The sequence below is a fragment of the Chionomys nivalis genome, chromosome 18 (genome assembly GCF_950005125.1).
Source record: "Chionomys nivalis chromosome 18, mChiNiv1.1, whole genome shotgun sequence".
Classification (NCBI taxonomy): Eukaryota; Metazoa; Chordata; class Mammalia; order Rodentia; family Cricetidae; genus Chionomys; species Chionomys nivalis.
In genome coordinates, this window is record NC_080103.1 from 9,893,907 (window position 1) to 9,948,764 (window position 54,858).

The 54,858-nt window shown below is 50.8% G+C and overlaps 2 protein-coding genes, 1 long non-coding RNA gene and 1 other non-coding gene across 9 annotated transcripts; 2 read left to right on the forward strand and 2 right to left on the reverse strand.

The window, feature by feature from the left end:
- Window positions 1-4,555: 4,555 nt before the first annotated feature.
- Window positions 4,556-7,677, forward strand: Mcl1 (MCL1 apoptosis regulator, BCL2 family member). Of its 2 annotated transcripts, XM_057793993.1 has the most exons (3): window positions 4,556-5,262; window positions 5,541-5,788; window positions 6,428-7,677. In XM_057793993.1, the coding sequence occupies exons 1-3, from the start codon at window positions 4,644-4,646 to the stop codon at window positions 6,542-6,544; spliced, it is 984 nt and encodes a 327-aa protein (XP_057649976.1). In that variant the 5' UTR covers window positions 4,556-4,643; the 3' UTR covers window positions 6,545-7,677. The 2 variants fall into 2 exon arrangements, with proteins under 2 accessions (XP_057649976.1, XP_057649977.1); XM_057793994.1 differs by lacking the exon at window positions 5,541-5,788 and having other exon boundaries at window positions 6,428-6,552.
- An 11,234-nt stretch (window positions 7,678-18,911) lies between these two features.
- Adamtsl4 (ADAMTS like 4) lies at window positions 18,912-30,236 on the reverse strand. 5 transcript variants are annotated; one of them, XM_057793459.1, is made up of 20 exons: window positions 29,951-30,236; window positions 29,685-29,824; window positions 28,361-28,600; window positions 27,996-28,135; window positions 27,305-27,826; window positions 26,657-27,000; window positions 25,882-26,512; window positions 25,563-25,665; window positions 24,707-24,843; window positions 24,172-24,376; window positions 23,769-23,941; window positions 23,519-23,627; window positions 23,237-23,419; window positions 22,943-23,072; window positions 22,483-22,687; window positions 22,071-22,247; window positions 20,479-20,682; window positions 20,205-20,384; window positions 19,825-19,969; window positions 18,912-19,688 (listed from the first exon to the last, which is right to left on the reverse strand). In XM_057793459.1, the coding sequence occupies exons 5-20, from the start codon at window positions 27,440-27,442 to the stop codon at window positions 19,552-19,554; spliced, it is 3,201 nt and encodes a 1,066-aa protein (XP_057649442.1). In that variant the 5' UTR covers window positions 27,443-27,826; window positions 27,996-28,135; window positions 28,361-28,600; window positions 29,685-29,824; window positions 29,951-30,236; the 3' UTR covers window positions 18,912-19,551. The 5 variants fall into 5 exon arrangements, with proteins under 5 accessions (XP_057649442.1, XP_057649443.1, XP_057649444.1 ...); XM_057793460.1 differs by having other exon boundaries at window positions 27,305-27,362; window positions 27,729-27,826; window positions 27,996-28,600; XM_057793461.1 differs by lacking the exons at window positions 27,996-28,135; window positions 28,361-28,600 and having other exon boundaries at window positions 27,305-27,362; window positions 27,729-27,826.
- On the forward strand, window positions 28,614-30,842 carry LOC130889609 (uncharacterized). Its single transcript, XR_009058613.1, has 2 exons — window positions 28,614-29,569; window positions 29,647-30,842. It is a non-coding gene; the product is annotated as an uncharacterized LOC130889609 (long non-coding RNA).
- A 4,518-nt stretch (window positions 30,843-35,360) lies between these two features.
- LOC130890293 (U6 spliceosomal RNA) lies at window positions 35,361-35,464 on the reverse strand. The gene has a single exon (XR_009058730.1). It is a non-coding gene; the product is annotated as a U6 spliceosomal RNA (small nuclear RNA).
- Between the last annotated feature and the right edge of the window lie 19,394 nt (window positions 35,465-54,858).

Genomic DNA, 54,858 nt, shown 5'->3' on the forward strand with positions numbered 1-54,858 from the left:
CATAGGTAACAAATTAGAGTGTGGGAATGTACCTCAGCTGGTAGAGTGCTTGCCTAAGAGAATCAGGAAATAGATTCATCCTCGCTACAGAGGGAATGCAGGGCCAGCCGTATCACAAAACAGTGCCAAAAGTTAGAGGACTGAGGAGAGAGTCCCCGGCCACTGGGATGAAGCTCACAGAGCCAGCGAGCTTGCTTCCTGTGCTCTCATGGATGTCAGTAGGGTATCACTTAGGCATTCCTAGTCAGTCAGGGCCTCGAGGGACCTCTGCTCGCAGCCCCTCCGCAGTCTTTCTCCCGCTGGGGACACAGTCTTTCCTGTGGTGTCTATCTACTCTCTTCGTGTCCGACTCCCATGGAATCGAGATTATTCCTTTTACTTAGCAGGTTGTCAAGGCACTTTTTGGTGAATATGTCCCCCGAAATACAACAGCTCAAAAGTCAGGCGTTTTAGGGAGTTAGGACTTGTCAAATATGACTGAGGCCTAGGGAACTGAAAACAAGACTCCTGGGTTAGGTGGGGCCCTGAATAAACAGTGGCGTTATTTACACGAGGAAGCCCCTTCATCTGGAGGCTCAGCATGCCTGACGTGTTTGCAGGCTGCTCCGCGTGACCCTGTCAGAAAGGCTCTGGAATGTCCTAGCTCTTGAAGAATTCCTTTTGCTCAGTGTGCTTGAGGGGTTCTGTCGTCACCATCATTGCCGGAAAATCACCTAAACTGCCGGGTGGGGGTGGCGCACGCCTTTGATCCCAGCAGTCAGAGGCAGAGGCAGGTGGAGCTCTGTGAGTTCGAGGCCGGCCTGGACTACTGAGCAAGTTCCAGGACAACCAGAACTGTTACACAGGGAAACCCTGTCTTGAAAAACCAAAATAAAATAAAATAAGGCAGGCAGAGTGGCCCACGTCTGCAATCCACAGTGTTTCTTTTCTGTGGGAACTCTATGACATGGTCAGAGAACAACTCGAGGGACTCAGTTCTCTCGTTGTCCCGATGGTCCCTGGGATCAAACTCAGATCCTCAAGCCTGTTGATCCCCGCACCATCTTCCAGTGTCTTCTCTACTTCCACCCTTCACTGTAGGTCCCTGTCGTTTCTCTGTCTTTGGGATTTTTTTTTCTATATGATCAAGGTTGGCCTCAAAATCACAGAGATCCTCCTACCTCTGCTTCTGAGTGCTGGGATTAGCGGCCTGTGGCTCCAGGTCCAGCTTTCATGCTGGTGTTCAGTCCTCAATTTAGATCTCAGTTCTACCGCACAAAAGCAGGTCGGACTACCCACGGCGTCTGCTTGATCTCAAAGGACGTCAATAGTTCTATCTGTAGCATTCAGTGCAGTATTTTCAGCCTTGTGAGTAATGATAGGGGCAGAGGCATAGACCACACGCAGCCTAAGGAGTTCCCAGTAAAACCAAATTATTGACTTAAATGCAGAAAGGAATTTCAGAATAAGCCAATATTAAGCCAAGTTGGAGTTAGATATTTTAACATAGATTTTTTTTCTGTTTGTTTTTGGAGACAGAGTCTCACTATAGTCCTGGTTGGCCTGAAACTCAGAGTTCCTGTCTCCACCTCCAGAATGCTGGGATTGGATTTTGTTTTGTTTTGAACATGTTTGAGATAGGCTCTCAGGTAGCCAAGCCTTGGAGTCATTACATAACAAGATGACCTTTGACCCCCATCTTCCTGCCTCTGCCTGTCAAGTGCAGGAATGACAGGCGTGAGTCGCCACTCCGAGCACAGCGTTTTTGTTTTGTTGTTTTGTTTTTGTTTCTGAGAGACAGGCCTCTTTCTCTGTAGGCCTGTCTTAGGCTAGATTTAGTACCCTATCTGAGCATGCTGGCTCACGGTGCGCACAGTCATCTAGAGCAGTGTCATCTGCCCACTGTATCGCGGTACAAGTCCTCCTTCACCCTTTGCGTCCACTCCCTCCTGTCGATTCATCCGAACCCATTATAGCCATGAAACTGAATTAGCGCACACACTGACTATGGTAGTATCAGGTTTCCCGACTGCCTACGAATCGATACTAGGGCTGTGGCACACACGCCTTGGAGGCAGAAGCAGAATTAATTAGTTCAAGGCTATCTTCAGCTATACAGCAAGTTTGAGGCCAGACTAGGCTACATGTGACCCTATCTCAAAAAAAACGTTATTTTAAAAATATTTTTATGGTTTATTTAACTTTATTTTATGTGCATTGGTGTGAAGGTGTCAGATCCCCTGGAACTGGATTGTCAGACAGTTGTGAGCTGCCATGTGGGTGCTGGGAATTGAACCCAGGTCATTTTGGAAGAGCAGTCAGTGCTCTTAACCACTGAGCCATCTCTCCAACCCCCTCAAAAAAACTTTAAAAGGGGCCTGTTGAGATGGCTCAGGGGTTAAGCCCCCAGCACCTAAGTCTGGTGGCTCACAATCCCAGTAATGCCTCTGACTTCCAAATGCACCTGCACACATGTGCACAAACACACACACACACACACATATTTCGAGATCGGATTTCTCTGTAGCTTTGGACCCTGTCCTGGAACTCGAACCAGGCTGGCCTCCAACTAACGCTGAGCTGCCTGTCTCTGCCTCCCAAGTGCTGGGACCAAATATGTGAATATATGAAATTTTTAAATTCAGACAGTGTGTGGCAGCTCATACTCCCAGAATGTAGCCGATTGAAGCAGGAAGATGGCCTCCAACCTGGGCAAGACTCTCTTCCCTAAAGCCTTCCTCCGGGCCACCTAGCCCGCGGGGTTTCTCTAACTCCAGCACTCCAGTTGACGATGCCCCCTCACCCGCACTTCACATTGTGCTGGTTGTGCGGGAGGAGACATTTCTTACAGAAGCGGTCCTTAGTTACAACGATTACAGTGCTTCTCTCCACACTCCCGGCCACAGCCGACAAAACTGGGCTTCTAGATCCTGCTTTCAAGCAGTCGGATGGTTCCCTGGCTTCTTACTGAGCTGTGGTTTAACACTGACACGCTCAGTGAATGTAGGCAGAGGTCAGCGGACAGGTCTCAGGACTAGGCTCTTGCCTTTCACCACGTGGGATCCAGGGAGAGAACCGGGTCCTCAGGCTGACGCCAAGTATCTTTACTTACTGGCCCATCTCCCCAGTTCTAATTTCTGTGCCTCCCAAGTCCTGAAATGAAAGGTGTGCCAGCACTGCACAGGGTTTGGAACCCAGAGTTTTCTGTTAGGCAAGCGCTCTAGCAATTAAGCCATATTCCTAGCCTGCAATTTCTGTTTTGTTAGAGCCTGGGTCTCACTATGTAACTGTGACTGGCTTGGAACTTGCTATGTAGATCTGGTGTCTTCAAAAAAAAAAAAAAAAAAAAAAAAAAAGGACAGGGTTTTCTCTGTGTAACAGTGAACTAGCGAATTTACAGAGATCTGCCTGCCTCTGCCTCCTGGGTTGGGATTAAAGGTGTGCGCCACTACCGCCCGGTGATCCCCACCTTCTTATGAGATGCTGGGGACCAACTGAATTACACCCTTAGCGGTCATAAGTGACTGTTTAGAGCAAGCTCATTAGGTAGCCAAGTCTAATCTTCCGAGTGTCCTGCCTCTACCTCCTCAGGGCTAGACAAGCTCTCTACCAACTGAGCTACAGGCCCAGCCACCATAAATGATTCGCTTTTAGACTTTATTCTTGCCAGGTGGTGGTGGTGCACGCCTTTAATCCCAGCACTTGGGAGGCAGAGGCAGGTGGATCTCTGTGAGTTCGAGACCAGCCTGGTCTACAAGAGCTAGTTCCAGGACAGGCTCCAAAGCCACAGAGAAACCCTGTCTCGAAAAACCAAAAAAAAAAAAAGACTTTATTCTTTGTGTGTGGCGGTGAGGAGCTGGGCTCTTGTGGCAGCCATTGGAACTCTGTGAAGCTGGCTCACTGCTTCCGAATTGAGGTCTTCGGGTTTGGGTTTCAGTGGCACAAGTCTGAACCTTTTCAGAGGCTCCACATAAATAACTCTTTAATAGTGGCCCGTGAAGCGTCCTCATTTTTGAAACATAGTAGAAAAATGACGCAGGTCTCCCATCGCGTGCTCCTATTTACTCAAATCTTCTATCCTCCCGTTCCTTTTCCCTCTATTTCTAAGCGAATCAATGGTTTCCAGTTAGGTGTGGTGCAGGGAAGGGCTGGAGAGATGTCTGGACGGTTAAGAGCCCTGGCTGCTCTTCCAGAGGACTCGGGTTCGACTCCCAGCACCCACATGGAGGCACACAACCACAACTAATAATAACAGTAATAATAATTATGGTATGGTTTTAAAACGAAGCTCATGGTGCACGCCCGTCGTGCCAGCACAAGAAAAGTTAAGGCAGGACTAGCTAATGTCCGGGACAGCCTGGACATCAAACCCTGGCACAAGCAGGGACCCGGAGCAGAGGCGCACAGGGCGGAAGGAACGCGCGCGCCGCCAGTCGGGTCGTTATGTAGCCGGCGTGCGCGGCCGGGCCGGAAGAGCGCGGTCCACGTCCGGCGCGGCTCTCCGGAAATCACGCCCCTTTCCCTTTTACGGTAAGACCCGCTTGCGTCAGAGCGGCCCTAAGGCGGCGGCCGGTTCCAGCCTGGCCCACTCCTGACTTCCGCCAGCCTCGAGTCTGGAGTCGTGGCCTTCCCCGCTCTCGTCCCCTCTCCTGCGGCGTCCGGTCATGTTTGGCCTGCGGAAAAACGCGGTGATCGGCCTGAACCTGTACTGCGGCGGCGCCAGCCTCGGCGCGGCCGGCGGTTCTCCGGCGGGGGCGCGCCTGACGGCCGAGGAGGCCAAGGCGCGGCGCGAGGGGGGAGGGGAGGCCGCCCTGCTGCCCGGCGCGCGGGTGGTCGCTCGGCCGCCGCCCGTGGGCGCGGAGGACCCCGACGTCACCGCGTCGCCCGAGAGGCGGCTGCTGCGGGCGCCCGGCCTCCTGGCCGTGCCGCGGGGGGAGCTGGCCGCGCCGGCCGCCGCCATCATGCCCGGTGAGGAGGAGCTGGACGGTTGCGAGCCCGAGGCGCTCGGCAAGCGGCCGGCCGTGCTGCCCCTGCGGGAGTGCGGGAGCGCGGCGGCCGCCGACGGCTCGCTGCCCTCCACGCCGCCGCCGGCCGAGGAGGAGGAGGAGGACGAGCTGTACCGCCAGTCGCTGGAGATCATCTCGCGCTACCTGCGGGAGCAGGCGGCCGGCGCCAAGGACGCGAAGCCGCTGGGCGAGGCGGGCGCCTCGGGCCGGAGGGCGCTGGAGACCCTGCGGCGCGTGGGCGACGGGGTGCAGCGCAACCACGAGACGGCCTTCCAGGGTAAGCGGCGCCCGGGGCGGGGCGGGCCGGGCCGTGCGGGAAGAGCCCGGGCGAGCTGGCTCCGCACCCGGCGTGTTCTGGCCGTGAGTCATTGTTTCCGCCCATCTGGCAGTTGGGTTCAAAAGCCGGAAAGGGTGGGATGTCAATGTCGGCGTGGGGTCCGCCTGAGCGCTCCGGAGCCGGCAGAGCCGAGTCCCCTCGCCGTGGGTGGGCAGGGGTCGTGGCCGGCTGCAGCAGACAAAGGAGGCCATGAGGTTGCGTGCTTTTCTCCCTCTCAGGCATGCTTCGGAAACTGGACATTAAAAACGAAGACGATGTCAAGTCATTTTCTCGAGTGATGGTCCATGTTTTCAAAGATGGCGTGACGAACTGGGGCAGGATTGTGACTCTGATTTCTTTCGGTGCCTATGTGGCCAAACATTTGAAGAGCATAAACCAGGAAAACTGCATCGAACCATTAGCAGAAAGTATCACAGATGTTCTTGTCCGATCAAAACGGGACTGGCTTGTCAAACAAAGAGGCTGGGTAAGTTTGCCTTACGGTTTAAAGGGGCCGTGGAGTGAAAATGGAGGCAGCTAAAGGTTTTTACAAAGCTCCCGGTTCCAGATCTAATCTATGTACCTCTGGTTGCTTAATGTTGGACGTTGTAAGTGGGGGTGGGAGGGTCCAAAGAAAAAGTGGTATGGAGGTCTTGAACTGTACCAGAAGGTCTTGTATTCTGTAGGTTCTTCTGAGTCAGTTGGGTGATCTTCAGAGCAGTGGATTTGAAACCTTAAAGCAGTAAGGGTCCCCTGCGATGACTAAATTTACATTCCCTTTAGGCCCTCATTTTAATCCATTGGAGACGGGTAGAGCCTGCAGCTTAGATGTTTTAATACCCAAAGAGCTCTGGTGTGAAGTGTGCTCAACCTCATTAGGAAACACTGACCCACGGGAGAGGTGCTTCCGGGGGCTCTGAAGAGTGGTAGCGTTTGTCTGATGGGGCCCTCAATTCTTGTTCACCTTGTGCGGGTACAGCTGTGAGCTAGTGGTTACTCCCGGGAGTATTCGATAGCCGGTTCACCGTTGTTTCGGGGATATTTTAATTCGTCCTCTCTCTGTATCTAGTGTCACAACGGCAGAAACCCACACTTGAAAAATGTGCTTTTCTTTTTTGTTTTCTAGGATGGGTTTGTGGAGTTCTTCCACGTACAGGACCTAGAAGGCGGCATCAGAAATGTGCTGCTGGCCTTCGCGGGTGTTGCTGGAGTAGGGGCTGGTCTGGCATATCTGATAAGATAGCCTTGTGAGTGCAATAGGTGTCTCTTAACTCCAGCCACCAAACTACATGCTTCTGTGAAAACCAATGTATTTATGAAGTTGGACTTGAAGCTGCCCCAGCTTTTAACAATCCAGGAGTTCCACTCTAGCAACATAGCCAGAAATAAAGCAAGTGGCTACAGGATTGTGGCCAACAAGAATAAATACGTGGGAAAAGTGCTCCCTCTTGAAGAGTTACTATCTGAAAGAAGCAAAGTTTTCACTCAGCAGACTTTGGGAGGCCATGGAGGAGGACTTGTAGATTGGACGAAAGTGGTTAGATGGACAGACTTGATTTCCTTGTCCTGAATGGAGTGGCAAGTCGTCAGGCTAGTTATAGAGCTCAGTAAATATGCAGAATCCACCACTCTGCAGTGTCGCAAAGAAGCACTAACAATGATGGTGACCTGTGCAAATGGATGTAAGCTGCAAGTAAGAAACTGTGACTGGAAGCCACAGGAGTGTACGAGAATGTGAAGGGAGGCACGCGCGCCCGCGATCTCCCAGGTGTGCTTGTTGACAAAGCCCACGTGCTCAGGATGTGTAGGCCTGTCTACTTTGGCTTGGTTTGGATGATTCTTAAGTTTATTAGCCTAGTAATGGCAAAAGTACTTGACTAAGCTTTCACCAATTAGTTAGAAAACTGAAAAGCCTCAATTTTTAAGAGAAACAACATATAAAATGTATTTGTCTGTAAAAATTGTATATATTTTTACAGAAAGTCTATTTCTTTGAATATAAAAGAGGGAAGGCTCTGATTTAATTTTTCCATACCCTTTTGAAAAGATTTGCAACTTGTAATTAAAATCTATTTCTTACAGCTTTTTAGAACTTTGTCATGACCAGTACTAGCGTATACACAGAACCAGCTGCGCATGCACTGGCTGTAGTGAGGCAAATCAGATTCACAACTATGCAGGCTTAATTTTCCAGTCTGATTTTGTATCGCAGGTAGATGTAAGACATTTGATCCCCCGGTGACTTACTAAATTGTAAAGTGGTTTGGGAATTCAGGTTAGACTCATAACCATGGTGCTATTCACAGGCTTACTTGTTTAATACAAGTTTAAGCCTGGTGTTGTCAATAAAGCAAGTATGTATTTCTTTTCTACTAATGATTGCCAAGCTTTGTTTTGAATTTCTGTGTTGGTTTCTCTAGGTGTCTCACTGTTGTATAGAATTAACCTTTCTTAAATCCTGACTTGTGATGCTCTCTCTGGTCCCTCTACAGATAGAATCGAGGTCCACATTTCCTCTTTGGAGCCCCCATCCTCACCCCACAACTAGGAACTTAAGTCATCTCCCTCCTGTCCTGTCCTGTCAGTCAGCAGAGCTTTGTCTCCTTAGAGGCTTTGAGGCCTTTGACCAACAGGAGCAATGTGGGTAGTATCAAAAGTCACAGCTTTAACTGTCCTAGAGTGAGTATGCTTACTTAAATTTAGAGAAAGGGTTTCCTTAAGCCTCAGTTATCTGAAAGCTAACTGGTAAACTGGAGGAGTTTGTTTAAGCTGTGGTCATTTGAAAGCTTCAGTCTCAGAGTGTGACCTTTAGTCAGGACTGCAGATAAAAATAGGCATGAATCAGATGACTAAGAATGCGATGGGGAAGAAGTGCCCTGCCTGTCCAGCCCGAGGTCATCTTGTTGGAGCTGTTTGTACCTATGTATTTATCCTTCTTGGTTATAAATTCCTTATTTATGTTTATCTCTTGGAATTAAAAGCACTTTACATAGTTTGACCCTACAGGTTAAGGTGCCTAGAAGGCGCGCTCCCATATCCAGTTGTGGAAGTTTGTGTTTGTACCGGTCTGCTCCTAGTGGGCTGTTCTGGTTCCAGGGCTGTGCAGACTTGGAGAGCCCAAGTGGTTGAGAAAGGGGTTGGAGAAGAGGCATGGCCCAAGTGCTGCCTAGCTGCCTAGTTGAGACACCCTCCAAAGTGAGGGGGGAGGGGCTGCTGGAAAGATGACTCGCAGCAAACTTGTCTTACACTTCTCAGGGAAAACCATACCATCTTCAAGCATCCATGTACATTCTAGCTGGGGTGGTGAACACCTTCAATCTGGTAGAACCAGCATTTTTAACACCTGTTCCCAAAAGGGTTAGGACCAACTGCAAGTTAATGTGGGTTGTAAAAAATGTGTTTCCCTAACTTCTGTTTCTTCTCTTAAGGAAAAAAAAAATAAACCTTTTTTTTTTTCTCCTCCAAAGTAAGGTGTGGTATGGGTCTTTGCTTATCGCCTTCCTTCCCCATTATGCAAGTCTCTTTAGGGAAGTCAGCTGAGCAATGCATGTAAGTGAACTAGAAACAAAAGTTAAAGTCAGTTTGCCTCATAGCAGAGGGGCAAAGAGCCTGTATGCTAATCTGGAGTTTTGTGTGTTGCACTACTTAAACTAGGCCCGTACTTTTCTGTGTTGGAGGAGAATGCTTTTTGGTCTCCTTTAAGACGGCCACAAAGTAGCCCAGGCTGGACAGTCATCCCCGCTAAACTATCACACTGCTTTTATAAAGTTCCAGGCTGACCCTGAGCTTTTCATGCTCCTGCCTCCACCTCTGGTCCTCTGCTTTAGCTGAGATGGGTCTGTGTGGCCTTAGGGTGCTGTATCCCAACCTGCCCCTGCAAGGAGTGCACCCTAGGGAGTTTTTCTCCCCTGCTCCCCAAGCTCTGGGAGTAAACCCAGGACCTTGTGTGTAGTAGGCAGGCTCTTCACTGAGCCTCTCAAGCACAGGATCTCATTTATGCAACTCTGGGCCCCAGGATTTGGTGCGTGCTGTAAGGTCCTTGTTAATGCACAGATCAAAAGCTTTCTTACCTTGTGAGTTGCTAAGTATCGGTGTGCATGTAAACAATTGTCCCTCGTGAGCTCAAACTCAGGCCTGGTGGCAAGTGCCCCTACCCACTGCGCTATCTCACCGGGTGATAGGGTGTTGTGTTCACAAAGCAGTAACTCCACCACCTCCACCCTGCTTTTGAGATGAACAAGATTATTCACCTTAGCTGTCAGTGCCACTCCTTCCAAGGAGGTCACACGAAGCCAGTTTGAAGGACTGGCCTGCCTTTGTTGTCAAATGCCTTGAGAGGGAGCCGAATCACCATGGAAATGTGCAAATTTGAGGTTTGCATAACTGGTTTTCAGCCACAAACACTAATCAAGCAAACAGCATCCTGTATCTTTTACTTAGTTTTGTCTGTTTAAACATCTGTTCCGTCTTCCATGGGCCTCGTTACCAGATGACAGTAACTTTTTACTGGTTTGCCCCCCCCCCCAACACACACACGTGGTCTCACTGTGTAGCCCTGGCTTTCCTGGAACTCACTCTAGACCAGGCTGCCTTAGAACTCAGAGATAACGCCTGTCCCTGCCTCCTGAGTGGTAGGATTAAAGGCCTGCACCGCCACCGCCTATCAGTAACTTTATTGCAAAATTGCTTTGTGCTGGGCCTAGTGGCTCCTGTAACCCATCACTTAGACTGAGCATAAGTACTGCCTGGAGATCAAGGCCAACAGGGCCACAAAGTAGTGTGTGTGGGGTGTCTGAGACTGGGAGCACTAACTGGGCTTGCAGAGGGCTACCTTCAGTTCCCAGGTTCCGTGTTTGACAAGTTACCGTAGTAACTTCAGCTCCAGATGTGCTGCCTCTTGGCCTTGAGCACTGTTCACATGGACACAAAGGGAATGTGGTTTAATGACTAGTACACACAAGGTTCCGAGTTTGATTCCATGTTGAGACAGTGGCACCCAAGGAAGGGTAAGATTAACATGCTAAATCTTGCTTGGTACACCAGCAGGATTGCATCGGGTCCAAGGAAAGCCTGTGCTACATAACAAGTCACTGGAAAGAGGCCCCCAAAGTTTGACTGGGTTAAGTTTTGCTTAGTACTGTTCCTGGTGATGCTTTGGAGGTTTTGTTTGTTTTTAGTTATTTTTGATACAAGACCTAGGCTTGCATTGAACTTTGGATACTTGTGCCTTGTCCTTCTGTGCCACCATGATGAGCCCCATGGGTGCTTATGATATGAAGCTGCTTCTGTGCACTGTGCCTTTACCCTCAAACCTCGAATGGAGCCAGTTCCTGTAGGGCACCAGGGGAGGCTGAGGTCAGGCAGGGTCGCATCACCACCACACACAAGGACGCCCAAGACTGGAGAGGTCCACTGAGAACCAGTGTTCAAGGTCAGCCTTTGGGATTTGGAAGCTGGTGTAGATTGCCTGAGAACTTGTTTGGGAAAACATTAAAAAGTGGGTGTGGTGGCACGTATCTTAATTCTGCCCGCCACTTAGGAGGGGTGTAAACCAACCGGGACTCTTGCTCAAAGAGTGACCTAAGTCATAGAGGGGCACACACACACCTCAGCCACCCTGGTATGTGGCACAACTAATGTTCAGTTCTCTTGCTTCTTGCTGTGCAGACCCAAATTCTGGCCTCCTGCCTCTGCCCCTCAGGTGCCAGACAGGTATGTGCCTGTGTCAGCCTCGGAACCCAGGGCCTCCTGAGTAGGAGGCTAGCCGGCAGACAGCCACCCAGCCCTTTCGTTTTCAGTTCTTGTGCGGGTAAGGAGTGCTGGAGTTTAAACAAGAGCCTCCAGTACTGAGTGAACTTCTGCTGAGCCGCACCTGCTGGCCCGAGAACCAGGTCATCTGTTGCCCCAGAATTTTCTTCCCAAGTTGGGGTGTTGCTCATTTGTTAGGGTGGATGTTGAACCTTTGCAAGGTCCTGAGTTCACTCTTCTGCACCCCACTCTCACCATGCCCCTCCCCCCCTTCCTGAAACTTAGTGGCACGCTAGTCCAGGCTGGGATCCAATTTGGGTTGATAGTCTTAGACTCTCAAAGTTGTGGCATGAACTGGCCCAGAAGGCCAGCCTAAGAACTTCCTCTAAAGTAAGTTTTGGTAACAGAGTTAGAGTGGAAAGAGCGTCATTGGTGTCGCGGGGCTCCAGCCGGATGCCCGAAGCGGGGCACTTCCTGCAGAAAAAATGTTGTGGGGTTCCTAGGCTTCACTTGTTCAGCCCGAATTCTGCCTTCAGGGGCCCCTGGCCCCCAACCCCCACCCCAGTGCCTTCTCTGGAGATTTGAAAACTTGGTTCTGTCTCAGTTCACAGTAGTTACAGCGTTAGTGTAGCTTATCTCAGTTATGTGAAGCATCTGGAAGGGGGAGGGGCATCCTCCTGAGGCTGCTGAGTCAAACAACTCTTGAGAATTGAGTGGGGGTTTTGTTTTTTTTTCCTCTGAGGGCGGGGTGTGGGGGGGGTTCCGAGACTGGGTTTCTGTGTAACAGGGCTGGCTGTCCTGTAACTTGCTCTGTGGTTCGCCAGCCTCTGCCCCTTGAGTGGAGTGCTGGAATTAAAGGTTTGTGACACCACACCAGGCTTTTTTGTTTTGCTTTGAGACCAAGAGTCACTGTGTTGCCCAGGTGAAACCTGGTCTCCAATGCTGCTTCCCTGGGATGGGAGAAGGAACTAACTCTGGGTCAGTAATTCTTCACTGATGATCTGAGACAGGGCTAGCCTTGGACTCCCTCATTAATCGAGGCTGCCCTTGAATTTCTGACCCTCCTGTCTCACCTTTCTGGTGCTGAGATTATAGCCTGTGCTGCTGCTCCAGGCCGAATAACGAGGAAGAACTGAAGTCTTTCTATAGCCCTGACTGGCTTGTGAATCTATGTGTAGACCAGACTGGCCTCGAACTTGCATTCATCTTCCCACCTCTACCTCCCACGTGTGGCAGCTTTGTAGTTCTACAAAATAATAATAGTTCCTAACAGCTGGGGTGTCAGAGCCCCCTAAGTCCACTGGCCCTAAGGTTACCACAGCCAACTTTACAGCGGTTTGAAAACTGTGAAGTTTTGTTTTGTTTTTGCTTTTTCATTTGTTTAGGAGTGTTTTTAGTTTGTTTTCTTCTTGAGATTCTCTTTTATGGGGAGGGGGTGCACGCCTTTAATCCCAGCACTCCGGAGCCAGAAGCAGGCGGGTCTTTGTGAGTTCGAGGCCAGCCTGGTCTACAAGAGCTAATTCCAGGACAGGCTCCAAAGTTACAGAGAAACCCTGTCTCAAAAAACAAAACAAAACAAAAAACAAAAGATTCTATTTTATTTATCTTAGTTTTTGAGACAGGTCCTCACTATGTAGCTCTGGCTGGCCCAGAACTTGCTATGTAGATCAGGCTGGCTCAAACATGAGATCCCCTGCCCCTGCCTCCCAGGTGCTAGGATTTGGAGCGTGTGTCACCGCATCCTGCTCCGGTTTTGACGTGGGGCCTCACTAGCCTTAGCTGGCTGGGAACTTGCTATAAGTCGACCATGTTAGCCTTGAACTCCCAGAGAGCTGCCTCCCAAGTGTTGGGACTAAGGTTTCTGGCCCAGCCTGATTTGGTTTCTTTTAGTTACCTGTATACAGGAGGTTATGCACTTGTGAGTGTGTTGGGTCCCTTGGAGCTGCACCTCCAGGCATTTGCAAACCATTACAGATTCTGTTGTAAACTCTGGGATGCAGACTCTGGATTTTTACAGAACTCTTAAGGCTGAGTCCTCACCAGCCCTAAAGAGTCTAGTCTGCAGTTTTACTTTTTCTTTCAGGGTAGTCATACAGAGTCTGGTGATTGTGGACGTCAGCTTCTGCCTCGCTCCCAGTCAGCGCTGCCCTTGAGGATACAACCCCCACGGTTTGCCCAGTGGCCTGTGGGAGTGCAGTATACAGACTAGCTGTATTACTTCAGACATCCTTGTGCCACGGGCTCGGTCTTCCCAATGCTGGAGTTACTGCCGTGTCCTTATCTAATGTTCTCAGGAACAGCCGGTTATGCTAGAGCCTGAACACCAGCGAGTGCACCTCAGACTCTCAGCCAGGGAGAGCAGGTGTGTTTCTAACAGGACCAAGAGCACACTCTGCAGAACAAACCTTAGTAAGAACAGCCCTTGAAAGTTATTAAATGCATGGTGTCTCCTGCTCTTCTTAATCTCGTTCCCGTGGGAGACTCAATTACTGCCCTTCCCATCCTGATTCAGAAAACCAGTTGGCTCTGGCTACCCAGACTTCCCCACAGACTGCATTTTTCATGCCCATGAGCTCATTGTTTTGGCTTCTTTGCCAGCCTGTTGGGGATCTGGGCTTCTGGTCCCCTGACTGGCTGGGGCTGCATTCCATTCAGAATTTCCCCACCCCCACTCGGTGTGATCACATGTGTGTTTGTTTATTCCAGTTAGCCTGGAACAAGGTGTGCTGGGAAAGAAGCCAAGAAAATAGTCACAAAAAAAGCCTCAGTGTTAGTATTATCCTGGATTGGAGCGGTTTGCAGCCTTTTTGAAGAATATGGTTTGCTGTGTGTACTAGGTGGTCTCAAACTCGTGGCGGTCTCTGCCTTAGCCACCACTGCATGCTAGAGTTAGGAGCATGGACCACCACCATGCCTAGCATGTTATTTCTGAATCTCCTCTACCTAGATCTGCCCTACAGCCTTTGCTGTGTGTGCCTTCAGTGTGCCTGGAGCAGTCTCTGCCTTGGACATGGGGTGGGGGGACAGCTGGGCTGCCACAGAGAAGCAGCTGTTAGGTTTGTTGCACACGTTTCCTGAGGATGATAGTCTTGTTTATTTCCTTTTGACCCTGAGAACCCAGATCTGAGAAGTGCACTACAGCCCGCAGGTGAAGGCTGCACAGAGGGGATTCTCCTGGTGTGGAACGTTCCGGATTGTTCCGGATTAATAGTAGAAGCTTGATATGTCCTCTTGCCTTCCCTCTGCTATCTCTTCATTAAAAAAAAAAAAAAAAAAAAAAAAAAGACACTGGGCAATAGTTGCACACACCTTTAATTCCAGTACTCAGGAGGCAGAGGCAGGCGGATTTCTTGAGTTCAAGTCCAGCCTGGTCTACAAAGGACAGCCAGGACTGTTACACAGAGAAATCCTATCTCAAAAAACAAAACAAAAACCATAAATTATGCCAACAGTTCTAGTCTAGCATAGAAAAGGCAGACAAAAAGGGTTGCCTTGAGTTTGAAGCCAGGCTGGGCTACAAAAAGACCTTAGTTCAAGGAAAAATTAAAAAAAAAAATAAAACAACAAAAACCAAAAACCTGCAGACAGCAGCTGTGGGAAGTGAAGTTCTGTCATTTCTCAGAACTCCCTCATGAGGCAGTGAAACAGAAACAGGGAAATGTTTTGAGATATGTTGAAATGAGGGTGTGTGTGTGCACAAGCGTGCATGCTGGGGATCTAGTTGGGGCCCTCGGACATACTGAACACAAATTTTCCCACCAAGGTGCACCCCAACTGTGATCCATCAGCAGCTGCGTGACCCTGGGTGCAGAGAGCCCTCATTGCCTGCTTGTCTCCCTGCAATCTCACTTTGGTGGTTAAAGTCTGGTCTGAAATAGAATCTCTTCCTTTCTGTAATGTGAGCTATGATGAAGATAGCAGTGAATCAGGTATGGTGGTGTGAACCTGCATAAGAGAATTAAGTCAGGAATGGTGGCCAGCCTACTCTACATAGGGAGACCCTGTCTTCAAAAAGAAAAGAATTGGGGTTTGAGAGCTGGGGAGGTGTCAGTAAGAGCTCGCTGCTCTTGCAGAGGACCATAGCTCAGTTTCCCAATCCGGAGCTGCTCACAAGGGACTAGTTCCAGCTTCAGGGGGTGCAGTGCTCTCTTCCGGCCTCTGCAGTTACCTGTATGCAGAATTAAAAGAAGAATGCACCAATACTAAGTGAAAGAAAAACTTGTGGAATAAGGATTTGACCAAAAGTCCCGGATAAAGATCATATTTAAAAGAAATGTTGCTGGTGGTGGTGGCGCGCACACCTTTAATCCCAGCACTCGGGAGACAGAGGCAGGCGGATCTCTGTGAGTTGGAGGCCAGCCTCGTCTACAAGAGCTAGGTCCAGGAAAGCCAGAACTGTTACACAAAGAAACCTTGTCTTGAAAAAACAAACAAAAACTAAGTAAGTAAATAAACAACAAAAACCAGGTGAACAGCCGATGGTCATAGGGAGAACAGGGCAGATGAGACGTAAGACGAAAGTAGACTAATTGGGCAGGTGGACTCAGCACCTCCCTGGATAGTCCCATGCTGCACCTATCCCTTAGCGCAAGGGATCGGGCATGCAGTGTGCTACTCTCTTACTGCAAAGCTTAGAAGAATCTAACGTGGAGCCAGCAAGATGGCTCAGCTCAGCAGGTGAAAGCACTTGCTGCCAAGTGTGATGACGTGAGTTCGGATCCCGGGACTCACGTGGTAGAAAGAACTAAACCTGAAAGTTTTCCCCTAACTTTCGCAGTGGCACTTGAATGCCCCTTTTACACACAAAATAAACGTGTGTGGGCCCTTCCCAGCTGAACCAACAGGTTTTGGTTCTCACACAGGGAATGAATATCCTAGTCTGTTTTACTTCTGTGGGAGTGGAATGAAGGAGAGGGTCTCATTCTGTAGCCCAGGGTGGCCTAGAACTCTTGATAATCCTCAGCTTCAGTGTTGGGGCAAAGCACCATCTCAGGCAGACAGACCTGATGTTCCCTGCAGCTCCTCCTACCCACCTTCCATCCCCGGCCCTGAAACGCCGGCCTTTGAAGTGTCCCCCTCCCTCCCCCCAGATGGAGAAGCCCAGACTGGTGACTGGTGCTGGTAGTTACGCTGAGGTTAACCCAAAGTGTCTCTCTTGTTAGCCGTAGGTACTTTCCTGAGCCTGCTTCTGTGCAAAGGTGCTTTTCTTGCCTCTTCACCTCCTGCAACAAGCAAACCTCTGTCCTAAGACACCCCCACTCAGCCCAGGGATGGTGGGTTGGAAGGGTGCTGCTCCTTGGCTGCAGGAGAAGCTCCCCGATGCTGTTCACTAGTAAGACAGGGAAGGCGAAGTCTGCCAGACACTGCGTTTGGTGTGGTGGCACTTCAGGGGCTCAGGCAAGCCAGAGCTACCGAGGGGACAGGCAAGAAAAAGAAAGGACCAGCTGGAGAGAATCCAGATGTGGCTCCGGAGTCTTGTTCTTCATCCACATTGTTGGATCTTTAATGTCCACTTGGTTTCATGGAGGAGAGCAGCTTGTGGCAGACACCCAGCACTGGGCAGCAGCTCTGCTTCCCTCCTGACAGACAGTGGAGTCTTGTGAGCAGATGTGCAGGGGAATGTTGAAGCCCCATCAGGCCCACCTTTGCCGCTGGGCACAGCTGCTTACAGGGTGGCCTAGCAGGACAGGGAAGTCTGGTCACTAAATTTAGTAGGAAGGCTGCAGCGTAAATTGAGAGGGTATTTACCCCAGGAAGTAAAGAAGGGGGAGGGGAATCCCTACCCACTGGAGCTTTTAAAAAATAATTCTTGCCCAGGGCTTCATGTATGCAAAGTACACTCTCTTGCCCAGCTATGCCCCAGCACAGCTGGTCTGAGCCCAAACAGTTCTGTACTCTAGAACCAGCTCCTCCCCCAGCAGACAGTCGGAGGGGAGGACTCCGGCCTTGTGTTGGCCTCTGCAGAGCATTTGCTCCTACCACCCCCCATCTCAAGGCTCACAGTCCAGTTCCTCTTAAGTCCTTCCCTAAATTCCCCCTCTGCATCAAAACCAGGGGCTTCACCACGCCCATTGCCTTTTGGGTTTTAACTTCCTTACTCAGACCCTCCAAGCGTTCCAGAGGTCAGCAAAGCAGTGGCTGGCCACAGGGCTCCTTCTAGGGCGCCAGGGGAAAGGTTGCTGTAAGTCAGGTTTCCCAGAAATGTCAGCTCTGACCCCATACTGCTCTCGGTGACCGGAGGACAGTCCTTAGGCTCACAGTGAGGAAGAAGAAGGTAGGACCTCCTCTCCCCAGAGTTGCAGGCCTGAAAGCTCAGGGGCTGTCAGAAAAAGAGGAGGTGTTCATAATGTTGGGGGAACCCTGGAAGGCTGTGGCTGTGTTCTCCACCTGTGATTGGCTCTCAAGCCCAGACCAAACTCTGAACCTGCCCAGCAACAGCCCTAAGAGGCCTGAAAAGGGAGGGAAGTCAGCTGAGCTGTGGCCTCCACCCCAGTCCCGCTTCCAGGAACTGATGGGAGGGCCTGGGACCGAAGCCACCCCTCCCTTGCCCTAGGACTCTGCCTTTACTGCCGGGGTCTATCGGCTGGTTCCTGGACCCCATTTCCCTGGGCTCTGTGACTCTGACTTCCCTTTCAGGCTCACCAGAGAGACACATCTGACATCTCTTCAGAGGCAGGGCATTCGTTTCATTATTATTATTATTTTAATGTTTCAAGACAGGGTCTCCTTGTGTAGCCCCTAGCTGTGCTGGAACTAGCTCTTTGTCTACAGACTAGCCTTGAACTCACAGAGACCCACCTGACTCTGCCTTGACCTCCCAAGTACTGGGATTAAAGGTGTGCCCCACCATCGCCTGGCTGAGGCGGGGCATTCTTGTAGTCTCCTTGTGCCCTGCTTTGGACCAAAGTCAGTTTTTCTTCCTGGTGTTTTTGAGATAGTCACACCGTATAGCCCAGGCTGGCCTTGTGATCCTTCTGCCTCAGCTGTGATCTCCCGGTGGCTCCTTGTCCTTCCCACCCACTCTGCTCCTGCTGTGCTGACTTCTTTCTGCTCTGCCACACACAGCCAAGGACAGCCTGAGTCCCAAGGTAGGGAACCTAAGGGCTTTGCTGCGGTAGAAGGGACCCGATCAGAACACAGTCGTCACCGGGTGAAACTGGGCCTGCAGGCCTTTGCTAGTGGCCAAACCCAGCTTGTTGGAGAGGCAGGGATGGGGAGGGCGCTACCTCCAGGAGCCAGAACTCAGACCTCAGAACCACAGGGATCAGGGACCGGTTTGCAATGTGGAAAAAGCTGTTCCCTTCATGGCACCTTTAGCAAGTTATTTACTTTGAAAAGAACAGGGAAGGGGGCAGAGGGAGGAGGCCTGGTGAGACGTCTCTAAGGAATGTGTCTCTGGCAGGACGTCCGGTACTACCTTGGCCACGCCTCCCTCATCTGCACTTCCACAGAACCAGGCTGGGTTCTTCTGTTTCTGCTGAGCAAGGGAAGGGGGTAAGATGCACCCATAGGAAGACAAGCGAGGGCCAGGGCGAGAGGGCCTGAAAAGTGACCCCACACACATACACTCACACAGCCTGCTTGGCCCGGGAAAGTCCTACTGGATTTCCAGAGATTACAGGAAGAGCCTACTCAAAAGCCCACGGCTCCTAAACCGGGGGAGGCAGTGGCCCCTAGTGGCCAATGGGCCATCTGCAATTGTGGGGCAGAGCAGGATCCCAGGACTCTGAGCCAGGCTGCTCTGATCCGTACTCCATAGCCCTTGGGGCCTACCCTTCCTCCCATCCTAAGTGCGGGTCCCCTGCCCACACCATATTCTGGACCACTGCTCAGACAGCGGGGTCCTCAGGATAACGAAGGGCGTCATTGTCACAATCAACTTTAATAAAAAATAAATTAGTTCTGGGATGGGCATCACTTTCGGTGTGGAGTGGGGGCGGGGCTAGGGTGTCTTCTACTGACAGCTCTTTTTCATCCTCTTCACAACTGGTCCCTGCTCTGGAGAGGCCTGGTCCTTCCTGGACAAGGAAGGGTAGCAAGGGTCCCCTAGCTGATGGGGAGGTAGGGATACAGAGGCTAGATAAGTGTGGGGGAGGGCAGCAGGGTAGCTTAGGTGTGAGACCTGATCTGGGAATCAGGATTGAGACACACACTGGAACTTGTGGGGGGCACACTTTAAGTAGCTCAGACTAGTGTGGGGAGGTCACCCTGCTCCTCCTCAGCCCAGAAAGCATCCAGGAAACAAGCGTCGCCCACTTCCCACTCTTCCCCAGTCTGCTTTTGGGGAAGTGGCACATACGCAGGGGCAGACAGCCAGGTAGGCCAGGTTCACATCTCAGGGCGTCATGCTATAGAGCAAACCCAACAACAGGTGAACAGTCCCCTTATCCTCTCACAGCGGAGGGCAGACATCTCTGGTGACACTGAGACCAGGTGAGAAGCCAGAGGGTGCCCAGTGCTAGCGTAAGAAAACCGTGAAGAGAAGGATCTCTTGGACCCATTTCAAGCAGGCTCCAGCTGGGACCGCTCCAGGACGTGGGCGCACGAGCGGCAGCAGGTAGCTGTGTAGTAGGGGTAGACGCAGAGCCGGGCCTGCACCACCAGGGGGCAGTGTGGAGAGTTGTCCTTGCATTGGTCATCTGAAGATAGGTCAATGGCACAAGACAGGACTGACATCATCTCTCTGAAGTGTGTTACCCGCTCCCACCAGCCTTCTCATCTGCCCACATTCCAGCTAATTTCCCTGTGCTGGGGGTGGGCAGGGAAGCTCTTTACCCGGGCGCTGGTGGCAGGGCTGGCTGTTACAGGCCCGCTTTCGGGAAGGTCGCAGTTGAAGAGGGCATCGGGCGCTCAGAGTGTGGTTGGCACTCAGGCACTGGACTTCTCGTGTCTGCGTGCCTCCCTCGCAGGAGCGAGAGCACTGGGGAGACCATAGCCGTCAGTCAACATTAAAGTTCCCAGGGCTGCTCCTCAGACTACCCCCTCCCTCTCCGAAAGATAGCGGAGGAACATTATCCAGGGGCCCAAGGTCCGCCAGTCTCCCGAGTCTCAAGGAAGTGGGGCAGCATGAGCGCTCACCTGAGTTGTCCTGGGCTGAGTGCAGCAAGAAAAGCCCTCTTTGCTAGAGGCCCACATGGAGGGAGCCAGGCACTCACCGGACTCCAGAGAGTCGAAAACCATCGGTCCTCACAGGCCTGCCCCTGACAGGGCTGCAGCGCAGGGGGCCTGGGTAGGTGGGAACAGTCGCTGGGAGAAGTCACATTGAACTCGGCTCCCAGTTTAGACACGCAGATGATGTCTCTGTGCTGCGTGCCAGATCCACACTCCGAGGAACACTGTGTAAGCGGGGAAGAGAGATCACTCCAGTTCCGGATGTGGGACCCATCAGGACTGGCCTTCCTGCCCCCCATCTCCCGGCCCTCAGCTGACCTCACTCCAGGGCCCTGTGTACCAGCGCCACGTCCTCTCACAGGGCCCTAAGCTGCAGGCACGCATGTCAGGAGGGCGGCTTCTGAGAGGGCAGCCCTGCTCAGTGCTTCCTGCTCCTGCTTCCTGGTCCCCCTGGAGGGTTTCCCCACTCCTAAGGCAGACCACAGAGCGCCTCTGGATTCCTGTCCCGCACTCGGCTGAGCACTGTTGAGAGGGAGAGTGGCCTGTGTGAAGGGGGGCTGCTGGACTGGACAGGTGGGGAGGGTCCACATCTGGGGAGTTCAGGAGTGCCCTGGGGTACCAGCCTGTAAGAGGAGGCAGACAGCTAGGTTTCCAGACTGGCCTCGAACCCGGTGTGAAGCTGAGATAAGCTTGAATTTCTTATCCTCTTGCCTCTACCTCCTGGATGCTGGGATTACAGGTGTGTGCCCTTACACTAGGGACCAAAAGTGGGGCCTCGTACAAGCTAAGACAAGCACACTACCAATATAGCTACATCCCACCTCATTTTTAAATAAAACTTTATAACTATATTATGTAATTATTATTTATTATTATCTTAATAATCAGGGTCTCTTAAGTAGTCCTGGCTGTCCTTGAACTCACAGAGATCGACCTGCCTCTGCCTCCCCGGCCTGCCCCACCACCCAGCCGGTGTGTGGTAAGTGAGTTCACAGGGGCTGGCTCTCTCCCTCCACTGTAGGGCCCAGGGACCTCACTCAGTTGTCAGGCTTGCCCAGTGAGTGCTCTTCACCTACCCAGCCACCTCACCAATTTTGTTATTTTATGTCTGTGTATGCCCATATGCCCACAGAGGCCAGAAGAGGGCGCCAGATCTATTGGCGCTGGAGTTAGCCTCGGTTGTGAGCCACTTGCTGTGGGTCCTGAAAACTGATCCCAGGTCCTCCAGCAGAGCAGGGAGGGGGCTTAAGTACCGAGCTCTCTCTCCAGCCCAGTTTTTCTTTTTTCTTTCATTTTTGTTTATTTGGTTGTTTTGTTGTTGGTGGTGGTGGTGGTGGTGGTGATGTTTTTGAGACAGGGTCTCATTTTGTAGCCCTAGCTGGCCTAAAACTCAGTATGTAGACCAGACTGGACACAGACTCACAGAGGTCCACCTGCCTTAACAGGATTAAAGGTGTGCACTGCCTCACCCAGCCTGCTGTTTTTTTTTTATATTTATTTATTTATTATGTATGCAATATTCTGTCTGTGTGTATGCCTGCAGGCCAGAAGAGGGCACCAGACCCCATTACAGATGGTTGTGAGCCACCATGTGGATGCTGGGAATTGAACTCAGGACCTTTAGAAGGGCAGGCAATGCTCTTAACCGCTGAGCCATCTCTCCAGCCCCCTGCTGTTGTTTTTAAGACAGGTTCTGCTCTAGGTCATGTAGCCTGGAACTCACTACAGTGGTCCTGGCTGGCCTCTCACATCGGCCTCCAGGCCCTAAAATGAGATGGGAATGCAAGCTCCCCACTTAGCTCTGAGGTCCTGGGCCAAGAGAAATAAAAGTTTATCAAGCTGATTTGGACAGGTTGTGACAGGGTGGCTTGGGACATGGTCACCAGAGAAGCATGGCTTGTGGGACCCACCTTGGAACTCCAGTCGCTGTGAAACCAGGCTGTGGTACAGGGTCCCATGTCGCAGGCCTCCCTGCTGGGCGGTGGGGGAGGCCCGGAAGCACACTCCTGCTTGCTCACTTCGTCACCGTTGCTTCCCACGCACCGGACTTGCCGGCTCCTCTGACCACGGCCACAACGCACTGAGCACTGAAGGATGAGAAAGCAGAGACCCGGCATCACCCATCATCCTCCGGCCGTCCTACAGAACCAGGGCTTTACAGACCGCGGGAGCCGAGCACAGGGCTCAGGCTGCCCATCCCAGGCATCTCCCTAATGCTGGGGTTCCATGTAGGTCTTGTTTGTAGTTTCTGATGACAGAGAAAACAGTGGGAAAACCACTGCCCTGTCTTCTCCAGGGCCCTCGGCACCTTCACCCGCTCACCTGGCTCCAGGGGGAGCTAATCTCCCAGTGGCCGCAGAGGTGCAGCTGACAAGGCTGGGTGATGTTGGGCCGGGGGAGATGCCCACAACGCTCTGGAGGCACAGAGGAGCCACCGCCTCCAAATTCTTGTCTGCAGAGCAGCTGGCGGTGCTGGGTGCCAGGGCCGCAGGACCGGCTGCAGGACGTCCACTCCCCAGCCTCCCAGCTGTGAACGTGGGTGGGGCAGAGAGAAAGACGGGCGGAGATGTGTGGGAATGCCCGGCTGGGACCCTCAGAGGAGAAGAGCACATTTCACAGTTGGGGGCTGCATTCCTAGCAGGGAAGGAAGCCACCAGAGTTTCCACAGACTAGGGGATGCCAACCTTTCTAACCTAACGTCTCTGTGCAGCCAGGAGCTAGGAAATTGCTAGAGTCCAGGTAAGAAGGTTGTGGACTAACGTTCCCTGTGGACCATACTCACTATGGGGGACACGGGGGTCCATGGCAGGGTTCAGGGGAAGCTGGGGGTCTGGCACCCGTGGCACAGCTCTGTTCTTCCAACTCCTCTCCTGACTCACGGGAAATGCAGAGGAAAATGGGGCGCCAAACACCTGAAGGGAATAAGAGGGCAGCCAGGGAAGGCAGGAACTCAGAGCCCAGTTCCAGTGAGGTTCCAGATACAGGGTCCAGTACAGACCCACGGGTCCAGGAGATGGACTCTATATAGATTCACAGAATAGGAATTTGGGCTGACGCGCCAGCAAGACAGGCTCACCTTTGCCACAGGATGCTGAACATTCGGAATGTCCCACTTGCTTCCAGTATCCGGTGGACCCCAGGGATGTCCTGGCATGAGTCAGGGCAGGCACTTGGGGAATCCGCACCTGACGCTGGAGGGTGCCTGGTGCCCGAACTGGGCGGGGAGCTGGAGCAAGTAGGGGCTCTCCCCTCAACATCTCTGCAGGGGAGTCCAGGAGCCCAATCAGATGCTTCTCTGCAACCCGGGCACCCCGTCACAGCCGCACCCCTTTTGTGGGTCTGAGGATTCTAGTTTTACCAGGCTGAAGTTGAAGGGCTGGAGGCTTGGCGGAGGGGCTCTCCAGGGCAGGAGGGGAGGCAATGACATACTGATAAGAAACACCTGGGTTGTCCTCTTGAAAGATCATCTGAGGAGAGAAAATAGCAAGTGTTTGGGGTGACAAGAGGGGAATACACCAAATTTCTCCCTAAGGGATCCCCCCACGGCTCTGCCCTAAGGGGCCTCCCTCTCCAGCAGTCTAGTGCCCCACCTCCCGCCTCAGGCTTACATAGACATCCACGGGCTGGGTGGTGGGGCCTTCGGCTGACAGACTCTCCCCCTTGCCTTCCTCCCGAGGAGGACGGTTGTACTGGAAGACAGTCCCGACGGCCGAGTAGGACCCTGGAGGATCCACAGCCCAGTTTCCGTTGATAATGGAGCGGCCCCCAGGCCCTCGAAGTGCTGAAAGAACCCTGAACTGAGTGATAGTGGTATACCTTCCTGAGCCTTGGTGCATGCCACCTGCCCAGAACCCTAGGACCTCTGGACCTCAGCCATTCACCTCCCTCACCCACTCCGCCAGGCTTGGGGGAAGGCCACCAACCTCTTCCTGTTTGGCCTTTTGCTGTGCTGAAGAGGGGAGGCAGATCAAAGAAACAGGGTGGACTGGGACTTAGTACTGAGTTTCTCACCGAGGTAATTGGAACTGGGTCGGAACTGGGAAATCTGAAGATGGGTGGCTCCCACAGGGATCCACAGGATCTTCTGATAGCCCAAGGGGCCCCCTCGGTCAGTGAGGTTTCCCGAAACAAGCCGACAGGTAGAGCCATCACCTCCGCAGACTCCGCAACCATCTGGACGCCTGCCAGAGCCAAGGATCCCATCACAGCCGGGGCTCTGGGAAAAGTGAGGTGAGGCAGGGGCCACACAAAAGCCAGGCACACCTCACACCCGGCCCTACTTCACACAGGGCCCCCAGCTCACCCCCTGACCTGCTCATCCATCCCCAACCAACTGCAGAGAAGCCTAGCCAAGTCCAGTGGGATCCTGCCTACAGCACACCCCTTGCTGGACCGCAAGAACCTTCTTTTGGCCACCCCAGTCTGGTGTTTCCACTGTTGTAATAATAAATTAAAGGAGTGTGTGTGTGTGCACGTGCGTGTGCATGCATGCTAGTATGAAAACCAACACCCTGCCCTCCCTCACCAGCACCCTGCCCTCCCTCACCAGGCAGCGACCCGCGACACAAATATCTAAGGATCCAGGCTGACACAGGGTCCCATCCTGAACCTTTTCGGTGTGACGGACATAGAAGCGGAAGCCACGGGGGCGACAGTTCAGTTCACAGCGCTGGGAACCCTGAACTGAGGGGTAAGACATGATAGTTAGCGGGGTCCCTGACAGAGGGAGCACCCCCAGAGTCCCAGTAGTCCTCCTGAAGTTGCTGTGGAGGAAGGGAGGGTGCAGTTTCCTATGCTTAGGGTTTTGTTGTTTGTTTTTTGTTTTTGTTGTGCTATATGGTGTCAAGCTTATGAATTTTACTGATTCTCCTACCTCATTCTCCTAAAACAGGGGAAGTTCTGCGCCTGGCCATCAAAAAGGGGGTTTTGTTGTTGCTGTTTGGAGTGTGTCTGGAATGGGGTGCTCATGTGGGAGTCAGAGAATGGCTTGCAGGAGTGGGTCCCCTCCTTCCGTGATGGGTCTGGAGACCACACTCCCACCATCAGGCTGAAGCGTCTTTACCCACTGAGCCATCCTACCTTTCCTGACTGTGAGTTCCTAGCCCATGGGTTTGTCTTGGTGACAAGCTGACCAATGGACAGTAGCCTGGGAGCGCCCGCTATGACAGCACGAAGACGTCTCTGCTGGCACCAGTGACCAGGTCACATTCACACCCTCCCGGGTCACAGCCAAGAGGCATCCCAGCCCACCATGTCCCGGCCATCCACCCATCACTTTCTGAACACTCCGTCCTTCTGAGGTCAGGGCTGAGTCTCTGCTGAGACCTGAGAATTAAGACGCAGGAGGCAGAGAGGGGCCACCCAAACCCGAGTCAGCCCTGCCAGGGGACTAAAAACTGCACCTTCAGTGAAGGGCTCCCACTGGTACAGCTGGCCCATGAATTCCTGGGAGTCAAAGGCGGCACACTGCAGGGCTCTGGGGTCTGGCTGCTCAGGGGGGCAAAGCTGAGGAGGCAGATGCACAGCATCAGAACCGGGGTGGAAACCTGGGGTACAGGCTAGGGCTAGACTAGGGACTGGATACGGGTGGGTCAGCTCCCCAGAACACCAAGGTTCCTGCCCTGAAGTTAGAACCACCACCCTGAGGTCTAAGCCCACAAGCTGAGGACTCGGGTCAGGGGACATGAGAGCCTGGGGTAGGGGACCCAGAGAAGATCTCACCTCTTGACTGCAGGCTCTCAGCTGCTCGCTCTCCCCAGGGCATTTTGGAACAGGGCTACCGGGAGTAAAAAGGCTCCAGAGGGGGCTGAAGTCTCTTGTTAGAGGCAGCCAGCCTTCTGGGGACCTGGGAGGACTCCCTCGAGGTCTCCAGGGCCCTCTGCTCTGTTGGCCTCGACTCCGACTCCGGGGGACAGAAGGGAAAGGATGAGGGCGTGGCTCTGCTCCCTGGGGACTGTTCCAACCCTGGGAAGATGGCATCCGTGGCCCAGGGGATCCCTGGAAAGACCTACTGTCTCCAACGAAGGACGTGGGTGAAGGGATCCCCGTGTCAGAGGGAGCAGAACCGCTTCTGGGGGGCACCTCTATCTGAGTACTTCCAGACTTTGGAGTTTCAGCTTGTGGGGAGCCGGGATGGGCATGCAGTTCGGGAAGCTGCGTTTGAGGGCTGCGGTCTGCAGGGGCCGCTTCTGTGCTTAGAGGCTGGGATGGAAGGGACCCTTCCCCTGTAGAGTTCTTCGGTTGCTCCAGTCTGGGTCTGCGGGGGTGCCTGCGGCTCCGGTGCAGCGGCAAGGCAAAGGGCACTCTCCCATAACCAAACATCCCTGGCTTGATAGGGTCTCGAACCCGGGACCTGAGAGGATGGTGCAGACTCGAATCATCTCCTAGCCCGTCTCCCCAGTTCACATCCTGAAAGATCAGCCTGCAGAGGCGAAGCCCCCTTGCCCCTTTCTGTTCCTCCACGTCTCCCTGAGCTGCTGGGCCCTCAGGGCCTCACCTCTGGGCCCCTTGAGTCTCTTGGGTCTTCTCTCTCCCCAGTTGAGAAGCAGGGCCTTGAAGAGGGCCACCCCTTCCCCGAGGTGGTGGTCTGTACAGGGACTGGGGATCCCGGGGAGTCTGGGATCTGGAGCCCTGATCCCGACCCCGGGGCCGGAGGGCTTCTGGATGTCTTGGGGGTCGGGGAGGAAGGGATAGGCCAGGGTGCAGTTCACATGTTCGGCTTCTGCGCTGCACCCCCACCCCACAGGGCTGGGAGCAGGAGGCCCACCGGCCCCAATGTCCCCAGAGGCCCTCAGGAACCTGGTCCTCCTCTGATGGTGTCTGAAGAGAAGGTCCAAACAGCTGCACGGGGGTAGGAGGACACACAACAACATGATCAGAGTTAGTGTCAAGGGTCAAGGGTTGTTAGTTGTCCAAGGTCACATGTGTTGGGAGGGCCGGACTCCATCCAGCCTTTGTGTTCTCTAACCAAAAGGGAGGGAGTTGGCAGGGACCCTGGCTGGGCCAAGCCTGGACAAGGGGCTGAAGTCTCCCAGGGAGAAAGTGAAGCCTCCCTAAAGGGGAGGCCAGGGCAGAGTAGGGGGACCCTGGGCAGAGTAGGGGGACCCTGGGCTGAGTAGCAGCGGCTCCCTTGGCCAGGGCTCACCTCCTGATCCTGGCAGAGCTGAAGAAGAGGCAGAAGCAGCATCACACATAGCCAGAGCCTGCACGTCAAGGGGTGGGGGCCATCAGAGGGAGCCAGGAGTGTTACGACATTACCCACCCCCACCCAGGCTCCCCACATCCTGGTTGCCAACTTTTCAGGAAGTAGAAGTCCCTTGTTACGGACCAGGCCCCTTCTAACAATCTCTACCTTCTTTTTTTCTCTTCTTTTTTGGTCTTTCAAGACAGGGTTTTTCTGTGTTGCCCTGGTTGTCCCCGAACTAGCTCTGTGGACCAGGCTGGTCTTGAACTCACACAGCTCCACCTGCCTCTGCCTCCCGAGTTTAAGGCGTCTGAGGCAACTGCCCAGCCCCTTCCCTGACTATTAGAGACAGAGCAGTCTCTGCACTGACAGCCCTTGCTCTTACCTGCCCAAGCAGGTCTCCATTGCTCTTCCCTTGACTGCCCCTGGGCTGGGGAGCAGGGGACAGGGTAGCTACTCTGGCATCTGGGCACGGAGGGTGTTCTGAGGAGGAAGCAGCACACTGGTTACCCTTTAGATAGCCGGGATACTGAAGGGCTGTCTCAGCACAGCACCAGCGGGGCAGGGGGAAGATTGGTCCACCCCTTTTCTACCTAAGGGTGGGAGTAACAAGGAACGCTGTCATCTGCTGAGGCCAGGGTGGGGGGCTGACCTCAGCCTTCCAGTTCAGTCGGGTCCCTCCCTATGGCCCAAGATGGCTTAGCTCCTGCAGAAGCCTCGAGGAGGGACAGTGCGTAGGCAGCTGGACCAGGACATTCTTTCTCCAGAGCTCTAGGACCTAGAGGAGGCAGGCTATGCCAGGCGCCTCTATGAGCGGTCAGCCAGAGGGCCCTTGGCACCAGGTGTGGGGGCAAAAGCCTTAATCCCACCCTTTGGGTTGGGGAATGGGAGGATCAGGAGTTCAAGGCCAGTCTGGGTGATGTGAGACCCCCCCCATCTCAAAACAAACAAACAAAAAACCTCCTTCCCTAAAACCAACCCAGACCAAAAGAAATCACAAGAGCATTCCTTTCCTACCTGCCTCCGGCCTCTTTCTTCCCCTCTTAGCTAAAGCTCCTTATAGACGGCCAGGGAGTCTGGGCTACCACAGGCCCTTTCTTGTCCAAGGGATAAGCTAAGTGGGCGAATGGTGGTGACTTAAGCTCCCTGTGGGTGCCAGCACCCACGAGGCACTGGCTCAGGGCGACTTAGTTCATGGACAGCTAGTTTTCTTCTTTTTATTTTTTCTTCCAATTCGCAGCCAAAATGGCTGGGCACCTAGAAGGGGAAGATGCAGTCATAGCTGCTCAGACTTCCCAGTCAGCAGCTTCTCCTGGTATCAAGGAAGTCCAGCGTGAAGTCTAGCCTTGAACACTGGGTGCCCTGTCCTCCAGGCCTGTCTCTCCCTACCCCCTGCCCTCCAGCTCCTTCCTTCTCACCCATGCCCCTCATCCCATCTCAGTTCTGCTTTCCAGGAAAAACACTGTTTCTGTTGGATCTGAATGGCAACACCAGGGGAATCCAAGGATTGTGGACCAAAGCAGGCCAGCTCAGGGCAGGGGAAAGCAAAGTTAGGTCCTGCTTCCCCCGCCTCCCCAGGACCCCAGGACTTGGGAATTTGCAGAAGGGAACAAAGTGGCTGAGCCCTCTCCTTCCCCTTGCTGGGCCAGCCACTGATGTTCAACCCACCCACCAACCCTCTACCTGCCCGCCCTGGGGGCTGGAAGGAAGGAGAAGGGGTGATGGACACAACCTGTCTCTTCTCTGATGCTGGTCCCCTCTCCACCTCCCTCTGCTTCTCTCTGCTCCCCCAGGTCTGTCTGTCCCTGCTGCCTCTCCGTGGTCTACCCAGTACACATAATCCTGTCCTGAGCTGGCTTTGGCAGCTCTCTGGAGAAGTGAGGGGTGGGGGGTGACGAGAACTCCTGGGGCCAGGGCCAGGCCTGGCTCCCTCTCTGGAAAAGTCCACCCCACCCTCCCCTGCATAGGGGAGCAGAAGCAGACTCCCCCCTCCCTGCACAAACGTATGCTTGTTGTCCCTTTTCACGCCCAGGGTGAGGGAGGCAGAAGTTGGACGTGGGCACCCTGAAGTCAAGGTGGACCCTGGTCAGGACCAACTTGGGCTGCTCCTGGTCACGCCCCACATTGGGCCTTTGACGTCAAGGAAAGTGACCTGCACGGGGCTAACCCCTTCACCCTCGGGCTCACCTCGGGCAAGTGAGCCACTGCTGGGGAAAAGAAGCGCTAGTAAGTACTGGGCTGGCAGAGGAGAGTTGCTGTCCCGTCAGAATTCCATCCCAACAGGTGTCTTTCTTTTTCCTCAGCCTCTCCTAACAGGCTGAGCTGTGTGAAGGGCACTCACCCGCATCCCTCCCGGACACCCTAGCCCTGCGTTCCCGGAGTGCAGGCGTCGGGTCGCATCCTCTCGAAGCCCCTCGGGGAGGAAGCGGGCGGCGCCGGCTTGCAGGGAGGTCCCGTATGTTTTCCAATTTCACTGTGTGACTTAATAGGAATCTTGGCTCAAGTCCTCGCCCGGATGATGGGACCAGACCCCCTCCCCAGGAATTCGCCTCAGGGTCCGCTGTTCTGTGACCAGGAGAGCCCGGGCGGGGGTCGGGGAGACTCTACCTTCTCTGCGCCCGCTCTCTCCAGCTGCCCTTCCACGGCGGCCACCGCGGCTGGGAGCCTGGGGACAGCGCCGCCCGCGGCAGGCTCCGCCCCGCGCCGCCCGCGCCCCGCCCGCCACGCGCCGGCCGCGATCCCCCACCCCGGGCGCCCCCGACGGCTACGAGCCGTGCAGCCACGCAGCGGGCACCGCTCCAGCGCCCACCCCGGGGCTTGGGACCCCACCGATCCTGGCAGAGCGGCCTCTGGTGGACCTTGTACCAGAAGAACACGGGCAAATCGCGGACCGCAGGGGGATTCACAAACCGGACCCAGTGGCCCTGCGCAAGCTCAGATCCACCCAAGCCGAGGCCTTCTCCTCCACGCAGCCCATGCCATCCCCTCCACTTTTCCCATGCTGGGCAGTGAACCGTGTGGCTCTGATGGCCGAGGACGTCTGTGAGCCTCGGTTTCTTCATCCATAAAATTTTACACCCCGGAGCTTAGCAGAAGGAATGCACGTTGAATTATGAGTCAGACAAATTTGGATTTGAATTTCAGCTTGAGCACTTGCCAGCTCTGTGGTCTTTCGTGAGCACTTCAACTTCAATGCTGCAGTGTCGTCTGTAGAATGGGAGACTGATGTGTAGATTAGGCAGGAAATGTCTGTCCATCTCCATGTGGAAGAATGACTCAGAAGGAATGAAGAAGGAATGAAAAAGGCTTTTACTTTTTGTGCTTTTTGTTCTATTTTTATTGTTTGTCTTTTTATAAATATTTATGTGGCTGTTTATTTTCGAGGCAGGGTCCTATTATGAAGTCCTGGCCGGCCTGGACCTCGCTGTGTAGACCAGGCTGGCCCCCAGTTCACACAGATCCACCTGCCTTGTATCTAGATTAAAGTCGTGCACCACCACACCTGTCCAACCTTGTAAATTTTTTGAAAAACAAAAACACATAGTGCATGGTTGTGTATATTTCTAATCTCAGCACTTGGGTGGCTGAGGCAGGAGGACCACTGCAAGTTCAAGACCAGCGTGGGAAAGCCAACAAGTTCTAGGGCAGACTGGGCTACAGAGTGAGACCATCCCAATCTCAACAACAATAAACAACACCCAAATAAGGTCAAACAGATGGTTTAGCCATTAAAGGCCAGGCTCACAACCAAAATGTCAAAACACTATAGAAGTACTAGCAACATTGTCTTGTGAGCCCACAGAACCACAAAGGCCCTTGATGTCCTGCCTAATATTTCTTGGATAGCTTTTGCTGAGGGCACAGGAGTTAGTCTCCATCCTCAACATGCTGAGTCAAGTTAGAATAGGCCCTGCCCGTGAGCATTGACCTCTTCAGACTTAACATGGGGCTCTGTGGGAGCAGGAGCCGTCTCGAAAATGATGGCTGTGCACATAAAACAGTCCTGGGCTGAGCCTGACATGCCGATAGCCCGCTTCCATGCCAGTCCTGGAGAAAGCAGAATACTATTGTTTGTTATTGAGACAGGGCCCTGCGAATACGGGGCAGGCTGATGGAAACTCACCATGAATTCCTCTGGCTTCAGCCACCTGAGTCTGGGATTACAGTATTGGGATAAGCCAGAATTTTTAGCCTTATTTGAATTTAACATGCATATTTTGTTTTCTCATGAAATCCCTACATTCTTTCAGGACAAGCACGGCTTAAACCCTTTGTTTTTTGTGTTCTGTATCCGTGGCTTGTAGGGTTACAGGAAATATGAGGTTGGTGGTAATACATGTGATCCTAGCATTAAAGAGGCTGAGGCCTGCAGGAGGATTGTGAACTCAGGGCCACCCCAGAGGTGGAGGCCCAGGAGTTCTTGCAAGGACTGTGGTTCCATTCCCAGCACCCTCATGGTGACTTCCAACTGTTCTCCAGTTCCAGGAGCTACAGTGACCTCTTCTGACCTCCCTGGGCTCCAGCTCTGCATATGATACATCTACATATGTACAGGCAAAACACTTACACACAAAAGATATTAAAAGAAGATGGAAGAAAGCTTGGCTTTAAAAAAGGGGGAAGGGGCCTTTAATCCCAGCACTTGGGAGGCAGAGGCAGGTGAATCTCTGTGAGTTCGAGACCAGCCTGGTCTACAAGAGCTAGTTCCAGGACAGTCTCCAAAGCCACAGAGAAACCCTGTCTCGAAAAACCAAAAAAAAAAAAAAAAAAAAAAAAAAAAAAAAAAAAAAAAGGGGAAGGGAGCAGGAGCGGGGAGGAAAGCAGGGAAGAGGTAAGGAAGGAATAATTCTATTTTAATCGGTCAGGGAGCTGGAGACGTGGCTCATGGTTAACAACACATTGCTCTTGGAGAAAACCGAAGTTTTGTTTCTAGCACTCAAGTCTAGGGCTCTGTAATCCAGTCCATGGGATCTGATCACTCCTTCTGCAGGCACTTGTGCAAATTCCCTCCCCCAGCATACAAACATAACTTAAAAATAGCTGCCTGTTGGGCACACACCTTTGCTTTACTTTATTTTTTAAAGACTTGTTTTTGTTAGCTGGCATGGTGGCACACACCTTTAATTCCAGCACTTTAGATGTAAAAGCAGGTGGATCTCTGTGAGTTCCAGGACAACCAAAGCTACATAGAGAGACCCCCAAATATATTTATTTTATGTGTATGAGTATTTTGCTCAATTTTTTTTTTTTTTTTGTTTGCTTTTTGAGACAGGATTTCTTTGTGTAGCTTTGGAGCCTGTCCTGGAACTAGCTCTTGTGGACCAGGCTGGCCTCGAACTCACAGAGATCCGCCTGCCTCTGCCTCCCGAGTGTTGGGTTTAAAGGCATGCCCACCACCGCCCAGCTCTCTCTGTGTATACTCGGTACCTGCAGAAGACAGAAGAGGCCAGTGGGTCCTTTGGAATTGGTGTTCCAAGTGGTTGCTGGGAAACAAACCTGGGTCCTCTGCAAGAGCAGTAAGCACTCTTAACCACTGAACCATCTCTTCAGCTGATGTTAAATAAGTTGAAATTAGTATATTTTTAAAGAATCACCTCGAGCTAATTTTAAAGGTTTTTTGTTTTTTTTTTTCTGTGTGTGTGTATACGAGCGCGCACGCACAAAAGCCAGAAGACGGTATCCGATCTCTTTGAATCAGAATTACAGGTAGTTGTGAGTTGCCTGATCTGGGAACCAAACTCAGGACCTCTGCATGAGCAGCAAGCTCCCTCACCCCCTATGTCTCTCCAGCCATGCCCTCTGCCCTAATTCTTTTGGTTGAGTTATAAAACATTCTAATGTAGAATTTTTGACAGGTCACTAAAAATACCCAAAACAGACTTTAAAATCACAAAGTGTGCTGGGTGGTGGTGGTGCATGCCTTTAACCCCAAAAGTTGGAAAGCAAAGACAGAGGCGGGTGGATCTCTGTGAGTTTAAGGCCAGTCTGGTCTACAGTGAGTTCCAGTATAGTCAAGGCGACACAGAGAAACCCTGTCTCAAAAAACCAAAACCGAAACAAAACAATACCCCAAAACAAAAAAGAAAAACCAAAAAAAATAAAACCAGCATAAAGAACCCCACCAAAAACAACAAGGACAAACCCTCGCACACAAAGGTGTCACTAAACACGACAGAGGCCACCCTGGGGGCCTCTCCTTAATGGGGCTCAGATCCTGGGTCTGTGAAGGCCCTGAGCCAACACCCCTGTCTGGAGGTGTGGCTTCTCTAAGGACAGCTGTGGACACACAGTCCTAACCCAGAGGTGTATTTATAGAGCTGGTTTCTCGGAGAGGGAAAGCCCCTTTGCCCATGCTGGGGACTGCACGGGCAGGCAGGCGGGGGGGGGGGGGGGGGGGGGATGGATCAAAGGCAGTTTGCCTTTTGGGGCTGGGAGAAGGTTTTTAGGCTAGATGGTTTTCAGAGCTGACCCTGGCTGCCCAAAGCCCCTCACCTCTGAGGACACCAACTGCCGGGCAGGCAGGCTTTCCAGCCTGGGGGGAGCGGCTGGGCTGGAGGGAAGGCCCGCTGTTGACACAGTTGATGCTGTTGACATTTGTAACTGCGGGGAGCTGAAGGACACAAATAGTCCTTCCCATTAAGAGATGGCTGTGCACCAAAGAGCTCACAGCTGTCACCTCCCTGGGTCGGTGGCCTGGGGCACTTTCTGACGCCTCAGCTATTCTGTGGGTCCCCTCTAGAGCATAAAAAAAGTTTTTCTTTTCTTTTCTTTCTCTCTCTCTGTGTGTGTGTGTGTGTGTGTGTGTGTGTGTGTGTGTGTGTATGGAAAATTATATAAGGGCTGGGACTAAACCAGGCCCTGGTGTCTTTAATCCCAGGAGGCAGAGACATGTGGGTCTCTGTGAGTTCAAGGTCAGCCAGGTTTACAAAGTGAGTTCCAGGACAGCCAGGGCTGTTACACAAAGAAACCCTGTCTCGAAAAACCAAAAAGGAAACAGAAAAGGCCTGGGCCTAGTGTTCATGCCTGCTATCCCAATATTTGGGAGGTTGAGACGAGAGGATTGCTCCAAGGCCAGGCTAGGCTACAGAGTGAGTCCCAGGCCAGTCTGGGTTACAGTGAGGCCCTGCCTTTAAAGAGTGAGCTAAGAAAATTGTGCAAGAAGCAGATGTTCACTCAAAGCACCTCTTGGGAAGGGGCACATAGAAGACAAAGAGTGCTGACTGAGCAGGGCGTGGTCCTGAGCGCTTGTAATTCCAGCACTCGGCAACCAGAGTCAGGAGGATCCAAATACATAATATAGCCAGCCTAGCCGAGGCTGTCTCATACCATAAGGCCAAATAGACAGCAAAAGCTCACTGATCAGACTTTGTGCTCAAAACAGAACGTCTTCTCTCTCTCTCTCTCTCTCTCTCTCTCTCTATATATATATATATATATATATATATATATATCAGAGATAGATAGATAGATAGATAGATAGATAGATAGATAGATAGATAGATAGATATAGATATATTCTTCAAAAATATGAAATGCTGGACTGGAGAGATGACTCAGAGGTTAAGAGCACTGACTGCTCTTCCTGAGTTCAATTCCTAGCAACCACATGGTGTCTCACAACCATCTGTAATGAGATCTGGTGCCCTCTTCTGGCCTGCAGGCAGGCATGGAAGGAATGTTGTATACATAATAGATAGATAGATAGATAGATAGATAGATAGATAGATAGATAGATAGATAGATAGATCTTTTAAAAAATATGGAATGAGCCGGGCGGTGGTGGCGCACGCCTTTAATCCCAGCACTCGGGAGGCAGAGGCAGGCGGATCTCTGGGAGTTCGAGGCCAGCTTGGTCTACAAGAGCTAGTTCCAGGACAGGCTCTAAAGCTACAGAGAAACCCTGTCTCAAAAAACAAAAAAACAAAAACAAAAACAAAAAAATATGGAATGCTTCACGATACATAATATTATAGATATATTATATACCTAAGATATATTATAGCTAGATAGATTCTTCAAAAATATGGAACGCTTCACGAGTTTGTGTGTCATTCATGCGCAGGGGCCATGCTAATCTCTGCATTGTTCCAATTTTAGTATATGTGCTGCCGAAGCCAGCGCAAAGTCCTCTCTTTGCTGACTAGATTTCAGAAGGTGTCATGCAGGCTTCTAGGACAGAAGCATCAGTGGGCCCAGTGCTGCACGCCCTGCATGCTACAGTCCAGCACACCGGACAGCCCTGCCTGCAGGTGCAGTCATAGGTAAACAACAGCCTCCTGGTGGCCACAGGTCCGGGCGTGGGGCCTGCCCCTGTTGTGCTAAGTGGCCGCGCTGACAAACTGCCCTTTGGAGTTGTGTGTTGACACACACTTGGGTTGATCTCAGCCTTTGTCGGAGAACCTTGTTTCTGCAGAGGGCAGTTGTTCAACGTGCTGAGAATAGGGGACTGAGTGAGTGTGCGGCTCTTCGTGGGTCGTCTTTATGCAGCCAGCCGTCTCTCCACCCAGGGCTCAGGAAGTCTGTAGCAGGAGGATGAGCAGCACAGTGAAATGCTGTCTCCTGGTGTGTTGTGGCTAGCAGTCAGGAAGTACAGTGTGGCTACCTACACAAGAACAAGCCATCCAAATTTCTGGTATGGTGTGTGTGTGCTTTCCAGATCCCATCGCTTATAGAGGTATAATATGCAGGGTTATATATAAATAAACAAAAAAAGGCAGGTGTGGTGGCGCACGCCTTTAGTCCCAGCACTTGGGAGGTAGAGACAGGCAGATCTCTGAGTTTGAGACCAGCCTGTACAGAGTGAGTTCCACGACAGTCAGGGCTACACAGAGAAATCCTGTCTCAACCCTCTATCTCCCCCCAAAAGTACGTTCTGTTCTTGTAGAGGGCGTGGGTTTAATCACCAACACCCACATCAGGCAACTCACAATCTCCTGTAACCTTAAGGAATCCAGCACCCCCTTTGGGATTCTGTGGGCACATGTACTCACACATGCACAGCCCCACATGTGCACACAGACACACATTAGACACGTAATTAAAAAGAAAATAAATTAGCTGGGCAGTGGTGGCGCACGCCTTTAATCCCAGCACTCCAGAGGCAGAGGCAAGTGAATCTCTGTGAGTTCGAGGCCAGCCTGGTTTACAGGGAGAGTTTCAGGACAGCTGGGACTGTTACAGAGAAATTCTGTCTCGAAAAACAAAACAAAAAGAAAGAAAAGGAAAATAAATGTGAAGAAGAACTTAGTTGGGTGGGAGGGGAGCATGTTGCAGGCGCATGGAAGGACTTGGAGGGAGGAGATGGGAGGAGAATATGATCCTATTTTATTGTATATATGTATGAAAATTTCAAGAATAAGGAAAAAACTTTTTTTTTGGTTTTTTTGAGACAGGATTTCTTTATTTCTTTGTGCATAGCCCTGACTGTCCTGGAACTCATTCTATAGACCAGGTTGGTATTGAACTCAGAGATTTGCCTGCCTCTGCCTCCTGAGTGCTGGGATTAAAGGCGTGCATCACCACTGCCTGGTTAAGAAAGATAATTTTTAAAAAATCCAGAGCACCCTGGTTTAGTAATGAGTTTCAGAGATGGCCCAACAGTTAAGAGCACTGGCTACTCTTACTGAGGACCCAGGGTCAGTCCCACATGGTGGTCACAACTGTGGGCCACTCCGGTTGTAGGAGTGTTCCCACACATCCTCTTCTGGCCTTGGGCATGGACACCAGGCACACATACGGTGAGCTTGCATACATATAGGCAAACACTCATATATAAAATAAAAATAAATCTTAGTGATAAAAACAGCACACCCTCAGGGGTTATCTCAGTGGTCAAGCCGAGCGGTGGAGCTTAGCCTGTACCCATCAAAGCCCTGGGTTTGACCCCCAGCACCAAAACAATGATTTTAGTGACAGACACGTCTGTAGCATTTACTCTGCCTGGGGCGGTTGTGAGGTTTTGTACACATTATGTCCTTCTGTCTGTGTATCCCGGTATGGTGGGACCTGTTAGCCTATTTAGATATGCAAACACGAAGTCCTAAAGCCAACTGCAATGGCCTGCTGTCCCCACACCTCTGAGGCACCTCATCATCTGAGAACACCCTGGAAATCTTAAGACCCTGCTCAGGAAAAGGAAGAAAAGACAAATAAAGTCCGACTACAAAGGGAAGCAGTTTGCCACCCCAATCTTTCCCCTCCTTGGTCTTCTTTTTCCTAAGGTTTACTTGTTTTTATTTTATGTGTGTGGGTGTTTTGACTGCATGTATGTTCTCTGTGCATGCCTGGGGCCTGTGGAAGCTAGAGGAGCACGGAGACAGGCGGCAGACCCATCCCCCCCAACTCCCTCACCCCCATCTCCCCACCCTCCACCCACCCCCACCTCCCCACCCTCCTCACCTCCAGGTCTGAGGTTGTAGAGAGCTGCCACGTGAATGCTGGGACTCACACCTGGGTCCTCTGGAAGAGCAGCTGGTGCTGGTAAGCCCGGAGCCACCTCTCCAGCCCCTGTCCTTGATTTTCTAGTCAGGCACTATAATCTGTGTGTATGTGTAATCTGTGTGTATGTATGTGTAATCTGTGTGTGTATGTGTAATCTGTGTGTGTATGTGTAATCTGTGTGTGTATGTGTAATCTGTGTGTATGTGTAATCTGTGTGTATATGTTTATGTGTGTATATGTAATCTGTGTGTATGTGTAATCTGTGTGTATATGTAATCTGTGTGTGTATGTGTAATCTGTGTGTATATGTAATCTGTGTGTATGTGTAATCTGTGTGTATGTGTGTGTAATCTGTGTGTATATGTAATCTGTGTGTATGTGTAATCTGTGTGTATGTGTAATCTGTGTGTATGTGTAATTTGTGTGTATGTGTAATCTGTGTGTATATGTAATCTGTGTGTATGTGTAATCTGTGTGTATATGTAATCTGTGTGTATGTGTAATCTGTGTGTATATGTAATCTGTGTGTGTATGTGTAATCTGTGTGTGTGTGTAATCTGTGTGTATGTGTAATCTGTGTGTGTGTGTGTAATCTGTGTGTATGTGTAATCTGTGTGTATGTGTAATCTGTGTGTATATGTAATCTGTGTGTGTATGTGTAATCTGTGTGTATGTGTAATCTGTGTGTATGTGTGTGTAATCTGTGTGTATATGTAATCTGTGTGTATGTGTAATCTGTGTGCATGTGTGTGTAATCTGTGTGTATGTGTAATCTGTGTGTATGTGTAATCTGTGTGTATGTGTTTATGTGTATATATGTAATCTGTGTGTATGTGTAATCTGTGTGTGTGTATGTGTAATCTGTGTGTATGTGTAATCTGTGTGTATGTGTTTATGTGTGTATATGTAATCTGTGTGTATGCTGTGCAGACAAGAATGACCCTAAACCCCTGATGCCCTTGCCTCTGCCTCCCCCACGCTGGGATTACAGGTCAGGACCGTTACCTATATTTCTTGTGTACAAGAAAACTTTTTGAGAAATTCTGATAAATTTACTCAAAAGCTTCTTTTTTGTCCAGAGTATCTGTAGTCTAATCACTGAGGTGGGAGGGTTAAGAGTCCCAACCTGCCTGGGCTACGTAGTGAGATTAAGTCTGGTTGGGTGTTAACTTGAACGTGTTAAACTGAGTTACCTTAAACCAGACGGTGGTAGTGCACGCCTTTAATCCCAGCACTCAGGAGGCAGAGGCAGGTGGATCTCTGTGAGTTTGAGACCAGCCTGGTCTACAAGAGCTAGTTCCAGGACAGGCTCCAAAGCCACAGAGAAACCCTAAACTGAAAAACCAAAAAACAAACAAAACCAAATGAGTTATTCTGTGAGATGTTATCCTTAAAGGAAATGCCAACGCTAACACCAGTGTGCACAGGCAGAACCCAGGAAGGAATCTGAAACTTTCCGTGTCTGGTGTGTGGTCCTGGCAACTGTTTCCTGAAGGTCTGGCCTTTGTGTTTTTCTCTCTCAGCCCCATGGTTTGCTCTCCGCTGTTCTTCCACAGGCAATCTTCCATTCAAAACTGGTACACACCTGGCTGATCTTAACCATGATTTCCTGCTCCTGTCACTTTGTCCCACACTGCCCTCTCTCATTGATGATGCCCTTCTGACCTTTAAACTTTGCTTGGCTCAGCTCACTCCCACACTGTTCCTGAGGGAGCTGCCCCCTCCTTTCTCATCCCAGGTGCCCGGAAGGGGGACCCTCTACCACGTGCGCTCTGGGCCTACCCACCATGCCTTGCGGTGCTGTGGGATGAATCCACAAGCAAGACGTGGTAGGCACCGCCTAAACAACTCTGGCTGCATTCCAGCACTTTCTGACTGTTGTTACATGCCACCACGGGTGAGCTGCTTCTTGGGTATTGAGACAATGAAGAAACAGGACATGACCCATTGGGTAAGATGAGGACTAAGGTGTGGCTGGGCACTCTGAACTCCCGGACAACTAACCACTCTGTGAATTTCAAACTTAGTCAGAATCTCCAAAACCACAATCCTTCCTCATTGATCTCTATATTCTCATCTACTCATGTCTCCCAGACAGGCCCAGGGGTCCCCAAGGGGACTGTGCCTGCTTGCTGTTCCGGGTTCTCAGAACAGGAAGCACATACCTACCTATGGGATTGGACGAACTGATCAGGCATGACCTGGACAGGCATGAGGGTTATGCCGTCATCGGTACTATGACAATTATGTCAAGTGTGTTTGGACATCTATACATCTCCGTACATCTCTGCTTGGGAAACAAGGCCACTAACTGGAGTTTCTGGATTAGGCTTCTAGAATGTTCTCTGGAACATATGTTTTGTACGTATTTAGTGTGTGTATGAGTGTTTTGTCCGCATGGGTGTGTACCTGGTGCCCAGGTAGTTCAGAAGAATCTCCTGGAACCGCAGTTGTCCTCCACATGGGTGTCGGAAACTGACAAGGGGAACAAGTGCTCTCGACTGCTGAACCCTCCCTCCAGCCCCGTCTTACACATTTGATCAAATGGTAGCTATCATGAGGGAGGAGAACGAGTAGCTAGGGCCTCCCCCCCAGCATAAGCCACCACAAAGCCTATTCCTAGGGTCTTAAGGAACAGAGTAGCCGCACGTGTGGTTATCTGGCTGTGAAGTGCCCACCACAGCTGCTGTTGCGGGTGGGAGTGGGGCTGGAGACTCAGGGAACGCGCAGGAGAGGCGGCTTTGCCTTCTCAGAGGCGTGCGGCCTTGAGCGCGCTGAGCTTCAGTTTCCCCTCTGTGAAGTCTGAACTAACAACAGAGCCCAGCTAATCTATTCATAGGTCGTTGTAAAGACTAAACGGGAAAGCACGTGTGTGAAAGCTGAGGTCACACGCAGAAATAGCTCAGTGTTATTGTTAATGATGCTAGGAGAAAGGAACTATTTTCAGCTGATGTGCCTCTTAAAGTTATCTGTCTCGAGGCCTGTGGTTCTTGGCTGAGGATGCCGAGTCCAGTAGGACCCTGTTAGCTTTACTGCTGACAGTACGTTCATGATTTCAGGTTGGGTGACCATGACCAGCCTCCGTACAAGGGACTCTGGAAATTGTGTGGGTTACCTGGCTCTGAAACCCCTCTTCTGTTTTTGTCCTCTTTCTTTCTTCCTTTCTTTCTTTCTATCTTTCTTTCTTCCTTCCTTCCTTCCTTTCTTTCTTTCTTTCTTTCTTTCTTTCTTTCTTTCTTTCTTTCTTTCTTTCTTTTTCCCTCTGAAAAGAGTCACTTTATAGACCAGTCCAACCTTAAACTCCTCCTGCCTCTGCCTCCTAAGTGCCAGGATTAGGAGCATCGAGCTAGGACCTCGACCAAGGGGGCGCCAGGGCTGAGCTCTGTGGTTCCTTCTCAATTTAGCAGCTTTCTTGTGCCCTGAGGATCCTGGCCTGGAATCTGAGGTGGCCCTGGACGGAGGCAGGCAGATGCTCTGAGAGAGAGGCGGGACCACAGAAGGAAGGTGGACACAAGCCTAGAGGTGGGGAATCAGGCCGTGGCCTCAAAGCGTGTCGAGAATACAGAGAAAGCTGTTGTTTCTCCTTGTGTCTGGAACTGCAGTTAACTACTGACCACAGCTGAACTGTGACCAATCCCCAGATCAAAGGCAGATGGTGGAGTAAGGGCAGGAAATAATGCATTCTGGCTGGGGTAAGGAAGGTTGCCTAAGCCCACCTTCCTCCACAAAGCATGACCCAGAAGAGTATGTTAACCAGGCCGACCCTGAACCTGTCCATCCCTCCAAGAAACCAAACTGAGAACGCTCTGTGCAGAGTCCAGGCACACAGAGAGGTCGGCCCGGAGGTGACAAGGGCCCTGTCAGTCACTAGAGGGGGTGGCTCTTTTAAGTTAGGGAGAAAAACAAGGAGATTGGGGGAAATGAGCAGAACAAATTCTTTTCCTCTCTGGTGCCTCTAACAGGGCGGCTTTTCTTCCTGGGCTGTGGCGGGCCAAGCATCTGGCCACAGGTTAGCCTTATCATGGGACTCTGCCCACATAAGCTTTGTTCTGATGCCTAGACGCTTCCTTGTGTTTCCAGAGAGAGCCAGTTCGGCGTCCAATTAATCTTGACAAATTGCTCCGACGGCTTAAGAACGGCAGACACTAAAGGGTAGGAAGAGGGGCACAACACTGCGCTGTGGCCAGATGTGGGCCGGCAGCCACAGGACAGGCAAGAATTTCACACATACCAACGGCTTGAAGTCAGAAGTAGGAGAGTCTCAGCCTGCCGAGACAGAAACAAGCTGAGGCAGGAGGTAACTTGTTTGGCCTCCGACCATAGGCCCCAGCCCATCCCAGTGGACAAAGGGTGGACCAAAAAGGGGCCATGTCTGCTTCAGTGCTGGACTTATTTGCTTACTGCCTTCCTTATCCTGCCAGCTGTCGGCTTTTGTTGGCTCTCTGCGAGCTCTTCACAAAGCTTTTTCTGCTGGACTCTGCCCCCTTTCCAGTTTTACCATCTCAAACAGACTGAGCGCCCCAGCAGGGCCCCAACCTCCTTAGAGCTCTCTGTGAGGACAAAGCTCAGTCACCAAAGAACACCGCCACCTCCCTGGTACCAGCCACTCTGCCCAGTCCCAATGGCCACTTGTCCACCCAGGGCATCTCTCACTGTGTGCCTGGCTATTCTTCTTGGAGGGAGTCCTACTCACACCCAGCACCCAGGAGAGAGACGCCTGGCTCTGACTCCTGCGGGGAAGTTTTCTGGGAACCCACGAGCACAGATCTCTGAGACGGTTCACTTTAATCTGTTTCCCTGTGACAACAAACGTCCAGTCCAGTGACAACAAACTCATTGCTCCACGGTCCTGGGTAGGTTTGGGTTTTTTTTTTTTTTTTGTCAATTTGATACCAGCTGAAGTCAGCTGAGGAAGCGTCCCCATCAGATTCTCCTGTAGGCCATGGAGCCATTTTCTTGGTTACTGGCTGCTGTTGGAGGGCCCAGCCCACCACTTGTGCGTGGTGTCACCCCGGGCAGGGTTCCTGGGGGGTTGTATAAGAAAGCAGGCTGAGGGCTGGAGAGATGGCTCAGTGGTTAAGAGCACTAAATGCTCTTCCAGAGGACCCAGGTTCAATTCCCAGCACCCACATGGCAGCTCACAGCTGTCTGTAACTCCAGTTCCAGGGGATCTGACACTTCACACCAATGTACATAAAATAAAGTTAAATAAATTGTAAAAAAAAAAAAAAGAAAGAAAAAGAACAAAGAAAGCAGAGCTAACCAGTGGGGGCCAGCACCTCTCCGTGGTCTCTGTTTCACTTTCTGCCTCCAGGCTCCTGCCTTGACCCTGCTGATGGGTTGTGACCTCTAAGTCAAATAAACCCTTTCCTTGCCAAGTTGCTTATGGGTGTGGTGTTTACCGCAGCTACAGAACACAAACCGAAACAGAAATTGGCACCAGGTTCGTGGGAAATTGCTGTGACCGATGTGCCCACATTTTGAGGAGGATTGTGGGAGGACTTTTGAACTTGGGTAGAAAAGCCATGGGGTGTTCGGAACTTGGGGGACTGTTGTATGAACTAAAAAGGGAATACTTTGGGGCTGGAGAGATGACTGAGGTTAAGAGTACTGGCTGCTCTTTCAGAGGACTCAGGTTCAGTTGCCAGCCCCCACATGGTGGCTCACAACTGTCTGCAGTTCAGTTCCAGGGGATCCGACACCCATGGCAAAACACCAGTGTGCATTAAAAAAAAAAAAAAGCCAGGTGGTGGTGCACGCCTTTGATACCAGCTCTTGGGAGGCAGAGGCAGGCGGATCTTTGTGAGCTGGAGGCCAGCCTGGTCTACAGAGTGAGTGCCAGGACAGCCAGGCCTGTTACACAGAGAAACAAGTGAACTTGTCTCAGCTGTCTCGAAAAATGATAGATAGATAGATAGATAGATAGATAGATAGATAGATAGATAGATAGATAGATGATAGATAGATAGATAGATAGATAGATAGATAGATAGATAGATAGATAGACAGAGAGTAGAGTAGTGTATTGAGCAGTGTGGACAATGGAGACTGGCTCGTGAAGTTTCAGAGGGAAGTAAAGACCCTGTCAGGGTCATTCATATGCTATTTTGTATTAAGAATCTGTGATTCTAGTCATCTGAGGCTGAAGAGTCAGCAATAATTAGTAGACCAGAAGCCTTTACTGGGACAATTAACATTGGTTAGCCAAAGCTGCGGTTAAATTAGCTGTGATTTTACATCAGAGATGTAAAATCTGGGAATATTTCCTCAGGGTCGGTACACAGAAGCCATGGTCCAGAGGGGGCCACAGCTGCATCTCATGCTAACAGCTAAGCTTGGTAATGTGTAAGGGTCACTCAGGTGACACTGGTTTTGAAGACATCAAGAGGCCATGGAGAGCAGCTGAGGCTTGGTGCTGTGTCGCAGGGCTGGCGGTCCTGAAGACAGGCCGCAAGAGGCCATGGGTGAAGGTGCAGCCTCCATTTCAGTCGCGATCCTAACAAGTCGGAGATGCCAAGACCGCGGAATGACCGCGGCCAGCAGCCGCTGTGGACTGGAGCTGACCTGAACCTGTGGGAAGGGCTGCAGAGAGCAGAGCTGGAGAAATAATGGAGCTGTCCGAGTCCTTTGGAGCCTAGGAGATGGTGTCTGAGTCCCACGCTGGGCCTCTTAGTTAAACGATCTCCTGCGAGTTACTTAGCCTGTTGCTCTCGCTTTGATTCCTGGGAGCGACTGGGACTCCCAATACAGACCGGGATAGAGATAGGTGAGCATTTTCGGAAGAATGATATCACTTATGTCCAGTGACCCTTGGGCAGCGTCCCTAGATAGCAGCTCAGAGAGACCCACAGTTAAGATGCTGCCAAATCCCGTGCCTGCTGCTCTGTCCTGTCCCTGGCGCTGGGGCTGGAGGTCCGAGTCTCGCACCTGCTCAGGAATTGCTCTGCCGCTCAGCCACACACCCAAGCTCTGCAACACTGTCCTAGCTTCACCATGTAATGTTATTATCCTCACAGAGTAGTGGGGTGAGGGGTAAACCAGAAATGCTTGACTTTGGGTGCAGAACTGGAGTCAAAACTTCAGTCTGCACGCTCCCAGCTTGGCCACCACTCGTGGGTAGAACTCAGGCCAGGTAGTTCTAAGCCTCGGGAGTGGACACTGGGAAGCAAATCCTGGTCCTCCGGAAGAGCAGCAAGTACTCTGAACTGCTCAGCCATCTCTCCAGCCCCTAGATTATTATTTTATTTATTCATTTATTTAGTTGAATGTTTTTTGTTTTGTTTTGTTTTGTTTTTAAGACAGGGTTTCTCTGCATAGCTCTGGTGCCTGTCCTGAAACTAGCTCTTGTAGACCAGGCTGACCTCGAACTCACAGAGATCCACCTGCCTCTGCCTCCCAAATGCTGGGATCAAAGTCATGCACCACCACTGCCCAGCCTATTTTGTTTATTTTTAAAACAGAATCTCTCTATGTAGCCCTGCCTGGTCTGGAACTCAATATAGAAACCAAACTAGCCTTCAACTCAGAGATCCCCCCACCTCTACCTATGCCGAGATTAAAGCTGCATTCCTCCACACCCTGCTTGAGTTTATTTTTTTAATTTAAAAAATTTTGGATTTTTGAGATGGTGTGTTTGGGATGGCGTGTTGTTTGGGATGGTGTGTTTGGGATGGCGTGTTGTTTGGGATGGTGTGTTTGAGATGCCGTGTTTGAGATGGTGTGTTGTTTGAGATGCCGTGTTTGAGATGCCGTGTTTAAGATGGCATGTTTGAGATGGTGTGTTGGTGTGAACAGATCGGTTTGCTCTTGGTATGGAGCCCATCACGGCCTCTGACTAGACATCCTCCTATCTGACCTCCAAGGGCTGGGCTGGCAGGCTGGTGGCACCACACACACCTACTTCAGCTAGTGCTCTTTCCAGAGTGGCGGCCTACAGCATTTCCGAGCAGGGAGGGGCAGGCCTGAGTTCAGGTCATTCCCTCCTGACACAAAGGAGAAGCTCTGAGATTGCAGGGTGCTCCAGGTCACAAGGTCAATGAGCACCACCAGCATCTGGAGGAATGTGGCCCCAGGATCAGCTTCCGGTCAGCTTCCCTGGCACCGAGTGCTGTGCAGTCTGCATGGACATTTGATCTCCAGGTTCTGCGTGCAGATTGGAGCATCTGTGAGCTCCAAGAACTCTTTTGGGGTTTTGTTGTTTATTTTTTCAGACAGGGTTTCTCTGTGTAACCCTGGCTGTCCTGGAACTCACTCTGTAGACCAGGCTGGCCTTGAACTCAGAGAGCTGACTGTCTCTGCCTCCTGAATGCTGGAATTAAAGGTGTGCACCACCATCATCCACCTTGAATCTCTTTGTTTTTTTTTTTTCCTTTTTTAAAGATTTATTTATTATGTATACAACATTCTGCCTCCATGTATGCCCACACGCCAGAGGAGGGAGCCAGATTTCATTACAGATGGTTGTGAGCCACCAGGTGGTTGCTGGGAATTGAACTCAGGACCTCTGGAAGAGCAGACAGTGCTCTTAACCACTGAGCCATCTCTCCAGCCCCTCTTTGTTTTTGTTTTATTTCATGTGCTTGGCATTTTGTCTGCATGTTTGTCTGTGTGAGGGCATCAGATCCCCTGGAACTGGAGTTATAGGCAGTTGTGAGTGGCCATGTGAGCTCTAGGAATTCAGCCTGAGTCCTCTGGAAGAGCAGCCAGTGCCCCTAACCACTGAGCCATCTCTAGCCTGGTCACTTGGTTTTGTACCTGTGAATACTCACGGGGCCCATTTACAGACTGGCTCCCTGGGCAGTCATGGAAAGAGAGATGAGCCATGCCTCTGTACTGCTGTTAGTGAGGACCCTGCCTGAACAGTACCAGCTTCACGCACTGCGTGCCAACAAGTCTCACCTCTCACATTCCAGACCCTCAAAAAGTCCGCCAAGGGTCAGCCCCTCCCCTGGAGCTGCTCAAGATCACATCTACAGGTCACCAGACCTATGTCATGATTTCTCTCCTGCCGTTCTGAGAGTCACCCGAGAGTTGCTTTGCTCTGTTTATTAAATCTGGATTTATTGACTCCGTCTGATCTGGCTTATTGCATCGGCAAAGAAACCCGATAACTGGGAATCCAATATCAATATTGATAATACCCAATTATCAATAATGACTGCTAGCTTTTGTTTTATGAATGTGTGGTAGTGTGTGTGCGTGTGCATGTTCGCACACGTGTACAGGTGGAGGTCAGTCCCTGTCTGGTATCTTCCTCTCTATTTTGTGTTTTGAGACAGTCTCTCACTGAATGTGGTGCTCACTGATTGGTTAGGTTGGGGGCCAGCGAGCTCTCGGGAACACTTTATATCTACACCATCTAGGCCTGGGGTTGCAGGGCTATGCACCACACTCAGCCTTTACAAGGAGTCTGAGATCTGAACTCGGGTCCCCAGGCTTGCTCGGCAGGCACTTTACTGAGCCACCCCCACTCCTGCTCATTTGCCTTGTGACGGAGTCTTGCTGTTCAGTCCTAACTAGCCTCAAACAACTCCTGACCCTACTGCCTGAGTGTTCACGGGCGTTAGGATGGGAGGAGCCAGCCACCCTCAGGCTGGTTTTTAATTTAGGTGTCAAAGATTTAATCACTTTGAAGTTTTTAAACTTCCATCATATTTTTTTTTGGTGTGTGTGTGTGTGTGTGTGTGTGTGTGTAAGTACACACAAGTCACAGGGCTATCTCCCGGAGAGGTCAGAGGACAACATTCAGGACCTGTTGTCTCCTTCCGCCATGTGTATCCTGGGGGTGAAATTCAGGTCTTCAGGCCGTAACCCTTCTTACCACCCTTGATGCTAAAACACTTTGTCCATACAGTTTGAGGGGGCGTGTTCCCCCTCCCACAAAGAAGGTGCCCTGACGCCCCAGGAGGAAGCTGGGGAAAGCTGTTCTTTTGTTTAATTGACCATTAAACCATTTTTGTTTGTTTTGTTGAGACAGCGTAGGGCTAGGAGGCGCTCGTCCGCTCTGTGCCTTGCCAGAGACACTATATCGCAATCACGTCCTCAGGGTCTAGAGGGTTGAATACCCAGGAGGCTGGTGGCCGCCCCAAACTGATGACTGAGAACAGGTGGGTCCTCAGGACTGGCCAGAGCCAAGCAGTTCAAGCCAAGATTCTAGAGAGGTCGAAGAGAACATTCCCTTCCCTGCCTCCACCTTTGGAGAGACGGGCTGACCTTAGGCAGAGCCTTTAAAGAAAGCGAAAGGGACTGCCAGGCCGGGCACAGGCCCTTCACAAAGCCCCAGACGCTCTGAGCTCAGCAAAGAGTTCCTGAGATAAGACAGTCGGCCCTGGCTTCTCACCAAGGTGAGGGCTCAGTGTAGCCCAGGGTGTGGGACCTGAGCAAAGGGCATCGTTGTGTAGAGATCTCTCCAAGAGCCATGTCACAGGCATTTGGGAGATCAGCCAGGCCCTGGTGAGTTCCCGATGGTGAAGTGAGAGAGCAAAGGTCTGGGGAGCTTGGGGTCACCCCAGGATACCCCCGGGGGGAGGGGCATCACTCGTCTACCCGGAATAAGAAAGAAACATTAAGGACGCAGAGGGTGTTGCTCCAGGCCCAGGCCCTAGGAAGACATCAGCGCTGTGTTGTCCTCCCCATCCCCACTGGGTCCTTTACAGCGTGGGTGGGGTTTATTATTCACTTGCTTTTGCTTGTTTTTAGATAGGGTCACTACTATGAAGTCCAGGCTAGCTTGGGACTCACTTGGTAGGCCAGGGTGGCCTTAAACTCATGGCAATCCTTCTGCCTCAACCCCCCAAGTGTTGAGATTATAAGTGTGAGCAGCCATGCCCAGCTTATCCCCCCACCCTACTTGCTTTCTTTTATAATGCTAAGCTTCTAAGCTGGGCCCTTATTCATACTAGACAGAGTTCACGGTGAGCTATGCTCCCCAGCCCTGGTGTTGCTTCAGGTTTAGTTTCTGTCTGAGACAATGTTTCCCAGGCTGATCTTGAACCCTAGGGGGCTTGAGGGGCCCTTCTGCCTCATCCTCCCCAGTAACTGGGAGTTCAGGTCTGTGCCAGGGGCTTTTCTTTTTGTTCTTTCCTGAACACATCAAAACCAGTCCCTCCTTAGCACCTCTGTTTAAGCTGTGTTCTTCAACGGTTGTGCTTCTGTTGCCTGGTCTTTCAGGAGTCGGTGCAAACATTACTTTCCTGAGAGAGAGCCCCAGCCGTCTAGTGTTGGGCATCAACTTGTCTCCACACCCTTTCTATTTTATTATCTTTTTTTTTTTTTTTGAAAGATTTATCTGTTGATGCCTGGTGTGGGGCCCACATCTGTCTTTAACCTTAGCACATTGGAGAGGTGGAGGCAGGATTATCTCTATGAATTTGAGACTAGCCTGGTGTGTGCTGGTGTTTTACCTGCTTCTATACCTACCCACCATGTGCATGTAGTGCCTCAAGAGGCCAGAAGAGGGCGTCAGATCTCCTGGAACTGGAGTTAGATTTCTGAACTGCCTTGTGGGTTCTGGGGATCAAACCCCGGTCCACAGGAAGAGTAATGTTAGGTCCCAGTCCCCAAGCCCCCAATATGGCAGTACCACTGACGGTGACCCCCAATGACAGTCTGGGCTCAGCTCAAGCTGGACTTTTACAGGGTAAAATAGAAAGTCTGTCTTGGGACAGACAAGAACTTATACTCAGCATTCTGCGGAACTTACACTCAGTTTCCAGGAAGAACCTGTTCGCTTTTCTTTCCCTACCAGATGGAGTAAACTGGGCACCTAGTTTCCTATTAGCACATACCTGTAACACGCATCCCACAACCTCCCCTACCACCACCTGAACTTCTAGGCTGTTCTGGCGTGCACACCTTCTTCCTGGAAGCTGCCCCTCTCTTTATAACTGGCCAGAGTTTCCCCGCCTTTTTGCTATCCCTCCGCCGACCCCCCCCCCCCCGAGATATAGCCTTGGGAGTTTGAATCAGTTTCCTTTCACGCACGGGAGCAGTCTAGTTCCTCGGCTTTGCTGCGCTATGGGCAAATTATTAAAGTCGTTTACAGTTTATCTCATTTTCAGGACTTGTTCCCCAGACTTTGCCCTTGCCTGGCACATTTTCCAAACCTTTGAACAGCAACTCACTCAGCAACTACCTGGGGAGCCCTCACAGCACCTTTGGGGCTACTGGATGGACTTTTGAGCACCCACCAAACCCTGCTGCTCACAGACGCTGGCTCCAGGCGGAGCCGCGCCTGGCTCAGTCTGCAGAGGTCCAACCTTCACTTCTCTCAAAGGAGCCCAGCCTCCCTTGCCTACTTCGCTTAGCCGCTCCCTCCACAGTCAGCATCTAACAAAAACTCTTTTGTGATTTTATGCCGTGGGGGATTCATCTGAGTCAACCGCCACAGCGATTCCCGCGGAGCTGAGTCCAAAGGTCTGCTCAGTGTTTCCTTCGCTGAGGCCAGAGACCCGCCCTGAAGCCCCGCCCCGGAGCCCCGCCCCTCACCCCGGCGCTGGCTGGGCACGTGCCCTGGGGTCTGGGGAAGCGGAGGATCACATGAGACCAAATGAGCAAACCTAAGGCGGGGTACTGTGAGCTCTCAGGGGAGCGAGAAGGCAGGGTCACAGTGAGAAAGCTGTCGGCACTGGGCAGTGGCTTGCAGCCTGCGCGATCCACCCTGGCTTTCTCTGCTCCAAGCGCGTTAGGTTTCCAGCACTGGCAGTTTCAAGCTGATGATGGCTTTAGCGCCTTAGTTTCCTGAACTGCCCCGATACAGTGCCTCGCCTGTAAAACAGGATTCCTGCAAGACCATGGATAACCTTGCTCGGCCTTTTGGTCGTCCCAGAAAGGATACTCTATCTTGGCAAATTACATTTTTAACTAGCCCTTCACCAGATCCCTAAACGTCAGTCAGCACCTCCTACCCTCAAACGTCAGTCAGATCCCCCCAATTTCCCACGGGAGAGAGGCTGCCTCTTGCTGAGTGTGCTAATAAATACAGCCCAAGCTGTGTCAGGCTCCTGTCTTTTCTGCCTCCTGTCGCTTAAAGCGGCCTCAGAAATCTCACAGTCCAAGAGCTGGCCTTTTGGCCTCCAACAAGTCTGACTTCTTTGTAGACCTGATAGGTTCCCCTGGTTGCAGGTCGCTGAACACAGATGTAATAATTTGTTAGCGTTTTTGTGCACTTAAGTGTTTTTTTTATTAACATATGTTAATTACCTGTAACAATAGGCTTCATTATGACATTTTTGTTGTTGTTGTTGTTGTTTTTCAAGATAGGGTTTCTCTGTGTAGCACGGGAGCCTGTCCTGGAACTAGCTCATATAGCCCAGGCTGGCCTCGAACTCACAGAGATCTGCCTGCCTCTGTCTCCTGAATTCAGGGATTAAACGTATATGCGATTAACTCCCGGCTTCTATCTCTTCCTCCCTTCCTTTCTTTTATTTATTTATTTATTTATTTATTTATTTATTTTTTTTTTTTTTTTGGTTTTTCGAGACAGGGTTTCTCTGTGGTTTTTTTGGAACCTATCCTGGAACTAGCTCTTGTAGACCAGGCTGGTCTCGAACTCACAGAGATCCACCAGCCTCTGCCTCCCAAGTGCTGGGATTAAAGGCGTGCGCCACCACCGCCCGGCCTTTCTTTTATTTTTTAAGATTTATTTATTTATTATGTATGCTTGCATGCCAGAAGAGGGCACCAGATCTCATTACAGATGGTTGTGAGCCACCATGTGGTTGCTGGGAATTGAACTCAGGACCTCTGGAAGAGCAGTCAGTGCTCTTAACCTCAGAACCATCTCTACAGCCCTTTTTTTTTTTTTTTTTTTTTTTTTTTTTTAAGCAAGATTTCTTTGTGTAACCCTGGCTGTCCTGGAACTCACTCCGTAGACCAGGCTGGCCTTAAATGCATAGAGATCTGCCTGCCTCTGCTGGGATTAAAGGAGTGCACCTCCACTGCCCAGCGCTTAGTCTTATTTCTGACTAGCTCTTGTAATTTAAATGTATCTATTTCTATTAATTTATGTGCTGCCACGTGACTCACGTCTCCTTACCTCATCTCCTACATGTCACGCTTCCTCTGCGTCTCCTTGGGACCCAGCTCTTCTTAGTGTCCTCTGTGCCTGGAAATCCTGTCTAGCGGTTGGACATTCAGGGTTTTTTGTTTGTTTGTTGTTGTTGCTTGCTTTTTGTTTTTGTTTTCGGCTTTTGGTTTTTTGAGACAGAGACCTGGGAACTAGCTCTTACAGACCAGGCTGGCTTTAAGCTCACAGAGATCCGCCTGTCTCTGCCACACACACACACACACACCCCGCACTTGAGTGCTAGGATTAACGGCATGCGCCACCACTGCCCAGATCAGCTTTTTATTAAACCAATCAGAGTGGCATATGTTCACAGTGTGCAAAAAATTATTCCACATTTCCCACTTTCTGTCTAAATAAAAAAGAAAGGTTTTAACTCTAACACAGTAAAAATATACACAATAAGAACAATTATCAAGAAAGAATTAAATTTACAATGTCCAGTCCATTTGCATTTGATTTGGCAAAGTCAGAAAAATACTCCATTATCTATCCTATCTTGATGAGTCCAGAACTTTGTACCTAGTTTACTTTCTATCATGACTAAGGAATATTCTATTATTATCTAGTTTTCAACTCCATCAAAGACCCAAGAAGGATGTAATATTACCTGAGTAAACAGGAAGTGCAGAGCAAACTTCCAATACGATGAAACAACAGAGATATTTGGCTGCCTGGACAATTGCCCCAAGGTTCCTCTGCAATGTTGGGGCATCTATCTTCAGCCTACAAGCCTAGAGTATCTGATGGAATTTTCTGTGAAGCAGTATTTTTGAAGAACTGTCCTCCCCTGTCTTGACAAAGTTTGGCAGTTGCTTTCTTTTGTGTCCTGCTTGTCCAGTTTGGAATCATACTGTCAGCAGTCAAGGTAAGGGCAGTTTCTTGCCCACTGGTAGCTTTTGCCACAAAGACAGCAAACTCTATGTGAAAGTTCTTTGATGCTCAACATCTTCTCTGAATTAAATTTGTGCTTCCAGGAGCAGATGTGTCTCATTGTCATGAAAAGCCTTAAGTTATTAAAACATCTTAAATGCCATATTCTGTAGATCTCTGAAGTGTTTGAAGACCTCCATCTGTCTAAAACATATCTGTTTGACCTTGAAAACATACCTAACATGAATAGAAGTTTGATTATTAAAGTTACTAACTACTAACCTGTATTTCTTTATTATTCTAAATAGTTTATAATAATAACTTTCAAGGACTAGAAATGTGCATTACATTGTTTTGTTTTGTTTTTGTTTTTGAGACAAGGTTTCGCTGAAGCTTTGTAACCTATCCTAGAACTAGCTCTTGTAGACCAGGCTGACCTCGAACTCACAGAGATCCGCCTGCCTCTGCCTCCCGAGTGCTGGGATTAAAGGCGTGCGCCACCACTGCCCAGCCCCCAACGTAAAATATTTAAGACTAGTAGTTTCTTTTTAAAAGTAGATTCTAATCTATTCTTTTTATCCATCATTTCTATGTCCCCCCTTTTCTTTTCAGAATAAGATCCCTGAATCTAATCTCCTTTGCTTAGTCTCTTCCCTGATTATGATCAATAACAACTTGCAATCAACCCCCCTAAATGAAAATAAACATTCATAATCTACTGAACAACCAAAACTGTCCACCTAACCCTTAGGAATGTGGGTGTCATGTTTTCTAGACTTCTTCCTGTTTTCTGGGGTCAATGACGTCTTTAGGAGACCATGAGAAAATTAAGATAATGATCAAGTCCTGAGAGAGCTAGCTGTTTTCTAGTCTCAGTGTGATTAGAAAATTCAGGGCTTATCTGAAGTCTAGCTGGAGTAGTCTGAGGCTGGGCCATCTCAGCCAAGGGCTTTGAAACTGTTCTATACATAGAACTGCAACAGAGGCACTCTGAGAGACTGGGTCACCTGGGCAACCCGTTTTCACTGATGTCTGGTCCCCTTGCTCTGAAAACACACAAGCCTTTAAAGGTAACATACATGTCTGTATTAACACAAGCACGAGTGTGCAATGTGCTCAGGTCAGTTGATGATGACTTTTTATTCTGTGTTTGAGCAGGTGGAAGTCTGTCAACTTTATAAGGCCATTTGGACCATGTAATCAAACTGTAATCTAGTCTCTATCCACACCATATGAAAGGACAACGTGTAATAAGTCATGAGGACCTATAACCAACAAGGTTTGTCATGTCTTCAAGCTGTTCCCATGAAGAGGGATCAGTTTACACATCTCCTATTTTGCAGTCTTTCTTAGCTTCCTCCCCTGGTCAAATATGATCTCAATTTACCTGGAAGGAATCCATAGCCCTTTGTTTCCTTTTTTTTTTTTTTTTCTTGGTTTTTTTTTTTTTGGTTTTTCGAGACAGGGTTTCTCTGTGGCTTTGGAGCCTGTCCTGGAACTAGCTCTTGTAGACCAGGCTGGTCTCGAACTCACAGAGATCCGCCTGCCTCTGCCTCCAGAGTGCTGGGATTAAAGGCGTGCACCACGACCGCCCGGCAGCCCTTTGTTTCCTAACCTGCTCCACAACCTAATACAGTCTGACTTCCATTTAAAACTAAGGCATTTCTATTTCTTTTCTTATAGACCAGGCTGGCCTTGAACTCTCTGAGATCTGCCAGTCTCTGCCTCCCGAGTGCTTGAATAAAGGCAGGCGTCCGCCATCACTACCCATCTAGATTAAGGCATTTCTGAAGTGTGTAGGCTGGTTTAATTCAGCAGTCCCTTCCACAGTCCCGCGCCTCTCAGAAGCTGTTGTCTGTTCATTAGCAATCAAAACGCTCAAATGTAACAAAGCAAAGGTAAGGCCCACACTTCCTGTGTTGTAATGTGTCCCATCCTTACACGGCTTGTTTTTATTACTTTACTTCCTTCTCTCTTTAAAGAGTTTATTATTTTTTAATTATTTTTTTTTCTTAAGCCTACACACACTGTTAAACACACTGTAACCTACTTAGAGGGTGTTTTTGGTTGTCTTTTTTTTTTTTTTTTGTCTGAACCAACTTTACTGCATATCTGTAACCTTTTCCGTCTGCATGAG

Coding starts and splice junctions, on each gene's coding strand:
- Mcl1 (XM_057793993.1), top strand. CDS start 4,644: ATGTTTGGCCTGCGGAAAAACGCGGTGATCGGCCTGAACCTGTACTGC. Junction 5,263..5,540: donor CCACGAGACGGCCTTCCAGG/GTAAGCGGCGCC, acceptor TCTCCCTCTCAG/GCATGCTTCGGAAACTGGAC. Junction 5,789..6,427: donor TTGTCAAACAAAGAGGCTGG/GTAAGTTTGCCT, acceptor TTTGTTTTCTAG/GATGGGTTTGTGGAGTTCTT.
- Adamtsl4 (XM_057793458.1), bottom strand. CDS start 27,442: ATGTGGGGAGCCTGGGTGGGGGTGGGTAATGTCGTAACACTCCTGGCT. Junction 22,248..22,482: donor TTAGCTCCCCCTGGAGCCAG/GTGAGCGGGTGA, acceptor CTCATCCTTCAG/TGCTCAGTGCGTTGTGGCCG. Junction 19,970..20,204: donor TTTCGACTCTCTGGAGTCCG/GTGAGTGCCTGG, acceptor TGGTCTCCCCAG/TGCTCTCGCTCCTGCGAGGG.